Consider the following 72,089-nt stretch of genomic DNA (forward strand, 5'->3'; position numbering starts at 1 on the left):
AAAAGGTGATTGCATTTGCAATTAGGTTACTGGATCAGTTCAGTTGCTCAGTCATGTCCGACTCTTTGCAACCCCAGGGACTGCAGCACACCAGGCCTCCCTGTCCATCACCAACTCCTGGAGTTTTCTCAAACTCATGTCCATTGAGTTGGTGATGCCATCCAACCATCTTATCCTCTGTCATCCCCTTCATCTCCTGCCCTCAATCTTTCCCAGCATCAGGGTCTTTTCAAATGAGTCAGTTTTTCACATCAGGTGGCCAAAGTATTGCAGTTTCAGCTTCGACATCAGTCCTTCCAATGAATATTCAGGACTAATTTCCTTTAGGATGAACCGGTTGGATCACCTTGCAGTCCAAGGGACTCGCAAGGGTCTTCTCCAACACCACAGTTCAAAAGCATCAATTCTTTAGCACCCAGTTTTCTTTATAGTCCAACTCTCACATCCATACATGACCACTGGAAAAACCATAATTTTGACTAGATGGACCTTTGTTGGCAAAGTAATGTCTCTGCTTTTTAATATGCTGTCTAGGTTGGTCATAACTTTCCTTCCAAGGAGTAAGTGTCTTTTAATTTCATTGCTGCAGTCACCATCTGCAGTGATTTTGGAGCCCAAGAAAATAAAGTCTGTCACTGTTTCCAGTGTTTCCCCATTTATTTGACATGAAGTTACTGGATAGTCAATAATTAAACACAGTAGGAGAAGCGAAAAGTTGCTATTATTATAACATAAGAACTGACTGAATCTGCTTTTTCATTCCAAGGTGATAGTAAAATTCATATTTGGGAAAAGGTTCTATGTTTATAGGAAAGAAGGAAGAAAGAACCCTAGTGCCAAGGCAGGCAACCTAAGAAGAGAAGAAGACGACATCATATTTTCAGAAATGGCAGTTAAATTTTTGAGGCTGCAAGATCTTGTATTAAATTTAAGTTGAAGTCTACAACTGTCCATGGGATTTCCCAGTCAAGAATGCTGGAGTGGGTTGTCATTTCCTACTCCAAAGTGACATTTAAAAAGCAAAGTAACAGGGACCTCAACTCGGTGCTCTGTGATGACCTAGCGGGGTGGGATGGTGGTGGGGAGGGAGGGTCAATAGAGAGGGGATATATGTATACTTATAGCTGATTCACACTGTCGTACAGCAGAAACTAACACAACATTTCAAACAATTATCCTTCAATAAATAAAGAAACAAAAAGCAAATTACTTTGTGGGTCAATCAAGAGATTGAAACTCCCTGAAATTCACAGAAATGATAAGGATATTTTTATCCTGATATAAGAAGGAGTCTCAAGTCACCATACTTAGATATTAAAACGAAGGATGACCCATCAAAATCTAGAGAATCAGCTGACTCTTAGACAAAAATACTTTTGACAATTTGAGTTTTCACTTTTGTGATCAATACTGGCAACAGATGCCTGTTCTGGGCTTATTTGATGTCATTTGAGGGTTATTATGGAATTCCTCTCTACTTAAAATTATCTCCCTACACTTCCTGAATGCTATAAATCAGAGATTAATTTGTGGCTATCAACTATTCCCACATTGGTATAAAAATTAGTTCAAACAAGTTGCCTTTCCTGAGATTATCTGAGAATTTTGATGGGAGGAAAGAGAAGAAAGAAAAGAGAAGCTGGGGTTTCCCTGGTAGCTCAATGGTGAAGAATTCACCTTCCAAGCAGGAGACAAGGGTTTGGTCCCTGGTCTGGGAAGATCCCACATGCCTCGAGGTAACTGAGCCCATGCGCCATAATTACTGAGCCCACAAGCTCTAGAGCCCACTCTCTGCAACAAAGGCTGCCACCGCCATGAGAAGCCTGAACACCAACAACTCCACCTGCCACAACTAGAGAAAGCCCATGCAAAGCAATGAAGAAGATCCAGCACAGTCAACAATAAATGAATTTTTTTAATTTTTAAAAAAGGAAAGAGAAGCCAGGAGATGCAGACCCCACCCAAGGCAAAGAGAAGGTTTTGAGTCCACCCAGTGGCACTGGTACCATGGTACTGGAGGTGACAGGGAGAGTAAGAAAAGGCAAAACTGATCAAGTGACAAAGATCATTCCATTTATTTAGAATTTTTGCCTAGATTCAGATTTGTCTCAAACTATCTATTACCTGTCTTTAAAAAAAAAAAGAATTTTTGCCACTCTCTAGTTTTCCAAGGTCATCCTTAAATGTTTGTTTTAGCTGTCTGATCTCTTTTTCTGTCCTTCTCTAGATGTGGAAACAAGCAGGAAAATGGTTAAATTTAAGCCATAGGAAAAGAAAGTGATACTTTTAATGTGAGTCATCAGCTACTTGGCATTTTGATGCCTCAGTCTTAGAATCTGACCACATTTTTCCTGGAAGCTAGTTTCTGTTTAGTTCATAGACAATGCATCCATAGACTGTGAACTCTTTAATAATTACATTCAGAGGATGGGCTCTGAGACTCATCCAAGAAGGAGAGGGTCCACATTGTCTTCGGAGTTTAAATTCTCACCTCAGCTATTTATTTGCTCTGAATAAAGTCTGTAGGATTAGAAAGGAAACCACTCATTCTCTCCCAAAGAAGCTTTTTCTGCTACAGCGATATGTCTGAGCCCTTGTCTTGAATTTTAATGGTTATTAATCTCTCTATGATTGTCTGTGTTGGTCCCAATCCTCTCCATGGGGAAAAGAAAGTTAAAAAATGTTAAGCAGTGATAAAGCTACCACTAGAACAGGTGTGTGAGAGCAAATTATAACCCTTGGTCCAAATCTGCCCTCTTGCCTCTTTTTAGCAGGTTTTATTGGAACACAGATATGCTTGTCTGTTTACGTACTGATTGTGGCTGCTTCCACACTACAACGGCAGGACTGAGCAGTTATAACAGACATCATATGGCCTTTGAAAGCAAAAATAGTTACTCTCTAGCCCTTTATAGAAAAAAATTTGTTAACTCCTGACTGCAGCATTTCATCTTCCACCATTTCTTGTTGTTCAGTCACTAAGTCATGTTCAACTCTTTGTACCCCATGGATGCCAGGCTTCCCTGTCTTTCGCTATCTCCCAAAGTTTGCTAAAATTCATGTCCATTGAGTTCATGATGGCATCCAACCATCTCATCCTCTGCCGCCCCCTTCTCCTCCTGCCCTCCTCCTAGTGGAAGCGTAGATGCAATATAAATATTTGAAGACTCCTCGGAGTTGCCCAGACCATGGTCAAGTTGGTGATTCTCTTACTTCCTTTTGACCATTTCGAACAGAGGACAGGGCTTCCAGAAATCTACAGATCTTCAGTGGAGTAAGTTCCAAACATTACACAAGCTCTTCAAAGAGTTTCAACTATTCCTTAGCCAGCTTGAAGCAACACATTGTTATCACGAGGGAGAATTTTGACTCAGTGCAGCAGAGCAAAAGGTATTAGTCACATCCGCACCAGAGGTATTTATAACATCGCTACTGTTGTGGTTGTTCAGTCACTCAGTCGTGTCCAACTCTTTGCAACCCCATGGACTGCGGCACACCAGGCTTCCCTGTCCTTCACACCTCCTGTAATTTGCTCAAATTCATGACCATTGAGTCTGTGATATCATTCAACCATCTCATCCTCTGCTGCTCTCGTCTCCTTTTGCCTTCAATCCTTCCCAGCATCAAATTTCAAAACCCTTTAAATCACTTTAGTTTAGAGTGCATTTCAAATGCACTTTTGACTGAAGACCAACATTCAAAAAAATTTTTAAAAACACATAAATTAGAGAACAATTCCAACTCTTAACATCTCTAATTATACTTGGTGGTTTCAGACTTTCTCACTCATTGAACATCTTCCAGGAACAACTCCCTTGATGACCACAATGTGAAATCTTCCCACAAAGTAAAAAGAGTAATATTCTTAAAAATAACGTTCTTCTTTTATATAAAACATCAATATTGTGAGCTCTCTATTTTATAGAACAGATATAAGGCTAGAGTATGAGATAAATAAATTTTGGAAAATACTTTTACATTCCAACTGACAGAATTCTCTAAGGTTTTTAGTTCCATTCATCTAAAATTTTAATACCAAGACTTCACTCAAGATAGACACTGCTGTGTCTGACTTTTTCTTATGTTCTCATGTCTGGTTTTACTTATTTCTAAAGGCTATTTCAGACCAACATGAACGTGTGAGACAGCCCGTAGTTTGTCATTTCTGTACTCATTATACGTTGTATCAAACATATTGTCAGGCTTAAATATTCAGCGTGGCTTAAAAGTCTAGGAAACTTATTTTAAAATAATTTACAAACACTAGGTTTACAGAACCTTTAATTCCATGTGTCTTGCATATCTAAATTTAGCAAACAATAAAAGAGCAGTTCCCACTGGTTTCCAAAGATGATCCAGTGCAGAGTTGGCTATCTTTCCAAGGTGATATGCCAAATCCTAATATTTTCACTTCTTGCCTTAGGAGAGTTTGTTATTAGAGTTTGCAGAGGATTTTTTTGTTAAGAACTTCTTAAGACTGGTGCAAAGCACTAATTTTGGATGTGGCAGAAACGGTTTAGTGTTGATCTGTAAAGTCCTTCTACATATATTATCTCGTTCATTCTGGAGGAAAGAGTATTGTTATTACCCCTTTTCCACAGATGTGGGATGTGAGTTCCAAGAGTCTAAGTTACGGGTCATGCAGCTGGAAGGATATAGTTAGAGTTCAAACCTATGCCTTCAAGCTCCAAGATCAGATCTTGCAAACAGAAAGAAAATGGTGATTAGAATCTGGATAGATATCAGTAGCCAAAGCCAAATAGGCAAACTGTGCTCATCTAAACAAAATTTTGGCTGTAACTGCAGCAAAGGCGGGTTGCTATTGTTGTTGTTTACGTCGCTCAGTCATGTCTAACTCTTTTCGACCCCATGGACTTTAGCCCATCAAGTTCCTCTGTCCTGGAGTGGATTGCCATTGCCTTCTCCAGGGGATCTTCCCAACCCAAGGATCAAACCCGAGTCTCGTGCATTGACAAGCGGATTCTTTCCTACTGAGCCACCAGGGAAGCCCATAAAGGCAGGTTACACTGTAGATTTAAAGCTAGGGAAAAAAGACACACATCATAACAATATAAATATGGGAAATACAGTAAAACACAATACTCAATATACAGTTGGGAAATCCGGGAACCTTCAGAAGTTGAAAGGAAAAACAGAGTTGATGACCAAAGTCCTAGAAGACAGTCAGAAAGTTACAGTAATTGGGAGAGCAAAGGAAGGCAGCAGAAAATCTTAGATTCCTAAGCTTCCAGGGACTATTTTATTGCAAGAAAGTTGCTAGGTACTGAGCATACATTAACACAATAATATCTTAGCCCTTCACAATTTCATAATATTGTAGAAGAGAGAGAAATGTAGGCAAATAATTACTACAAAATGCTATAAATCATAAAGGAAAAGCCACATACAAAATTCTGTGAAAGCACTGGGAAGAAATTATATAATGACACAATGACAAGAAATAATAATCACCTCATACCAGAAGCTTTCATCTCATCCTGACCTGTGCAGAATGAGGAGGCAGTCGCTGGACTGAAGTGTGGGGAGCACAATGGTTGAGAACTCTCAGCTGGTGTGTGGATGAAGGAGGCCTACAGGAATCTAGTTGCACCAAGTTAATAACTAGCTGAGACAGAATAAGTCAGGGAAGCACAGAAGTTACAAGACCCAGGGGTCAGAAAATTATGTTCCCAGGAATATTCCTCCTGGAGATAGTCTGATAGATGATGCCAGAGAGGCCAAAGACAATCTCCTCCCACTTTACAATTTTGCTTCAGATCAATTCTGCTGTTAATGAACTGGGAGGACTATATAATATATTGACCAAGCCTAGAATGGAGAGTAAAACAAAGATCTACTGATAATTATCCACGAAAACGAATGGTCATCTTAGATCTGACTCTGCCTGTGGGAATGTGGCCAAGATATCTTTTTGAGCTTTCATTTAAGGGGGAGTGATAATATCCATCTTTTGAGTTGCAAGCTTTTGAAAGAAAAGAAGAAAGAAAGAAAGAAGTGAGGGAGGGAGGGGTAAAGGGAGGAAGAGTAAAAGGAAGGAAGGAAGCTATGTGAAATGCCAGGTTTATTGTGGGCAACCCAACAAATACTATTGATAAGTAACTAAAATAAGCTAGGATCTGTCCCACTTTTAACTTTGGTCTTACGTTAGTACACATTAACAGAAAGTAGAGATAAGAGTAATCATGACTTTTATTTATTGCTTTCTTCATATTTATTTATTTATTTGGCTGCATTGGGTCTTAGTTGTGGCATGAGGGATCTTTCACTGTGGCATGTGGACTCTTCTAGTTTTTGCCAAAGGGCTTATTTGCTCCACAGCAAGTGGGATCTTAGTTCCCCAGCCAGGGATGGAACCCACGCCCCCTGCTTTGCAAGGCAGATTCTTAACCACTGGGCCACCAGAGAAGTCCCTAATCATGACTTTCAGAAGCTTGGGGAAAGAGCTGAGGAAGATGCTGAGTTGAGTAGATATCAAGGAGACCATCCATCACACATTTCTGACTTCCGGGGCTGCTTAAACATACCCAGGTTTCTGCGGCAGCCGACACAACATTGTAGGGCTCTGTGTTAAAAACAAAAGTCATCCTAACGGTGTTATCTCAGACACAAAGCCAGACCAAACAGACATGTCACGAAACAGCCTTACGTTCAAGAGAAACACAGGCAATTTGTAAGTTCTCAGGTCAGAGCATCACGAGTGATCCCTGTTTCCATGTAATCTTCTCTGTTGTCCCTGCTTAGTATTTATAATGGCTGCCTGGACACAGGACAGCCCTGTTGCAAAGGAGCATGTCTAATGTTTGCTTATCTCTTGTTTTATCAGAGCTGCCAAGTAAAAGCTGCAAAATTACAGCAAGAAGCAGGCAGACAATTCAGCAAACAAGGGGAAGAATATTATCTTCACTATTGTGGGTGATGACAGGTACTTGGGAGGCATTCTGTGGACAAATGGAAAATGTGAACCCACCTCCTTTTCTGTTTGTAGGGTTTGCATAGTTCAGTTTACAGTAATGACTCTAGGGTTGAAGGCACACGTTGGGGAGAAGACAACAAACAGTGATTGTCTTCCGACCCCTGCAGCCCAAATTGACAATGGTTTGCATGCAGGCTTCTCTCATTGTATGTATATATTGTCATTCTGGCGGGCTACAGACCATGGGTCAGCAAAGAGTCAAACACAACTGAGAGATTAAGCACAACACAACACAGGTTCTGTTACTAGGCATTTCTTTGAACTTGACCTTGAATTTCTTGACCACAGTGTCTCTATTTGCTCCTGCCTGAGGCATGCAGTAGCCCACCAGGTCCCTCTGTCCATGGAATTTTCCAGGCAAGAATACTGGAGTGACTTGCCATTTCCTACTCCACGGGATCTTCTTGATCCAGGGATCAATCTCGCATCTGCCTAAGGGCAAAAGTATTTTTCCTACTGTCTAGAACCAGTGGTATTAAAGATTTAGAACATGCTTTTTAAAAAATTGTAATAGGGGACTTCGCTGATGATCCAGTGGTTAAAACTTCACTTTCCAATTCAGGGGGTGAGAGTTCAATCCCTGGTTGGGGATCTGGGATCACACACACCTCACAGCCAAAAAAAACAAACAAACAAACAAAAAAAAAAAAAACATAAAACAAGAGCAATATTGTCACAAATTCAATAAAGAATTTGAAAAAAAAATGGTTCACATCAAAAAATCTTTAAAAAATGGTAATAAAAGACATCAGAAACAGGTTTCAAGTAGTGTTTCTTCTATTAAATAGCTACATGACTTTGGACAAATCCCCTTGTATTTCTCATCTGTAAAATAAAGAGATTGGGCCAATGGGTCCTAAAAATGCCTTCTAGTTCTAATGTTCTAGGATCTCATCATTCTGAAGACAAGCCCCTCAGGCAATCGAGTGCGGGGTAGAGATATACATTGCTTGTACTCTGCAAAAATTTTTTTAAAGAATATAGCTCTTTAGTCCTACGATGACTAGAAAGCCTTTAGGAAGTCAGGACGGCAAAGATTTCCTCTTTTATGGAACAAAATTGTTTCCTTTTTTTTTTTTTTTTGAGGTTCAGAAAGATGTCATGTTTCTTTCTTGGGTGAGCACTTCATTTCCAGAATTAGAATTGATCTCAAGGAAATGAAACATTCATCACAAGTGACAAAACTCCAGTGTATTTGTCACAGCTTTAATAATATATGGCTACATTTAAAGAAGCTCTATTAACCTGGCAGTGACGTGGTGCCAGTCTGTATAACCACAGAAAGTTTCCAAAGCAGGAAGCAAACACTTCTGCTTTACACTCCAGAGGTAACTTTAATGCAAAAAAAAGCATAATAATAAAAAGGAGGGAAGCAAAGATAACTACACATCACTAGCTAAATTAAAAAATAAAAAAAAAACCTCAAAAGAAAGAAATATAAAAACTTGTAAGCCATACACATTTTGAAGAAATATGAAAATAATTTCCATTTTGATATAATGAATATTTTTTCAAGGTTTGTAAGTGTGTTCCTTTTTTGGCTTCAATTATCCAGAGTTGGAAGAAGACTCCAAAATCTTTAGCTTGACCTCTTACTTCTGAGAACCACCCCAGAGTCTGCTGAACAGAAAAAAAAAAACAAAACCTCAGTCCTGATGCTTAGAAATTGGGATTCTTGTCTAGGTACAAGCCAACTGACTTGAGGGAAAAATCAGACTTACTTTCTGATCGGTAAAATAATATGTTGCGTGCACGCATGTTAGGTCGCTTCAGTCATATCTGACTCTGTGCAACCCTATGGACTGTAGCCCACCAGGCTCCTCTGTCCATGGTGTTCTCCAGGCAAGAATACTAAACAACCCACTCTAGTATCTTCCCAGACCCAAGGATCGAACCACGTCTCTTACATCTGCATTGACAGGCAGGTTCTTTACCACTAGCGCCACCTGGGAAGCCCCAAAATAACATGTTTGAATGCCTCAAATCCTGTATTCTTGAAGTCATTCCAAAGAGGTGGACATCTTTTCTTTGCTGAGACAACTGTAGCCCCAACCATGCTGGGAAGCAGAACAAGAGGCATTTGCAGAAATGTGTTCTATAAAACCCAGCACCCAGAATGGACGGACTCAGAGACAAAGGACTTTCCTAAACCTGATTCTAATCCCTCCCTTTAGTTGAAGTCCATTTCTGTCCTCAAAGAAGACATAATTGCTATCCTTCCTTATCCTACACCAGGGTTTTCCATAAACACAAAGAGAGTCATTAGTTATATCTTAGCTTCTTTTCATCTGCTTCCACTAGAAAAATAGAAGAAAAAAGGCACACTTCCCTGCACTAGGGAGGAGGACAGGGGGATCACAGTTTCTAAAAATACCTTTTTTTTTTTTGCCACAGAGCATGGCTTGTGAAATCTTAGTTCCCCGACCAGGGATCGAACCTGGGCCCTCAACAGTGAAAGCGCTAAGACCTAACCACTGGACTGCCAGGGAATTCCCTAGAAACACTTTCTGTATTTCCAACAGAACAGTCTTAGAAATTCCAAACTGAGTCTAGATAAGAAAGCAAATGAATATCCTAATAAAACAGAAACATGTAACCAAACTGGTAAGATCATTTTAAGATGTAAAAATACGGTTTTGGTTTATCTGCTTCCCGGTTTTTCTGGACAGTTCATGCCGGATCCCACCCTGCAGTCTCTGTGACCATCTGTCTAAAGACCTTTCCTTTCCTACTATTGCTATTTGTTCGACAGTTGAAAGACAAGAAAGCACTTTTCCTCTGGAAAAAGTAAATGCAAATTTTTTAAAAGAAGACACTAATAGCTATCGTGATTCTGCTGTCTTATATCTAAACCTTCCACTGAGGCTCTGCCCTAAGACAGAGTAGATGACATTGGTTCCACAAAAGGAGGAGTGAATTGATGACATAACCAGGCAGGAAAGAGCTCCAACACTCCTGCCTCACCCAAAGCACACAAATCATTCTGATGCAGAGATAACATAGGACAAATATTTTTTAAAAAATTAAACAAATTGTCCCAAACCTTGCTGCCAAGAAGGGATCCATACCTTTTCATTAAAATCAAGTAAGCAAGGGACTTTGCTGGCCATCCAGTGGTTAATACTTTGCCTTCCAATGCAAGGGGGAACTTCTCAGGTGGCTCAGTGGTAAAGAATCCACCTGCCAATGCAGAAGACACAGGAGACTCTGGGTCTATCCCTGGATTGGGAAGATCCCCTGGAGGAGGAAATGGCAACTCACTCCAGTATTCTTGCCTGGAAAAATCCCATGGACGGAGGAGCCTGGAGGGCTACAGTCCATCAAGTCACAAAGAGTTGGACACGACTGAGCATGCAGACACACTTGCTTACAATGTGGCAGTGCAGAGGGGTACAGGTTCCATCCCTGCTGGGGGAGCAAAGACCCCACATGCCTCATGGCCAAAAAAAAGTCAGAACATAAATAACAGAAGCAATGCTGTTAACAAATTCAATAAAGATTATACATATATATGTATACATACATAATTATATAATGAAATAATTCCCTTTTTAAAAAATCAAGCAAACAAAACTTGTCCTTACAAAGCAGCAAAGTGAAGAATTCTAATGGTTCTATCAGCCAGGAAGCTGATATCTTCCTAAACGCAAAATTGTTGATATTCTTGGATGCTGAAAACATGTGATTACCTCGAAACATAAGAGTGCCTTATGTGGTCCTGGGATCACTGACGGAGAAGACTCCATAAAGTCTACAACTGTGAGACTTTAAGGTACTTTAGCAAAATCTACATAATTATGTCATCATAAGCCTGCATGAACACACATTACAGCCAACATCTTTACATCATGCACACATGGTTAATATCTCACTAATGCGTGTGAGCAGGAGAATAAAGCCTTTGTGTAACAACAAAAGGATCATACTGTTTCATTCATACAACACCCACCCTGGAGTCACCAGACCCTCCAACACCGAAGCTTTTAATAAGATACTTGCCCACAAATTAAAAGGGATTCTGCAATTCCATCACTAGACAAGAATGTGATTTCAGCATCACAAGAGTAAATAAAATAGTAATCCTACTGTTATAAATTATGCATCATTCATCTCAAAGGACAATAAATAAAGCATCTTTCATCTCTATGAATCCCAAAGCAGTTAACAATTTATAAACTAGCACATGGGAATCACTTGATTCATTCTGAAAGAGATCCTGCCCTGGGATGCTGTGGTATTTTTTAAATAGTACACACAGAACTATATTGAAAGGCAAGAAGCAAGGAAATACTATACCAGTGGCCTAGATTTGAGTTGAGGAGGTAGGAACCTGATTGAAATGCATTCAGAAGTTCTTTTCTCCCATTTACCTCAAGGAGATAGGACTTTTGACACTTCCCAGACATTAATTCTCCAAAGTTTTTTGCCAGTGTTCCCATTTCTTTTCAGCTGGGTTATTACAATAAGTTTTTCTGAAGCAAATATTTGGTGTATCATTCACTTATTGACAAACCTTGTTAATTTCCTTTGCCCAGCATGATGCCCAATCTTCTTAGAATAGCAGGAAGGATCCTCCAACATCTAGCTGTCCCACCACACTTGGAGAAAAACATCAAAATAATTTGAAGGACTTTCCTGGTGGTTCAGTGGTCTGCCTGCTATTGCAAGGGACGTGGGTTCGATCCCTGGTCCAGGAAGATCCCCCATGCCACAGGGCAGCTAAAGCAGTGTACCACAACCTCTGAGCCCATGCTCTACAACTAAAGGAAGCCACTGCAATGGGAAACACGCGCATTGCAGTGAAGAGCAGCCTCAGCTAAAGAAAGCCTGCACACAGCAATGAGGACCCAGGGCAGCCAAAATAATAATTTTTTGAAAGTGACTAACACTTGGTGTGTTAGTACAAGGGAAGGAGATAATATCTGTCCACGTGCTGCACTGGGCTTAGTTGCTTATTGTGTCCAACTCTGCAACCCCATGGACTGTATAGCACACGAGGTTCCTCTGTCCATGAGATTCCCCAGGCAAGGATACTGGAGTGGGTTGCCTTTACTTATCCAAGGGATCCTCCTGATCCAGGGATTGAACCCGCGTCTCCTGCATAGGCAGATGGATTCTTTACCACTGAGCCACTTGACATATTTAGAAAGAGAAACTCTTCTCCCAAGACCTCATCTTTGGTATTGCATGAACCTCTGGATGGCTGCCAAAGACTTTCCAAAGATTGTGTTTTCCTTATTTGCACATCTGAGATGTAACACCATGGGTGATGATTATAACCAAGGGCCATGTTTTTGTCTGCCAAATACAGCATCTCCTGAATCAACTAGGCATCTCTACCCTGCATTTTAGACCTTAAATTTCACCATGATCAAACAGAACAAATATCATCTACCCAGCTGTTAACATCACTATGCACATATTTACAGTTTTCTTAAAAAGATATCTTTTCAAATACATAAGGGATTCCCTGGTGGCTCAGAGGGTAAAGTATCTACCTGCAATGTGGGAGACCCGGGTTCAATCCCTGGGTCGGGAAGATCCCCTGGAGAAGAAAATGGCAACCCATTCCAGTACTCTTGCCTAGACAATTCCATGGATGGAGGAGCCTGGTGGGCTACAGTCCATGGGGTCACCAAGAGTTGGACACGACTGAGCAACTTCACTTCAAATAAATATTTGATGCTGAGATTCTATATAATATCAGAATCCACGGCAGAAGTCTGGATTGGCTTCTTAGAAGTGTTTTGTATCATTTTTTCCCCAGTCTTGAGTGCTGTCTATGTGCCAGTTTGTTTGTTTTGGCCTTTTTTTTTTTAAACATAAACTCAACTTGAGCTGCACTATAAGGTCCGTGAAAGTACACATTATAGAAAATAAGCTTCCTCCATGTTTCCAAGTCTTAGACTTTGCAAATATTGACAATGTCAGCCCTGTAAGAGTCTTTACACATGTAAGCATTCAATCAATACATGGATTGATACTTGGGATGTGATCTGGAGGCAGTTAAAAAGAGCAGTGCTTGAGAACAGTGAGGAGGAAAGATTTGTTTGCAGCCCAGATTTCTAAATACACTGCAGAGCTCGGAATAAGGTAGGTGTTCAATAAATATTTGTTGAGTAAGTGTTGAAAGAATGCCTATAAATCTTTCTCTTCTCGCAATGACTCAAACATACAAAGTAGAATGATAGCCCTTGGGCTAGGAAGGTTGGCCTTTGCCATCTCCCCATTTGCCTGCCTGATTCCAGGCGGTGGCAAAGCAGCTTGGATGCCTCTGTTTCAACCGCAAGCTCTCAGTTTTCCTATGTCTTATTAGATAACCTATCTTTTCTTCATCCTCAACAGACTCAGGCACAGATGGCTATCCCAAAGAGAAATACTCTATGCTTGGGAAAGACACAGCTATAAAGAGAAGCCCTGGATCAGGAGAAATTGGGTGATCCTCAATACTTACCCTTCTCTGAAACTAGCTAACCCAGGAATGCAGATTTTAAAGTAAAAGAGATTCTGCTCAGGATTTTTCTGGCGGTCCAGTGGTAGGGTATATACCTGCTAATGCAGGGGACACAGGTTAGATTTCTGATCTGGGAAGATTCCATAAGCTGAGGGGCAACTAAGCCCATGTGCCCCAACTGCTGAGCCTGCAATCTTGAGTCCGCAAGCCCCAACTACGGAAGCCCACACACCCTAGAGCCCAGGCTCTGAATCAAGAAGCCTGCCCATCACAACTAGAGAGGAGCCCGAGCTCCCTGCAACTACAGAAAGCCCATGCGCGGCAATGAAGACCCAGAGCAGCCAAAAAAAAAATTTTTTTTAAGAGATCCTCTGCTATTTTAAAAAATAATAAAAGAGATTCTGCCCTTAGACCTTGGGCCTTTCTCTGTAAATGCGTTACAGGCCAGGACCACTACCTATTCTGCAGTACAGTCATGCTGTCTCTGTCCACTTAAAGCTTTTCTTGTTCAAGGGGAATGAAATTCAGAAGAGCACATGAATGACCAGGAGCTACTATTACCCTCTAAAAGACAAAACAGCACTAGCTGAGGACAAAGCAGGTCCTTACACATCTGGCCTTATTTGGGGACAAGGAGTTCCACATTTGTGAATTTACCAGATAAATGGTTTAAGAAATGGCAGACTCTGTAAGCAGACCATATACAAGGGACCACATCATTCATGATCTGAATTAAATCCATGTAAGAAGAAAGTAGGAATTATAGAAGGTAAAGAAAATTAAGTCCTCAAGAATTCCTAAAGAGATGGTGGGGAATTCTGGGTTTCCTAAAACACACAGAGATTTGAGCAAATAGTGTGTGAATCTCAAATGAAGCTATGACTTCCAGATAAAACTGATCATGAAGGAAGTTGCAAAACTGGGACTAGAATCCAGGTATTTTCAATCAGTCAGTGGCTCTTTCCAAAAATCATTTTACTCTTCACCTGTATAAAAATGTGCTCCTTGAATTTGTCCAAGATTGAGGGGAATTTTAGAACTTAACTGTATAAAGGACAGGAGTTGCGCTTTAAATACATTTATATACAGGTGGTGTGTGGGTTTCCCAGGTGGCACTAGTAGAAAAGAACCTACCTGCCAGTACAAGAGTTGTAAGAGATGCGGGTTCAATCCCTGGGTTGGGAAGATCCCTGGAGAAGGAAATGACCATTCATTCCAGTATTCTTGCCTGGGAAATCCCACGGACAGAGGAACCCGGTGGGCTATATAGTCCATGGGGTCACTAAAGAGTTGGACACAACTTAGCAACTTAACAACAACAAGAATGCTTTATAATGCACAGCAGGGCTTTCCTTCCTTCTGCATGATCATGACTAATCAGGGCCCTTCCACAGCACAGGCAGCCAAGGAAGAAGAACCTTTCAGGGCCAAACCAGGCTTGTTCCCACTTGCCACATAGGTGAGGAGCAGTCCCACTGCCAGCTGCCCTGAGAGTGACTCCGTTTGCCTGCCCCCTATCACGGCCCCAGGCCATGCCCACACCTCTCCAAGCCCAACTGCAGGCCTTCTTAAAGGACCCCGAGGCCCCAGTGTTACCTGGCAACCGCGCACCTGCGAGTTAGGTCAGCCAGGCGTGCTAACCTGTGTGTTCGGGCTTGCTGGCTCTGGACGTATTCTTGTGCTCCCTTATTATAGCTCACTCCCCCAGCTCAGAGAGAAGAACAGAGCTGATTGTTTTCCTTCTCGGTTTCCTAGAGACAACAGATCTTCTGATTAGCTCTATGTTGAATGTGCAAAAAGGCTAAGGTATACACCACAGCGTTAACCTTGAAAACATAGCTTTCAAGCAAGTGTCCAGTTTTATTTTGGGAACTGTATCTCTGCTAGGAAAGCAGCTCCTTAACTTGGAAGATTTAAGAACTCTGAAAAGTAAATTTAAAAATTTTTAAAGGAAAAATTATTTAATAATTAGGCTTTTGGGTTTTTTTGCTTAACCTCCGTGTCTCTCCAGCCCCTTCCTACCAGAAGAGGTTCCTGGCATCAAAATTTCAAGGGAGATTTAACAAAAGGCTCTGGGACTAGCCTTCTGACCATTCCAATGAGCTGCATTGGTACATTGGGGTTTGACCAGCTGTACCCCTCCTATGTACCCAGAGTTCCTGTTCCTGGCATGGAACCCTGACATTGACCTCACGTCCTGTCTGCTGACCTTCCTCCTCTAGGACACCGTTTTCTGGAAGCAGATGAACATCTGTCAGGACAGAGAACCAGGCTGCTACAGGGCCTCCTTCCACTGCCCCAAAGGGAGTAAATCTGGGCAGGGCAGGACCTACCCAGATGTGGATGTCTGTGTGCTACTGAGGCAACCTCAGTAAATATTTTGTAAACGTTTCCTCAGTCCATCTTAGTGCCTTAAGAAAATGCACTGTTCCTTTTTTTTTTTTAGTACCGTATCCCTAGCCTTTTAGTTCTAGGCATGGATTAAGGTTTAGTAAAATCGGACTTCCCTTGCTATCTAGTTTTCTTTTCTTTTCTCTGACTGTTCCCCCTCACTGGTTTCTCTCCTGTCTCATTCTCCTCACATGTCACTTCTCATCTTATCCCATTTCTCTTTGCTCTGCTCGCTCCTCTGTCCTATTTATCCTTATCCCATTCTACAGCCATTGACTGCTTGGCCTGAAAATGGCCAAGATGTTCAAGATTCCATGAAAGGCGTTTTCTGAACCATCCTGTTTGATCAAAAAGCTGGAATGTAAGGATTTCCCTGGTGGTCCAGTGGCTAAGACTCTGTATTCCTAACACAGGGGGTCTGGGTTCGATCCCTGGTCGGGGAACTAGATCTCACATGCCGAAATTGAGAGTTAGCATGCTGCAATTAAATATCCCACGCACTGCAATGAAGACTTGGCACAGCCAAATAAATAAATAAATGTTCTTTCTTTTAAATTTAAAAAGCTGGAACATAAAGGAAGCCAAAATGTGAAATAAGCCAGGAATCCAGTGGCTTCCAAGACTTCTTTTTAGGATCAGGCAATCCTCATTGTGCAGATGCAAATACTGGTTGTTATTGCCCTAATAAATTTCATTTCTCCTATTTGGGGGGCCTTGCTGAATCACCCTAATCCCTTAAATCTTCTGTTGTTAAACTTTGCCCCTAAGAGTGTTTGTTTCCCAGCCACCTTGCAGACATTACCTCCAGGTTCAACCCTCAAAGGCTCTGAACTACTAGAACAGAAGGTGAGCTGTTAGCCCAGGCTCCTTTACAAAGCCTGAGCACAATGATGAAGAAGTCAAGGTCACTCTGAGTTTCCTTCCTTTTCTTCCCTTCCTGCCTTCTCACAAAGACTCAGACCTTTTCTTCTAGTCAAGAAAACTGTTACATTGTGATTGTTGATTTTCAAATGTGTTACTTTAAAAAAAAAATAAGTGTAGAAATAGAATACTAAACAAGCTGTTTTTTAAGAAAAGGAAATCTCTCCCTTTAGGGGTCTATTGTAATTTACTTTGTTTTCCAACACCAGTATTTTGCAAACCTGTTTCTCTCTTGCAATCTCATTTGGGAAGAAAAAAAAAAAATCTCCATTTCTTTTTTTTTCTCCTTGCTGATGGGGTTGATTATGCTTTGAGTTTTCTTGTTTGAATAAGAAACATTTACATGTTTTATGTGCTGTGTGTGTGTGTATATATATATATATATATATAAAAGAAATCATTAGCAGTGCCGAAAGTTAATAGCCTTAGAATGTATAGCATAATATACTGCGATGTCACTGATAGAGTGAAAAAGATTTAACATAGGACTCAAGGGGAGAAAGTATAAACAGTATGAAACTATTACTACTCCAACTAGTTCTGAAAGAGCTCAATGTGAAACCAAGCAGAAAATGATCATCCCACAACTATAAATATAAAGCACTAAAAAAGACAAAAGCTCTCCGGCATTGTGAAAAATCCATAAATAAAAAGCACCCCCAAAAGCATTTGCTGGCAAAAGTATTTAGTGTGGCAATAAAAAAAGAGTATTTGTTTTCTTTATATTAAGTGCATTTTTATGGAATCTGTACAATTAAACACTACATAAGAACATAAGAATTAGAGTTACGTTTGGCACCTAATTGAGAATAGGATCAGGAAGATGCAGAATTTGCAGAGGTTGTGTGCCTTTACTCAGTACAGTCAAGGTTACTTGTAATGACTTGTTAAATGAAAAATGCTCCATACTGAAAAAAAAAAATTCATTTTTTACATATACACATCAACACACAATATAAAACAGGGCTCTCTTTCATGGCTTTATATATTGCACACAAATGTTTCAGTACAAACAGAACAGCATCTTGAGGTAGGGCCCTATACTCCAAGAAATAATTCTACCAGGCCAATCTTCATATCAAATGTATTTAAGAAACATATTAGTATCTCATTTTATTTTGTTGCTATTCATTAGACTACACGAGAAAGAGTGACTTTAAAAACAAATTATTTACCTATTTGGCTGTGCTGGGTCTTTGCTGCTGCATGTGGGCCTTATCTGGACTCTGGAAGTGGGGGCTCCTCTCTAGTTGTGATGTGTGGGCTTCTCATTGAGGTGGCTTCTCTTATTGCAAGAGCATGGGCTCTAGGGTGGTCGAGGGCTCAGCAGTTGCGACTCTGGGGCTTAGATGCCCCTTGGCATGTGGGATCTTTCTAGATCAGGGATCGAATCCCTATCCCCTGCATTGGCAGGCAGATTCTTAACCACTGGACCATCATCAGGGAAGTCCCCAAACAGCGGCTTTTTTAAAGACAGAGTTACCTGTTCTCAGCTAAAAGAAGATCACAATAGAACCCAACACTACATATGAAGCACTTTAGGACCAAAAAGTAGAGAATTAAAGAATAAACTTAACAAATTACACATAATATCTTCTTGATTCATCAAGTCAAAGATTTCCAAGCCTTAGCCAGACATTAGGGATCATGGTGTTAATAATGAATCTAATAATGAAATAATAAAAAAAATAATTTTGCCTTATATATGTTTGTACTTCCATGAGTCCAAGTGACTAAAGTGTGTGGACCAGCTGCTTCAATCTGTGGTAGACAAAGGTAACTAGTAATCCTGATGGGCAAGATGCTGGTAATGAAGACACAGCAACTGATGTTGGCATAAGCTTTGCCCCCACCCCAGTATCTTTAGCAAAAGAGTTGTTAATGCAATGTCAGGTGGAATCAAGTGCCTTTCCAATGTCTAGACTGTAGCTCAGATGGTAAAGACTATGCCTGTAATGCAGGAGAGTCAGGTTTGTTCCCAGGCTTGGGAAGACCCCTGGAGAAGGAAATGGCAACCCACTCCAGTATTCTTGCCTGGGAAATCCCATGAACAGAGGAATCTGGTGCATCCCTGGGGTCGCAAAGAGTGGAACACGACTGAGAGACTTCCTCCCCTCCAATGTATGGACTGCCCCAGGGCACTTTGAAAGGGAAGTATTACCACTATTTACAGTGTAAACTGGACTATGTACAGTTTCCAATAATTGCCTGAAAAAAAAAATCCACTAAGAATAGCAATTTCAGATGGATTTAAACTAATAGTTAAAGACTTAGTACAGAACTTGATCCATTAAGGATAGTTTGCCTACTGCAAAAGAAAGGTTCTTAACTCACCCAAATCCACTTGTTTTTACAAGTCTCTTCTCTCTGAGAGTGAGAACTTTTGAGGGACTATATACTTGGTTATCTCAAAGATTAAATCAAAGGGTGTCACTATAGAATTTGTCAAGAACTTACATATTAAATTACACATATTATCCTCTGAAATGCCCACAACAACCTCTGACAAAGGTAGTGCTATCATCTCTTTATAGACCGGAAACTGAACAAAGAGACTTCAGCAACTTGCCAGAGGTCAGAAAGGCACTGCGTGGTAAAGCCAGGACCTAAGTTCAAGGCTTCTATTTCCAAAGCTAGTCTTTTTCGCTCTCTATGCCAGTGCCTGTCTCAGGAACTTGAAAATGCCCTTTACACAACAATGGTGTGGAAAGTCTTATGATCTATAATGATTCTCCAAGGAAGGAGGAAGATTAGGGCAGATTTAAAGTTGATTCCAGGTTTCAAAGCTACAGAGCTAGGAGGATTTCTCTTGTATTCACAAAAATAGAGACCTCCTAGAGAGAAGCCGGGTTTGGAGGGAAAGAGGATAGGTGTATTTTTAAACTCAGTGTTCAAACAATTTGTACGTTATGTGCATGGTTGGAGGTGGTCTACAGAGAGCTCAGAAAAGAGGGTGAGAATTAGGCTGAGGTCTCTCAGAAGCTGGATGAGATCCACCAAGGAAACAACTACAAATGGAGAAGGGCTGTGAGCAGAATCTCAGGGAAACATGGAGTTGGGTGGGGGACGAGCACATGTCTTCCAGAAAGATGGGAAAAGTAAAGTCTCATTTCAAAGAATGGATAAAATAGTGAACGATCACTCCTTCCTCAAAGATAACAGATTTTAGTAAAGGCATAAAGAAATGGTGACAGGCAAGGAAAAAGAGTCAAGAAAGTGCAGTCCCTGGCGGCACTAGTGGTAAAGAACTCATTTGCCAACACAGGAGACATAAGAGATCTGGGTTCCATCCCTGGGTCGGGAAGATCCCCTGCAGGAGGACATGGCAACCGTCTCCCGTATTCTTGCCTGGAGAATCCCATGGACAGAGGAGCCTGGTGGGCTACAGTTCATGGGGCTGCAAAGAGTTGGACAGGACTGAAGTGACTTAGCACCCGCACACACGCATGTCTGAATAATCCCAATGCCCTCATTAAAGATAAATGAAAGAGCTGGGTAATGTTCTCGAAAGTAAAATTTGGGGACAGTTACCATGGGCAAGTTAGAAGAGAGGACCTGGAGCTGAATAAAAGTGAAACTGGTCTGCAGGGAGGACCTAAGTGCTGTCAGATGAACCAAACATGTAGCGGGAAAATAATCATTGCAACCAGAATTTCTCTCGAGAGCAGAGAAATAGAGGAATTTAACCAGGTTCAGGAATTAACAAGAAACATATGCTGTAAGGTCAGAAGAAGGAGAGAGGTTTTAACATGCTGTGAGAACTTGGCTAAAATGGCCAAATGTAGAGTCTAAGGCTGTACGTATAATAGGGAATGGAATGAAAGCAGGAAAGACCACCATAAAGATGGACAGGAAGTTGGCTGAGTGTGAAGGTGGGGAAGGAGGCACAGAAATACAGCCCGTGCGCTGATTCAGGAGGCTGGACACAGCAGCTCAAATTCACCAGTTTTTAACACTTCCCTGTTCATTTTCAACCATTCACTTTACCTACCTGTCCCTCAAGAGCATTTGAGTTTGTAGTTATTTGTCAAATTTTTCTGTCTTCAGTAGCTTAGTGGTAAAGAGTCCACTTGCCATTGCAGGAGGTGTGGGGAGATGCAGGTTCCTGAGACGGGAAGACCCTGTGTTGGGAAGATCCACTGGAAGAGAGCATGGCAACCCACTCCAGTATTCTTACCTGGGAAATCCCATGGATAGAAGAGCCCGGCTGGCTACAGGAGGCCCACAGGTTCGCAAAGAGTTGGACACAATAAGCGACTTAGCATGCAAAGTGACATTTATAAGAAGTGGCTCCATGCCTCAGTCCCGCTGCCGACTCTTCCTGTTCTCTTCTCAGTCACCCATTGTCCTGGGCTGTTTTCTAGACTTCTCGTTCCAACACACTTTGCCTTTTGTCTGCCATCTTTCCCTTTAAAATATCAAACCAGAGTGATCTCATTCCTTTCCTAGACTTTGTACTATCAAGCGTTAGAATACTGTATCATCCTTTTATTATAAAAGAGTCCTTGTTTGTTTATCCAAGCCAGTAAGAACAGAGAGCCACAGATGAGGGTGCTTTAAACCTTGCTTTTGTGTAAGAATTTGTACTACCTCCATAGTTCCTTTTAGTTACATATCTGTTGGTTACACCATGTGCCACCTCTGTGCTATTGACAGAACAGTGAATAGGTATGGTCTACCTTCAAATAACTTTCAATCTATGGGGGAGAAATGAAATTAAATATATGCTATCTAAGCAGTGTCTTAGACAAAGTGTGTAAGGGAGGAGTTTTATCCAAGATTGATACAATACAGACATGACTGAAGAGACTTAGCACGCACTCACACAGCACCCCCCGCCCCCCCCCGACAGTTGCCACTGGCCAAATGTGGCCATCAAGTGCTTGAAATGTGGTTGGCTACTAAGGAACTGGATTTTAAATTAGTGTCCTTGTAATAAAATTTAAGTAGCCACATGTGATACTATTAATAACTCCCTCATTGAATGGTGCAAATCTGAAGTGCCCTCTCCCCTATGGGGCAATCCTAGTGAACTTCCTGTTCATTCACACTAGATGTCTTTCTCCTGGGTGACTGTCTTTCAGGACTCAGTCGTCACCTTCTCTGTGAAGTCTTCTTAATGACTCCAGGTTAAATTATTTGATTCCACTTTTGTCTTTCTGTAAGTCATTTTCCATTATATTGTTGTATATAATAATAATAATATATATATATATTACTCTTTGGAAGGAAAGTTATGAACAACCTAGATAGCATATTGAAAAGCAGAGACATTACTTTGCCAACAAAGATCCGTCTAGTCAAGGCTATGGTTTTTCCAGTGGTCATGTATGGATGTGAGAGTTGGACTGTGAAGAAGGCTGAGTGCTGAAGAATTGATGCTTTTGATCTGTGGTGTTGGAGAAGACTCTTGAGAGTCCCTTGGACTGCAAGGAGATCCAACCAGTCCATTCTGAAGGAGATCAGCCCTGGGATCTCTTTAGAAGGACTGATGCTAAAGCTGAAACTCCAGTACTGTGGCTACCTCATGTGAAGAGCTGACTCATTGGAAAATACTCTGATGCTGGGAGGGATTGGGGACAGGAGGAGAAGAGGACGAAAGAGGATGAGATGGCTGGATGGGATCACCAACTCAATGAATGTGAGCTTGAGTAAACTCCTGGAGTTGGTGATGGACAGGGAGGCCCGGCATGCCACAATTCATGGGGTTGCAAAGAGTCAGACATGACTGAGTGACTGAACTAAACTGAACTGATAATATTATAGTCATTTATTGTAATAAATATATAACATATGCTACATATTATATGGGGCTTTCCTGGTAGCTCACATGGTAAAGAATCTGCCTATAATGCAGGAGATCCAGGTTCAATCCCTGGGTCATGAAGATCCTCTGGAGAAGGGAATGGCTACCCATTCCAGTATTCCTGCCTGGAGAATTCCATGGACAGAGGAATCTGGTGGGCTACAGTCCATGGGGTCACAAAGAGTCGGACATGATTATATTTTACATAGATATGTAATTTTATAGCTTTATATGCTTGTGTCATGAACTCCTTGAAAAGAAAGACTATCTTTTAAGTCATTCTATAGTTTTATAAGCCAACACAGGACCTGGTACCTGCCTACTGAATCAATAAAGAAAAAAAAAATGAGTAACCTCATGCTGCTTGAACGTGACTTTGAATTATGAGAGATAAAACTTAATAAGGTGCAGGCCTCTTGAGAAATCTTTATATAGGTCAGGAAGCAACAGTTAGAACTGGACATGGAACAACAGACAGGTTCCATATAGGAAAAGGAGTTCGTCAAGACTGTATACTGTCACCCTGCCTATTTAACTTATATGCAGAGTACATCATGAGAAACGCTGGACTGGAAGAAACACAAACTGGAATCAAGACTTCCAGGAGAAATATCAATAACCTCAGATATGCAGATGACACCACCCTTATGGCAGAAAGTGAAGAGGAACTAAAAAGCCTCTTAATGAAAGTGAAAGTGGAGAGTGAAAAAGTTGGCTTAAAGCTCAACATTCAGAAAACTAAGATCATGGCATCCGGTCCCACCACTTCATGGGAAATAGATGGGGAAACAGTGGAAACAGTGTCAGACTTTATTTTTCTGGGCTCCAGAATCACTGCAGATGGTGACTGCAGCCATGAAATTAAAAGATGCTTACTCCTTGGAAGGAAAGTTATGACCAACCTAGATAGCATATTGAAAAGCAGAGACATTACTTTGCTAACAAAGGTCCATCTAGTCAAGGCTATGGTTTTTCCAGTGGTCATGTATGGATGTGAGAGTTGGACTGTGAAGAAGGCTGAGAGCCGAAGAATTGATGCTTTTGAACTGTGGTGTTGGAGAAGACTCTTGAGAGTCCCTTGGACTGCAAGGAGATCCAACCAGTCCATTCTGAAGGAGATCAGCCCTGGGTGTTCTTTGGAGGGAATGATGCTGAAGCTGAAACTCCAGTACTTTGGCCACCTCATGTGAAGAGTTGACTCATTGGAAAAAACTCTGATGCTGGGAGGGACTGGGGGCAAGAGGAGAAGGGGACGACAGAGGATGAGATGGCTGGATGGCATCACTGACTCGATGGACGTGAGTCTGAGTGAACTCCGGGAGTTGGTGATGGACAGGGAGGCCTGGCGTGCTGCGATTAATGGGGTCGCAAAGAGTCAGACACGACTGAGCGACTGAACTGAACTGAACTGAAGATGCAGGCTCTAAACACAAGCTTCTGTTTCCTTTCACAATCCCCTCATGAGAATGGCCAAGTCCAATAATTCAAGAAGGTTTTGCATCCATAAGTTGGATGATGGAAAAATCTTGTTTTTTGTTTGTCTGGTTTGGTTTTGGCTTTTAATGAGTTGCAGTTTCAGCCTTAAACACTGGGAGTTAATGTGATTAACTGGGTGCATGGGCCATTTGGCTGTCACCCTGCATGACTGAAGTACAAATCATTCTAAGAACCACTCTTCTCTGAAATCTGAAATATGGTGATTTGGAGAATTCCAAAAAGTGATGCATAATTTTTCAAAACCGTAGCTAAAAGGCGGGGGGGAGGGGGGGAAGAGTTGATACTTTGGCTAAAGGAGAGAAAAAGCAAAAAAGGTCTCTGATTTGGGCTATAGCATGTACACGGGTGCAGGCATCTGCTAATGGAGTAAACCAGGGGTGCCCAACCTCTAGGATCTAACACCTAATGATCTGAGGTTGGAGCTGGTATAATAATATTTATAAAAATAAAGTGCACAAGAAATGTAATGCACTTGAATCCTCCCCAAACCACCCCCCTCCCTGTCCACGGAAGAACTGTCTTCCACGAGACCAGTTTCTGGTGCCAAAAAGGTTGGGGCCTGCTGGAGTGGAGGACAGCATCGGTAAAGAGTTAGGCAGGCATACAGATTGCAGGAAAGGAGACTAACGGAGGCTTTTTCTGGTCCAGTGCGTTCAGCCCACCGTTCACCGCCTGTGGCTGCTCTTTTATGAGAACTGGCGCACGTTTAACTGCTATAGCTGTTGGCTTCTAGGCTTCCTTCTACCCACAGAGGAGGCATTCATTCACATTTCAGCTATCATTTCCATTAAACCATGAAAGTACTAATGGTACCTAATCTAACTGGATAAGGCACAACCAAATAAATACATCCCCTAAATACTCTAATTATAAAGTATCTAGAAACATAGTGGTGGTACTTATTGAAAATAAGTACATTCACTGGAAACTTAAAATTTTCCTTTCTAAGTGTATGGAAAAACCAAATAATCTTTGTGCAGAAAGCAGGGAGTAGCAATTCCATTAAGATATTTCATAGGGGAAAAAAAAAAAGCACTAGCCCCATTTTGTCTCTTTCAAGCTCCATTTTGCTCATATGGTAACTTAGAGAATCATTCAGAGAAACGGAGTGGGAGGAAGAAAGAGCTACATTTCCTTGGAAACTTAGATACATTTTTCTTTCCTGTTTTATCTGAGCACACAGGTGACATTTTCTTAATGAGGGTCTTCAAACGTCTCCGCCTTTCAGAAGTGTCTCTGGTGTGTCCCCGAACAACAGTCTCTGATTTTAGCTTTCAAATATGCTCAGGATATAGAGTAATTTTTTTCACTTAACACTATTCAATGTTTTACCTGTCTTAGTGGGAATTATGGATTTGATTAATGGGCTCAAAGATTTGGTCCTTTTTAGGTTCCTTATCTCCATTCCTTCCTGATGCATGATGTTTCCAACAGCCTCTGAATACTTGTGAATCATATCTGCAAGAGGACTTGAAAAGTAAAATAAAAGCAGGGTGGTTTATCCTGGCATGTATGGTGACCACTTACATTAAGTATATTCATACATATATGTATGTGTTTAGTCATATTTACTTCTTCATTCAGCAGACTATTCTGCGTTAGGCATTAAGCTTGGTACTTGGAAGAATCCGTAGTGATTTTAGGCTCTACTGAATTAAATGAGATAGTGGGACTTTCCTGGTGGTCCAGTGGCTAAGACTCCATGCTCCTAATGCAGGGAGACCAGGTTTGATCCCTGGTCAGGAAACTTGATCCCACGTGCTACAACTAAGGTCCTGTGAGCTGCAACTAAGATCCAGAGCAGCCAAAATAAATAAATATTAAAAAATAAGTGCAAAAGTTACAAAAAATAATGAGATGGTGGCCAACCACGGAGCTCCACTTTGAACAGTCTCCATGGTTATGGCAATGCAAATAGGTAGGCCAAGTGAAAGTAACTAGAGCAGGGCTTGTTTATTCTGTTTTAATTTTGGTCACCCTGTTAATCAAATAGATAATCAGGAAGCACCTGTGTTCAGTGAGTTACTAAAAATGCATGACACATGCATGATGAAGCAAACTACCAACACCGAAATCCACAGGTGCTACAAAAATAACCACAAATAACCAGGCAACTAATCCCTCATCACTGGGAGTGCAAGCTTTGAGTCAGATATGCATATTTATCACCCCAAGTGGCTCTTAAAGATGAACTAACATTTATAGGTTTATTCAAGGCCTTGCAGAAGAAGGATTATCTAAGAACACAAAGTATTTGGGTGTGGGGAATTAATATACATGATTTCGGTGACAGCTTCTCCCCAGTTTGTATTAACCAGTAGAAATGTGCTATTTTTGACACATGCACACCTTCATGGACAAGTAGAAATCCAGACAAGTGTTTAATCCGTGGGGTGATCAGATAAACAGTCTAGCACTAGGATGGCACTAACAGCCACTCCTTGGAAAAGAGTGTATTTTTTCTTCCATTTGGGCAGCATATGAGTAAGTTCACTAAAATAAGCTGGAAAATATTCCTGACTCGTTCAAATGCAATCTGTGAGCTCCAAAAATAAATAAAGATTGCTCCTAAGAAGTCTAGAACATGATACGATGCAAAGCAGTGGTAACAGATTAAGTGCTCTCATACTCGCAAACATCTGAACCAGCCTGTTCTGCCTGGTTAACAAGGAAATAAGATGTGCACAGAGATCTTAAATTATGACTTTTCTCACAGGTCCTCAGATCCGGAATTTTAAAAATGCATTTGTTGAAACGTAAGTAGTGGTGATAAATGTGTGTGTGTATTCACTCTGAAATGTGACATCAGTTCAGTCGCTCAGTCATGTCCAACTCTTTGCAACCTCATGGACTGCCATGAGCACACATTATTTCATACTTACTGATGGGCATAGGAAACACAGACCTGAAAAAGTGAAAGTGTTAGTCACTCAGTTGTGTCCAGCTCTTTGTGACTCCATGGACTGTAGCCCGCCAGGCTCCTCTGTCCATGGGATTCTGCAGCCAAGAATACTGGAGTGGATTGCCATTTCCTTCTCTAGGAGATCTTCCCCACCTAGGGAATGACCCTGGGTTTCCTGCATTGCAGGCCGATTCTTTACTGTCTGAGCTACCAGGGAAGCCCAGGAAGAACAGAATGGTGCTGCTACTACAGAAAAAGTTCCATATTCTGAGTAATTATAAAATAAGCACATTTTGCTTAATCATACACACACATTGGTATACACACACAAGCTCAAACTCTTTCTACCATCCCCCGCAACAGCACACATGATCCTTAATACAGAAGAATTCAAGCACAGATGATGGTGGGTATGAATTGACTATAAGTTGATGACAATCAAGAAATTTCCAGAGAAACTTTAGATGTGCATGCATGCTCACTTGTGTCCAACTCTTTGTGACCCCATGGATTGTAGCCCACCCAAGGTCCTCTGTCCATGGGATTTCCCAGGCAAGAATACTGGAGTGGGTTGCCATGTCCTCCTCCAGGGGATCTTCCCCACCCCGGAATCGAACCTGGGTCTCTTGCATTGCAGGCAGATTCCTTACCACTGAGCCAGCTGGGAAGCCCCAAACTTTAGATGACTTTGCTTATATATGCACCTATCGAGTACAGTTGTTAAGGTTCCTACTCTAGAGTCAGACAGATATAGTTACAGATTCCAGTTCTGATACTTAATAGCTATGTGACCTTTGATAGAATGTTTACCAGCCTGATAAGAAAATTGTGCACATAGCAAGTGTTTAATAAATACAGCCGCTGCCACCACCATCATCAAAACCATCATTATTATCAAAATCATCATCATCATCATTATCATAAAAAATTTGGGGGAAGAAGGAGTATGATCCAAGCTGTGCCTTTGGAGATGAATTTGGCAGGAATGCACAGAATGAGCTGGAGAGCTAAAGCAAACCAGAAATACTCATGGTTCTATTTAGAATATCTCTATCTTGTCCATCATCCTCTTTGCAACACCCCACACACCCACAAGAGTTGGAGTAGAAAACCTAATACTACCACACAAATGAGGCAAGGCTGGCATTTCGGCCTGAAGTGAGTAATAGCCAAGGATCCAGACAGAAGTCTTAATATTCCCTATCCCCGCTTTGCTCAGGAGCTCAGGACTAAAGAGCAGACAGACGTATCTCCGGGCTCACACCTAGAGATCTCGCCCTCAGCATTCACTTGCGATGCTCCTCCATGGTCTCTGCTGCCTGCACTGCTGGCCATCTGTTACAGTGGCATCGTGCCAGCTTACAGGATAGCTCGCCGGCTTCACAGAAGCCCCGGGGCCAAGAAATGGTTTCAACAGGAAGCCCTTATGCAACTCACAAGAGTGCCTGGAGAGAACTCCTGATTGCCTCTTCTTTTCCCCACACAGCAATGCTGATGGTGATTTCTGCTTCATGACATTTTATTTCACCTGTTGATTAAACTAGTAGGGTCTCCAATCTAAATCTTGAAATCTGGAGAGGAAAAACATGAACCATGTGTAGATACCTGTGGCTGCCAAACAGACAGGTGGTGTTATTGCCTGCTTCTTGGCAGGGCTAATGGGAAGCAGCAGGGTTTCCATCAATACTCTGCGAGTTTCTCCTCTAATTCCCCAGGATTCTCCCCTGCCATGAAACCCCCCCTTTTTCCCAGTCCTTATACTATCTGTGAGGTTTAGCAACGATGGCTTTGCTCAGCTCATCTTCCACCTGTGTCCACATTAATTTAAATACATACACATAAGTTGTTCTTGTAAGACACAAAGAAAGATATTTAAATACATCTGGTGTTTTGAACTAATGAATATGTGTGACCGTAATATGTTTTATCATTACATTAAAGAATATATATCCTTTGGGGCTGAGAGAACCAGAAGAATAAATGTCAATTTTAAGTAAATAAAATAAAAATCTTCAACTTAATGATCAAGAGCATTTTCAGTTTATATTCCATTAGGTATTAGCATTTTTTAAAAAAGAGAGAATGCATTCAAAACAAAACACGTTAGTCCTAATAGTAGGTATTTGCACCTGGTAGACAGAAAGTGCAGTGGTAAGAGTTTAATGCCACCTGATAGGGCTCCCCAGGTGGCATAGTGGTAAAGAACCCGTCTGTCAAGGCAGGAGATACAGGAGATGCAAATTTGATTCCTGATCAGGAAGAAGGAGAAGGAAATGGCAACCCACTCCAGTATTCTTGCTTGGAAAATTCCATGGACAGAATAGCCCGGCGGGCTATAGTCCATGTCGGACAGAGTCGAAAAGAGTCGGACACGACTGAGAAACTGAACACACGCATGATGATGAAAAGAATGTTGATTTTCCAGGCTTGATTTTCACTGGTTCATTCATTCAACAGCTGTGCATCAGGTATTGGGTTTAAGGTTAATATGCAGATAGCAAGTCAGCCAGAATACCTCTGTTCAAGAATTTTACCATCTAGTGTCATATGTGTGTGTGTATATGTGACCAAACACAAAACAAAACAGAAATCCAGTGATGGGGACACACGCAGCTATTATGAAAGGACTTACTCCAGCCTGGAGAGAAAAGAAAACTTCCTGGAAAAGCCCAAAAGCAGGTTTCATTAAAAGTTTGAATTCACAAAGCATAAGAACTATACATCACTTGTCCTTATCTAACTGGCTGGATGATTCTACACATATATTCATTATTCAAATTTTGCAAAAATTTCTGAGATAGATTAAAAAGAACCTATGAAATGGGACTAATTATTCTTCTCTGTCACCACTGGGAGAATATAAAAATCCAGAGATAAAGAAAGAAGATGGCATTGTATAAATGCAAGTTATTATCATTTATCTCCAGGAGTCTTTTGCATCTACCAAAGGATCAAACAAACAAAGAAAAATAAGAAAAAACTACAAGAGACATAATGAGTAGTCTTTGCTCATTCATTTCAGAGATGAAGTTTTCTAGATGATCATGGAATCTTAGCACCAGCAAAGGCTCTGTGAGGGTCCGTCTGTCCACCTCTCTGGCTCCTGAAGACAAGAGGAGTCCCAAGTGGTGAGCAACTTCCCATTCCTTCCAGCACTACTAAGACTTTCTTCCTTTCTGAAAGCATTCTCCTCATTAAGAGCCCTCCTTGTTTATATTACGGGTGGGATACAAGATACGGGAAAAGCTGCAAATGCTGACAATTGCACTGAATCCTCAAGAAACAAGCAAACAAAAAAGACTAAATATCCAATTCTTCAATATAGATCATTACCATGGATACGCTTTCTTCTATATAACTCAGGTTGCTTCCTGACACTCAGTTGAGAGTCAAAGAAGGAGCTGTTTTGAAAATGTGCCTAGTCCCGGTCTAAGCAAAAGCAACTCGAAAGTTTAGAGTGAGTGATGGAAAAGAAATGGACAAGAAAAGGGCAGAACCTGAATTTCAGTCCCAGCCTAAACCCTGCTTCACTCTGAGACTATCCACCAGGAATTCAATAGGATCTTCATTTCTTCATCTAGTACATACATCAATTTCCAGAGTCCCCTCCAGCTCGCAGCCAATCAAAATCTCGAACCAAGAGGCTCTGTCTGCATAAGCTCCATCCGTAGCACTAATGGTCTCCACAGTACCGTGGAGATTTATAAATGTACATGAGAAGCCCATAACAAATTATAAACTTCTATGGGTCAAATGCCAGCTTTGTAGTTTCCATTGTTTATAACTTTTTATGTAACTCCTCATAGATAAAGAATCTTATTTAAACATGCTTTAAAAAAAAAAAAGAGGTAGAATGATTAACTTTCCTAATAGTTCGTGTGTTTGCCTCTTTCTATTGCTGCTGCTGCTAAGTTGCTTCAGTCGTGTCTGACTCTGTGTGACCCCATAGACGGCAGCCCACGAGGCTCCCCCATCCCTGGGATTCTCCAGGCAAGAACACTGGAGTGGGTTGCCATTTCCTTCTCCAATGCATGAAAGTGAACAGTGAAAGTGAAGTCGCTCAGCCGTGTCCAACTCCCAGCGACCCCATGGACTGCAGCCCACCAGGCTCCTCCGCCCATGGGATTCTCCAGGCAGGAATACTGGAGTGGGGTGCCATTGCCTTCTCCAGCCTCTTTCTGTTACTGCCTAGTATTTATTTGTACTGATACTTCAGAGGCAAAATAATGAAACATGACTTTTTCTTTTTCTTAGAGTGTTCAAGAAGAGTTAAATTCTTGGATTCCATTTGATTCAACATGATAGGATTAGCTATTTCCCAGAAGGTGGGAGGGCAGTGAAGGAGGTGATATTTCAACATCTAAATATTTGAAATGAAAACCTTGTGTATATATTCACATATAGGCATGCAGCATCCCCAAGCATGTACATATATTCTCCCTTGATGTACGATCTCAGTAAAATATCAGAGAGAAAAAAATGTCAGACATACATAGCATAGCAATCAAGGGCTAATGAAGATCCAGGTATTAAATCAATTAAGAAGTATCAAAAGCTACCTAATCATCAAGGAACAAAATTGGCACCACAATATGTAGTGAGTATGGGAAAGCCTAATTTACTAAACATACCCTGCAGTCACATAATTGCATGTAATTTTACCAGCATAATTAACTAATTTAATTACCACTTCTCAAGTGCATCAATTATTGACATTACAGAGTTTTCAGACAGCAGAATTACTGTGTGGTACATCCAGAGAATGCAAAATGCTTTGTACGCTGATTTTCCCAGTCACAGTCAACTACAGAAGAAGAACATGGAGTTGCAGGGAGAAAATTCCTGTGGGGGAAGCCTCTGTTGGGCAGGTTGAAAGAGGGAGCACCCCCAAATGTGTCTGATGTGAGACGGAGAAGAGGAGGAAGCCCCAAGACTATGCTCCTCAAGGCATTCTTTGCCAGGGTGCAGACAAAATGTGCAGAATCCAGGTGGGGAAAGACATAGAAAGCTCTAATTTTTTGGAAAAAATGATGCAACAGCAATTCAAAATGTGCCAAAGAAGAATACTGCCAAGAAGGAAAGGAAATAAAAGAGACAGAAGTTGAGCATTTCATTGAAGAATCAAAGCCAGCCTTGGAGAAAAAGGTTTTTCATATATATAGAGAGAGAGGTTGGTAGATAGATAGATAGATTTAATAATATTGATATAAATATTACACATATATATTTAGTAACAGTGATTATACCAAAGCTTGCCTTTGAGAGTATCTAATACATATATATATATTAGATATATATGGCTTTGATTCTTCAATGAAATGCTCAACTTCTGTCTTTTTATTTCCTTTCCTTCTTGGCAGTACTCTTCTTTGGCACATTTTGAATTGCTGTTGCATCATTTTTTCCAAAAAATTAGACCATATTAAACCATATATATATATATGGTTTCCCAAGTGGCTCAGTGGTAAAAGAATCCGCCTGCCCACGTAGGAGATGCAAGAGAGGTGAGTTTGATCCCTGGATTGGGAAGATCCCCTGGAGGAAGAAATGGCAACCCACTCGAGTATTCTTGTCTGAAAAATCCCACAGACAGAGGAGCCTGGTGGGCTAAAGTCCATGGGGCTGCAAAGAGTCAGATATGCCCGAGCAAATAAACACACAACAGAGGATAATATTTATTACATTTCTATGATATCCCAGGACATCTGGGAAGTCCCCTACATCTGCTGTCTCATTTCTCCCAATGGTCCTATAAGACAGATATTAGAGATAACATATATAAATATATATACGTTATCCTACTTGTCAAGTCAGAAAGATGTTGTATTTCACTCTCAGATGGGTCATAGATTCACAGCTGTTTTTAAAAAAAAAATAGGCATCATCATTTAAGCCTGTTCTCATGTCATGAACTTTGTGAACAGAGATTGCTGGAACTGCAGGAGCTCTGTTGGATTTTGTGTTTCTTGTCGCGTCGCCCTCTTGCAGTTGACCTCTGCATAGCTGCTTCATCCTAAACGGAGATGTGAAACAGGGTTCACATTAGCAGGCTATTTTAATGAGGCCATTTAGTTGGCGGAAGGGATGTGAGACTAGCACATCTCCCTTACCTTTCAAATCCTTGGATATCCATAATACGGTGCCTTTGGGTTTAAACTGGGATTTTTAAGTCCTTTATTGGCTATGGGAATAAGAAAGGAAGTCTTTATTACTCCTATCTTTAGGAGTTGATTTTTTGCCTTCCTTGTAAGTGACTTAGTCAAGCGATTTGAAAATTAACTCAAAGGAAAGGAAAACATGTTTCTACTCATGTGGTTGAAAATGAGATCGCAGTCTAAAGATGTGAGCCTTCTACTGGGGAAAACCTTTCAGAGCCTGGGAATAACTGGTTGCAAATTTATTGGGCATGGTTTTACAAAGAGTCAATATCTGAGAATCATGTTTATTTACTTTATGTAATAAACTTTTTGGAACTGAGAGCTGGAGACTTAGAACTATTACCTCATCCTTGGTGCGCATCTCTAAGCAGGGCAAAGTTGTCGTGAGCATGAAGTTTCCTTCGGAGCTTTCACTGGCCCTAATACATAGTGTCTTTCAGAGAAGGCAATGGCACCCCACTCCAATACTCTTGCCTGGAAAATCCCATGGATGGAGGAGCCTGGTAGGCTGCAGTCCATGGGGTCACGAAGAGTCAGACACGACTGAGCAACTTCACTTTCACTTTTCACTTTCATGCATTGGAGAAGGAAATGGCAACCCACTCCAGTGTTCTTGCCTGGAGAATCCCAGGGACGAGGGAGCCTGGTGGGCTGCCATCTATGGGGTTGCACAGAGTCGGGCACAACTGAAGCGACTTAGCAGCAGCAGCAGTACATAGTGTCTTTAATAACAGGCGATGCTTTTTCCTACTCCTACCACCTATCAAAGCCCCAGAGCTTCTCTTTATCTTCTTCTACCCTCTATCTTGGGGCTTCCCTGGTGGCTCAGACAGTAAAGCGTCTGCTGGCAATGCGGGAGACCCAGGTTCGATCCCTGGGTTGGGAAGATCCCCTGGAGAAGGAAATGGCAACCCACTCCAGTACTCTTGCCTGGAAAATTCCATGGACTGAGGAGCCTGGTAGGCTACAGTCCGTGGGGTCGCAAAGAGTCGGACACGACTGAGCGACTTCACTTCACTTTCACCCTCTATTTTAAAGCGGCTTAAATTTAAGTCAATGTGTTACCTCTAATATATTGTATTATCTCTAACAGGAGTATTGAATGTAAGCTTTCTCTATGATTTTCTGTGCAAAGTTTTAGATCTTTTCAAACAATTACAACTTTGTAATATGATTTCTAATGTTAATAATCAGTGAGAAATGATGTTGACAGCTTGGGAGGTGAGTGGGTAGAGGGTCTGCCCTGTGCTCCTGAAGCTAAATCAGATTAGTAGCACTTCTTCCACAAAAGGCCGTTTCCATTATTGAGACACATTCTTGTGATTTAAGCCCACTGAATTTTTCAGTCCTAATCCAGTTCTCTCTGAAATGTATTCATATAACCCACAGAACAGTTAATAAAATATGCCCTGCATGAGAAAAGCCTTTCAGGAATGCCTGTTATGAGAAGTTTATTAATTTAAGTCTAAGCTTCTGTCTAGAGGAAGTCCTTATTAATGAGGTTTTAAAATTAACCTCTGTCCTTGGGGACCTGGTAGGCCAGTGACTAAGACTCCCTGCTCACAATGCAGGGATCCTGGGTTCGATTCCTGGTCAGGAAACTAGCTACCACATGCTGCAATATTCCAGGGGCTTCCCTGGTGGTGCAGTAGTAAAGAATCTGCCTGCCAATGCAGGAGACATGTTCAATCCCTGGTCGGGATGATCCCCTGGAGGAGGAAATGGCAACCTCCTCCAGTATTCTTGCCTGGAAAATTCCATGGATAGAGGAGCCCGGTGAGCTACAGTCCATGGGATCACAGAGTTGGATATGACTGAACAGCTAAGCACGTGCATGCTGCAACTAAGATCTGGCACAGCCAATTAATTAACCACCATTCTCAATACATGCAAACTAATTTACTCTTCAGCTCCTGTCATCGTTATATTGTCCCTTTGGTAATGTGGATCCATGGGAGCAATGTTTCAGGAAGACCAGTTAAAAAGGAAGAGGTCACTGGAGTTAGCTGGTACTAAAATAATTTAGTTGGACCAAAAACACCCCTTACCATCATCATCAAGAAGAAGGTATAGAAACAAAGCCCATATGGAAAGATGTAAGAGTTCCTGTAGAGAGAGCAAATATGTGTAAGGCATATTCCTTCCAATGGCACTCATGATCTGGAGGCATTTGGAGCTGTGCATAAATAAGAATAACACAAGAATAAATCAATGCACTAGAACTGTTCAGAAGGAGAAAACTGTTAAGAATGGTGTTCAGGGAATTCTTTGTGGAAGATGTAAAATTTTAAAGAAATCTCAAAGGACAGGATTTCACAGAGACTTAAGAGTGTAGAACAAGCTTAAGAAATAGCATGATCAAAAGCATAGAGGTGGGAAGTTTGTCAGGAGACAGGTGGTATCCACATGGCCAGAAGCAGGTACAAAATCATGAAGGCAGTGGGGAGGGGAAAGAATATATGAGTGAGGTCCCTAAGCTGTAGTTCCAGGCTTACTACTAAGTAGTCACAAAATCCAGAAAAGCTCCTTCACTTTTCCAGTTGTCAAATGAGCAGGTTTAGTTGAACCATCTCTGTGCTCCTTCCCAAGACTACACAAATCTTACGCACTGAAACTGAAGTTCACCATATTTATAGGCTAATGCGTGCTAAGTCGCTTCAGTTGTGTCTGACTCTTTGTGACCCCATGGACCGCCAGTCTCCTCTGTCCATGGAGTTCTCCAGGCAAGAATACTGGAGTGGGTTGCTATGCCCTCCTCCATGGTATCTTCCAGACCCAGGGATCGAACCCCCGTCTCTCATGTCTCCTGAATTGGGAGGCAGGTTCTTTACCACTGGGGCCACCTGGGAAGCCCCTTACAGGCTAATAAATATTGCTTATTTTTCATCTTTGACACACCTTCCTGTTCTTCTCCATAGCCACTACAATTTCTCATTGTACTATCTTTCCCGTGTTGAATCCATTCCTGTTATAGCAATCACACTTGTAATACCACTGTCATTCACATATTTGAGGTGGAATTATAGCACTCCCTACAGAGGAGCTCCAAAGAGCAGTCAGCTGAGTCAAGGATGCCTGCAGATTGTTTGGGCCATTCAGGTCCTGTCTTTTCTGCCAATGGTTTTCAAGCAAGTGATCTGCCTACCTGCTCTCCCTATCCTCAAAATCATAGTTTCACTCCTTATACTTAGAACTGACTTCTGTCACCACTCAATTTAATGTAGCACAGGGAGCTCCGCTTGGTACCCCGTGGTGACCTAGATGGATGGGATGGGGGAACGATGGGAAGGGGGAGGTCAAAGATGGAGGGGATTTGGGGACTTCCCTGGTGGTTAAGTGACTAAGACTTCGTATTCCCAATGCAGTGGGCCCAGGTTCAATCCCTGGTCAGGGAACTAGATCCCCCATAGGCTGCAACTAAAGATTGAAGATCCTGTGTGCCACAGCTAAGACCCAGAGGAGCCAAATAAATAAATATTTTTAAAAGGAGGGAAGGGGTATATGTATACATATAACTGATTCACTTCCATGTACATACAGCAGAAACTAACATAATATTGTAAAGCAACTATACCCTAATAAAAAATTTTTAGAAGATCATTGGCTACCTTCTCTATGAATTCTCTGCAGCACTGTTGATGTATGATGACAGAAAGTGACATTCATGGCTAGGAGTCAGAATACACCCATGTTGGTCAGAACAGAGTAAGAACGATGAATTCCCAGAATTTATGAATATTACTGATCAACTCAACACCCTCCAGGACTGCAGAGAGATTTTTCTTTTTCTGATGACACCAAATATCAGAAAAGACACCAAATATGTGGTGTCTTTACAAACACCCATCAGTTATCTGATCCTCAGACACCAACTGGGTGTCTAACAATTCAATTTGATTTTGGTACTAAATACCCAGAGTTACAATCAGACCCTAAAGTTTAAGGGTTCAGTTCTACAAGACTGCTCTCATTTCAGACACCAGCAGCAATGGGGTACCCGGACTGCTCACACTTCTTCCTGACTCCTTACAAATTCAGTGTTTCCAACCACCTCCCACTCAGGTTTGGTAATTCACTTGAACAACTTACAAAATTCAAGAAAGTGCTTTATTTACTACTACTAGTTTATTAGGGCTTCCCTGGTGGCTCAGCAATAAAGAATTCACCTGCAATGAAGGAGACGCGTGTTTGATTCCTGGGCAGGAAGATCCCCTGGAGGAGGAAATGGCTACCTTGCTTGGGAGATCCCATGGACAGAGGCACCTGGCAGACTACAGTCTATAGGGTCACAAAGAGTTGGATACAACTGAAGCGACTGAACACTCAGGCATGCACTGGTTTATTATAAAGGATGCAACTCAGGAACACGCAAAAGCAGAGATTCACCTGGCAATGTACGGTTGGCAGGGGGCTGGTGGGGGGGATTGTCTGTGCGGGGCTTTCACAGCTTCTGCAGACGCTCCATGCTCCCACCACTCCGATGTGTTCACCAGCCCAGAAGCCCTGCAAATTCTGTTGTTTAGAAGTTTTCATGGAGCTTTCATTATGTAGGCATGATTGATTAAATCATTGGCCTTTGGTGACTGAATTCAATCTTCAACCCTCTCTCCTCCCAGAGATGGGAGCCAGGAGAGAGCACTGAAATATCCAAACTTCCAATCTTATCTTGGTTTTGGTGACCGGTCCCCATGCAGAAGCTAGGAGTCCCCACCAGGAGTCATCTCATTAGCATGAAAAAAGCCACTGTTATCACTCAGATTTGCCAGGTTTTAGGAGCTCTGTGCCAGGAACCAGGACAAAGGTCAAATATTTATTTTTTATCATACCACAACTACCTTATTGAATATCATTAGGGTATGTCATGATTCTACCCCCTGGCTCTTAAATAAGCACTTCTTTCCTTTGGTCCAGGGAGAAAACCCAGGATGACTTGGGAGAAACATTTCTTATGGCCATCTCTCTGTCCAGAACTGTATTCATTAGCTACTCGAAGCGTGCAGAGACATAAGAAGGCTAATGTTGGCAGACCTGAATTATTGAGGATCAATCAGAAAGAGGATAATTATTCATCATGAATCCACAGTTGTTTGGACAACGCTCAGTCCTCAGCCCTCTGCTCATTTCACTCTCCTCAGTTCCTTCAGATATCATCTCACGGCAAGTTTCCACTGTGGAAATGGTGATCTACAGGAACACTCTCAAGTCCACCCCTCCAACCCTCTCCCTTGAACCCAGACCTTCAACATCAACTGAAAACTGTGTGCTGTATATGTTAGTCACTCATTCTTTGTCTGACTTTTTGGGACCCCATGAACTGTAGCCCACCAGGCTCCTTTGTCCATGGAATTCTCCAGGTAAGAATACTAGAGTGGGTTGTCATTTCCTCCTCCAGGGGATCTTCCTGACCCAGGGTTCGAACCGGGGTCTCCTGCATTGCATGTGGATTCTTTACCATCTGAGCCACCAGGGAAGCCCAACTGTGTGTTACCTACTGACTATTACAATATCATTTCCTTCTCAACACCCCAAAAGTAGGCCTATCATCTCTCCCTGAAATAAAATTCCTCCCAACTGCTTCTACTTCTTTGTTTGTGGTTAGGACAACATGCACTGTCAAACTCTCAGTTCAAAATTTGAACACAAGCTTTAACCTTTCCTTGATTCCAAATCTCATATCCAAGCAGTTATCACTCGTCAACTATTTCTCAATATGCATTCCTACAGAAAAAGACAAATACTACATATCTCTCTTACATGGGGACTCTAAAAACCAAAACAAACCAACTAGCTCATAAATACAAAGAACAGATTGGTGATTTCCAGAGGTGGAAGTTAAGGGAGGTGATGGGGAAAGATGTTCAAAAAGTACAAAATTCCAAGCTATAAAATAAATAAGTCATGGGAATGTAATCTCTATCATAACAACTGCAGTTAATACTATAATGCATATTTGAAAGCAACTAACAGAGTAGATCTTATAAGTTCTCATCACAAGAAAAAACAATGTGTAACTATGTACGGTGATGGATATTAACTAGACTTACTGTGGTGATCATTTTGTGATATAGACAGATATCAAATCATTAGGTTTTACATTTGAAACTTATATAATGTTACATCACTTACACTCCAAGTTAAAAATAAATAAAACTGAAAGGCAAGGAACTTTGCTGGTGGTACAGTGGCTAAGAATGTGCTCCCAATGCAGCAAGTCCAGGTTCAATCCCTAGTCAAGGAACTAGAACACGCATGACACAGTTATGATCGTGCAAATGCTGCAGCTAAGACCCAGTGCAGCCAGATGACAATAATAAATAAATAAAAATAAATATTTAAAAACTGAAAGGCAAGAAAACAAAAAACCAAGATGTGCATATCATAATGAATATACTAATAAATTAGAATCACTTTCTTAATAAACAGAATTATAGTACATAAAAAAAACCCCACCATCCTTATATTTGCTCCTCTATTCCCATTTCTGTGGCAACCTCTAGCCATGAAGGTCAGCTGTACTCAATGCTGGAATACACGGAGCTCTCACCTTGTGATGGGATCATGGCTGATCTGTTGGCAACAATTTCTCCATCTTCGGCTAACTGTACCTACCACCCCAGGATTAATTGCATTACTACAGTGTTCTCTTTACTAAGATGTCTCCCTTCAAAATGTAATAGGGCCCATTTCCAAATTTCTTAACCTTTCCTTTAAGAGTTTGCCTAATCTTACCCTCAATGAATTTTTTAGACACTTTTTTCTACTTCTCTTATGGATGAAACCTTCACTCCAATTAGACTGCTCTCCTCCCATATCCTTGAAACCAGAAGACCAGATTTCAAGTCCAGTTTCAGCCACCTTACTGCTGTGAGACTTTGAAAATTCACTTCCCTCTTTGTAGTTATGTTCATCAAAAACTGGAGGTAATAAATACCATCATCTTAAGGTTGGATTGATCATATAATTAAATATCAAATATCTACAAGAAGAGTTCCATAAACCCATCTATATTATTCAAATTAAATGATTTATTAGTTATTATTGAATCGGGAAATGAACTGTGCTCCACTCATTGTTTTACATCTAGCATTTGGTGTAGTACCTAATGCATAGGCCCTCAATAAATATAAGCTAGGTAGAATGGATACATGAGTAATATTATAATTGCCTTTGCTATATCCTGAGACTCATGAAGAACCTTTTCTAACACCACACTTCCTCAGAATCTTAGGTACTTATGGTCTGTAAAACATTAGCTATACTCTTATATGAGTTATGAGTTTCTCCCAGGCCCTGGTGGCTCAGATGGTAAAGAATCCGTCTGCAATGCAGGAGACCTGGGTTGGGAATATACCCAGGAGAAGGGAATGGCAACCCATTCCAGTATCCTTGCCTGGAGAATTCCATGGACAGAGGAGCCTGATGGGCTACTGCCGAGGTCCAGCCCTGGCTGATCCAGGGAGTTCGAAGCAGGGACGGCGTCGGCGAGGATCAGGATACAATAGCTTCAATTAGATATTAATTAGAGATGTTAAGAATAATAGAATGAGGATAGCTCAGTAGGAAAATTCAGTGGAGAAAAGAGGCTGAGTAGCTTGGTTTACGCGGGAAACCAATAAAACTTCAAGACAAGAAGCTTGCACCACTTATGTAGGCCGCAGGCGTCCTTCCGTTCTCCCGAAGGAGAGGAGACACTGAAGCCTCCCCGGTCGGATCTTAGAAGCCCAAGCATAATTAGTAAGCATGGCGGGCTCCGCGCTCCAGATGGAGACTCAGCCAGAGTTTGAGAGAGAGAGCGACATGGGGAGACCAGTATTTCAAGAAACTGATCCCCATTCTTTATTTTCCAGGGTCTACTTTTATACACTGAGATGTTATGCAAAAGTCACGCAGGGTCAGCAGTCCTGACTTTTATCAAAGTCAGGTGCTTCATACAAATGTATACAGAGGTCTTAGGGGTGTTACATCATCTTCTGGCCAGGGGGCCTGCTGACAATTTATGACCCTCTCCTTGTGACAGCGGTCAGTCAACCATGACACTTATTTCTCCAGGGGTGATAATTCTTAAAAAAGACTCCACCTTCTGAAGGTACCAGATAAAGTTACATTCCTATAGGGTGAGGGTGTAGTGGGTTTTAATTAAGGAAAGAATTTACTTAGCCTAAGGTCTAATGTGATTAATATCAAAGGTTAATACTTATTTCTTCTATATATTCATTAATGTGTGTAAGGGCAGGGGATGTGGAGACTTAGCAACAAACATTGGCTCAACAAATGAAAAACCCTTCACCAATACAATTTCTAATCAGCCCACTATACTTATACTAATGGTTTTCTAACTTTTCTAAGGAACCTGTTTTTAGAAGGTTTAAAGCATCTCGTGCCTCTCATGGTTGGGAGGCTGTGAGCAATCACATGTGGCCAGACAAGCCTGTCAGGCAGGCTAGAGAACCTTCAGAGGAGTTTGTAGGTTAAAACACTCTTGTCACGTCCAGGAGTTTTTATTAACTGGAGCTCTAAGTTAACTCTTTTTCTGAAAGAGGTGGTGGGGGACAGCCCCCCATAAAGTCAGAGGTGTAGGTGAGAGCACAAAGTAATAAAGTAGGCAGGCTCTGATTATGGGGGTAGATGCTCGAGGATTTCCAGGGGGACTCCTGAGGCTCGATCCCACCTTTGTGTATGTCGAGCCTCCTTCCTCATGACCTTTGCCACGGGTGGAGTGCCTCCCGCTGGCTCCCCGCAGGCTACAGTCCATGGGGTTGCAAGGAGTCAAATACGACTAAGCAACTAACACTACATGGGCTTGCTTTGTCTTCCCAGCCAGAGCAGAGCTGAAGTGAGGGTGAGGATGTCGTTGTGTCTCTTTGTATTCCTGCAGAGTGCCTATCATCTTAACAATAACTTTGAATCTCTTAGCAATACACAAACATTTCCATTTTCCCTAATTCAGCTCAATTCAGTTCAGTTCAATCACTCAGTCATGTCCGACTACTTGCGACCCCATGAATCACAGTACGCCAGGCTTCCCTGTCCATCACCTACTCAAGGAGTTTACTCAAACTCGTGTCCATCGAGTCGGTGATGCCATCCAGCCATCTCATCCTCTGTCGTCCCCTTCTCCTCCTGCCCCCAATCCCTCCCAGCATCAGAGTCTTTTCCAATGAGTCAGCTCTTCACATGTGGTGGCCAAAGTACTGGAGTTTCAGCTTTAGCATCATTCCTTCCAAAGAACACCCAGGACTAATCTCTTTTAGAATGCAATTCTTTAAATTATCATGGAGGAGTGTGTGTGTGTGTGTGTGTGTGTGTGTGGTTGTATGTACCAGATCTAACTATGCTGGAAAGCACAAGTCACTTTTGAATTAATTGGACTCTGAAATCAAACATCTCACCCTTATTAGCAAGTATTTCCAGATGCAGTGACTTTCTCTGCTACTAATTTGAGGGAAATACCTTACACTAACAAACCTTCATTTTCCCCATCAAAATGATGTCTAGGATGCCATCCTTGGACAAATATGCTCCTCATTAGAATTTTCTACTTGATATGTTTCCTTTATTTTTATTCCTAAACATCTGAAATATTTAGTTGTACAGAAACATGAGCCCCTCTTATGTATGGATCACAGATTTATTTATTTTCTTTGTTAGTTTAAAACTAAAACCATTTGGAAGGGATTAAGTGATAGAACATCCAAATAGCTGTTCTTAGGAGTTTTAGGGTAATGAGAAGAAGAAAAAACCTCTCTGGGCTTAGAGAGTAAGGTTAATAAAAATCAATCTCCCATCTCAAATTTGAAAATTTCATCCATACAACTGACTTCTTCACTTTAGCTTTTTACCATCACGATGACAGATCCTGCAGCAGAATCAGAACAATTTACAACATCTTGTGTCACTGTCACTGCTTTTCATTTTGTTGGGGTTGAGACTGGGAGAAGCCTGAGAGTTAATTTTAATAAGACTAATCAGCCCATCTTGACAATAGAGGGGAAGGAACAGGGACAGGTAGATGACTGTGTGTTTTGACATCCGGCCATTAACATGCAAATCATATGCAAAATCATATGCTAACAAGTTTGAGCCTTTGTTTGTGGTTGGACACTTTTATTCCCTCAAATGGACAACAGCCCGGATGAAGGCCTGACTCAATTCTATACAGGAAGGCACTTAGCAAGGCACTTGATATGCACAAGAAAAATATAAAATGCTCTTGGAACACTTGTTTTGATCTCTTTGGAAGAGTGGGATCCCTTTAAATTTGACTAGACTGCCTGCTCATGGGAAGGAAGCGCCAAAGCATGGCAGGGAACAGAAGCCCATGTAATGCCCATGCTCACTGCACACAGTAAATAACAGTAGTGAGAACACAGGGCAACCAATGCAGACAGTGTCCTTCATATCACCCAGAGGCCACTGTGGAGCTCCCTGGGACAAGCAGCATTAATTATAGACTAATGATCCCATTTGCATGCACATTTTTAAAAAACAGTAGCGAACATAGCCCTAATAATTGAGGATGAGTGAGATGAGGCTGCATTAAAATGCTCTATTGAGCCTCTTATCTCCTTTTTTAAAAAGACCTCTATCACCTTGGTGCTCATCAGTACACATTAACATTGGGTAGCCATGCAACATGGAACGTCATGCTGGTTCTCTGCAGATCCAGTCACTTCATCAACCCGTTTTTCAAGTGTTTCCTCTCTCTATAACCTCTTCTGATCATCAGCTCAAGATTTTGGTGAGCGATACCAATAAAGCATAATAACTTTAAAAAAAATTTTTTTTAATGTGGACCATTTTTAAAGTCTTCATTGAATTTGCTACAACATTGTTTCTGTTTTATGTTTAAGTTTTCTGGCCATGAGGCATGTGTGATCTTAGCTCCCCAACCAAGGATTGAACCCAAACCCTCTGTATTGGAAGGCTAAATCCTAACCACTGGACCCCAGGGAAGTCCCCAAATATAATAACTTTTGAGATAAGTGAGAAGACAAAAATATAAGAAATTTTGACATAAGTGGAAAGACTTACATAAATAATAAACCAAGCATCATTTTGTATGTATATCAGGAATATGTTTGGGAACAATCAAGTATCAGTTTGTGTAATCCAGGCAATTATCAAATTGGAGGACAAGAAGGGGAAAAATCAGTTCAAGAAAGTGGCTCAAAGCCATGGAGAGTCTTAGTATTTTTAAGGGCTCAAGAATAAACTTCATGGCCTCAGGGAAGCGCATCAGCCAAATCAGGAGCTGAGGTTTTGCAGTTTACGAGGGCCAGGGAACCCTGAACTGAACTTGGTTTCCATAGGATTTCTCTGTCTACTGTTGAAAGAAATGATGGTCAGCCAGGAGGCCTTTGATGCGGAGCTCTTTGTTTTTTGAATCAAGAAGAGTCAGGCAGATGGACAGCTTGACATCTGTTTAAAAGTTTCTCACTTTCATGGGACTTCCTTGGTGGTCCAGTGATTAAGAATCCACCTTGCAATGAAGAGGACATTGAGTCGGGAAGGTCTCCTGGAGAAGGAAATGGTAATCCACGCCAATACTCTTGCTGGGAAATCCCATGGACAGAGGAGCCCGGCAGGCTGCAGTTCATGGGGGCTGCAAAGAGTTGGATGCGACTGAGTGACTGAGCATGCAGGCACGGGGAACTAGGATTCCACACACCGCAGAGCAACTAACCCTACGTGCATCAGCTACAGCAAACTACTGAGCCCTGTGCCCCAACGATGACCCAATGCAGCCATAAATAAATACATAAAATGTTTTTTTAAAACATTTTAAAATATTTTTTTAAACATTTTAAAATAATTTTTAAAGTTTTTCCTTTTTGGAAATTTATTTTATAAGACATGTTATATGGACTCTTTTTATTTCGTTTGACTCATGCTCATATGTTCTACAGAGCATCTTTGAAACGAAAGTGCTGATTCTAAGCCCATTTGGGCAGCATCTCCCACTCTGACTCTACTTCCCACAATCCTTTTATAATACCATTTTTTAAAAAATGTTTCTCTCATGAAATAAAATTAAACTTCATTTAGGAAAAGAAAACTTCACACCCCTGATTCTCCTATCAAATATCAATATTTTAAAGTCCTCCCAATATTAAAAAAAACTGGAGACTGAATGACTGCAGCTTAAATATTTACAACCTCCAATTTCAATAAGGTATCTTAATAAAAGTTACAGCATCAGGAATGAAGCTCTGTGAGGTCCTGGAGTTTTTATAGGAGGTGTTAAGCTGATGTTTCAGGATCACTTGGCTGGTCCATGATGTGGTTTAAAGGGGTCTCGGGAAATCAAAATAAAAGTCCCTTATAAATAAGGTATAAGAAAGTATGTTAATGGAATATTTACAACTGAAAAAAGCCATCACAATCATCTACTTACTCTATGTCCTTATTTTGAAGATGAAAATGCTGGGATCTAGAAATTATTACTTTGCCAAGAATTACAAAGCATATTAGTGACAGACCAAGAATTAGAATAGAGGTCATGTGACATGCATTCCAGAGTCTGGGGTTGTTTCTCTTCCCTCATGTGAGACAGGTTATAATAAATGTTTTCACAGGACACTGGAGTTGGGAAAGGCTGTGTTCAGTGTTTCACAGCATATGATGTGGGCAGTTCTTACAAAGTCTGCTGGGGATGTTCCTCTGCCTGTGTGAAATAGGCATTAGGACCTCATACAGGAGGTACATTGGAGCTTATTATTATTAATTATATGAATGATAACATTTTACATTGCCGGAGGTTTATGCCTTTATCAAACTACTTCCATGAGCTTCATTCATTTACTCTATTTCATAAGCAGTGTGCACTTTGCTAAGCCTACATTATTTTATTTAATTTTCATACCAAGCCCATAACTCAGGTGTAATTAGTCCATTTTACAGACAAGAAATGGGCCAACAGGGATACATAACCTGCCCCAGGTTACTCTTACTGGCCAACAATAGAACCAGGTATCAAACCTAAGCTCTCTGACTCCAAAGCCCACGTCCTCAACCCTATTACTAGGTAACTTCCGCAAAGACATGCACATGCGTCCACCTAGCTTGGTTCATCTAATCATCACAAGGGCTTCCCTGGTGGCTCAGTGATAAAGAATCCTCCTGCCAATGAAGGAGATGCAGGTTCCATCCCTGGGTTGGCAAGATCCCCTGGAGGAGGAAATGGCTATCCACTTCAGTATTCTTGCCTGGGAAATCCCATGGACAGAGGAGCCTGGTAGGCTACAGTCCATGGGGTCTCAAAAGAGTTCGACACAACTTAGCAACTAAACAACAACAACAAATCATCACAAAAGTACCAGAAGATCTAGGCTATGTAACCATATTATAGATCATTTATTCATTCAACCAATACGTATGAGAGCCTACTGTTGCCTAGCAATCTTCTACTCAAGGAGGTACAAGGATGAATAAGATACAAAAGATTTCTGTACCCTCATGGAGATTACTTTCTAGAACAGAAAACAGGCTATAAACAAGCAAGGGTATGAATATATAACACAATTTCAGGTAAATGCCAAGAAAAAGCTAAACAGAAGAAGGGGACAGAACAGCACTGAGAGAAGAGAGGGGCATATTTTAAATATGGAGGTCAGGGAAGGCCATTCTCAGTCGGTGATACCAAAGAAGAAAACTTTATCCTGAGAAGGAGTGAATTATATAAAAATCTTATGAAAGGAATCTTTAGAAGACAATGGTGAAACCCAGTCACAGAAATATAAAGTCACCTAGTCTCAGGTCATACAGCTAAGCGTCAAGTCCAAGGCTCCCACTAAAAAGTCTCATCTTTTTACTGTAACACAGATGAGGTTCTCAGCTCAACCTTAAAGCAACCAGTCATAACAAGTCCATTTCCTCTCATTCTATACAACTGCATTTAAAAATTTTTTCATACAGAGACAAATAAAGGGAATATATGTTTTCCTTTTTGTCAGCTTTTGCCATCCCATGGACTGTACTGGCCAGGCTTCTCTGTCTATGGGATTCTCCAGGCAAGAATACCGGAGTGGGTTGCCATTTCCTTCTCCACGGGAAGATCCTGACCCAGGGATTGAACCCAGGTCTCCTGCATTGACAGGAGGATTCTTTACCACTGAGCCACGTCTCCTGCATTTTTGCTGGCTAGTTAACCAGAACTTGCTAAGAAACCTCCTGTGGGACAATTCTCCAAAGATTTCAGATGTAAGAATTCACTATTTTTATTCTGAACAGAGCAGGAAAAAGATTCTTCTCATATTGGACATGCCTTCTTTTTTAAATTTTAAAAACATATTTTATTTAAATCAATAACTCAAAATATCGAAAATATTATTTCAACATGCAACCAACAAGAATCTTAATACACTATTTTACATTTTCTTCTTTGTATTTCAGTTCAGTTCACTTCAGTCACCCAGCTGTGTCCGACTCTTTGCAACATGCAACCAACAAGAATCTTAATACACTATTTTACATTTTCTTCTTTGTATTTCAGTTCAGTTCACTTCAGTCACTCAGTTGTGTCCGACTCTTTGCAACCCCATGAACCGCAGCACGCCAGGCCTCCCCTTCCATCACGAATTCCCAGAGTCCACCCAAACCCATGTCCATTGAGTCGATGATGCCATCCAACCACTTAGCCTCTGTCATTCCCTTATCCTCCTGCCCTCAATCTTTCCCACAATCAGGGTCTTTTCAAATGAATCAGTTCTTTTGCATCAGGTGGCCAAAGTACAGGAGTTTCAGCTTCAACATCAGTCCTTCCAATGAACACCCAGGACTGATCTCCTTTAGGATGGACTGGTTGGATCTCCTTGCAGTCCAAGGGACTCTCAAGAGTCTTCTCCAACACCACAGTTCAAAAGCATCAATTCTTCAATGTTCAGCTTTCTTTATAGTCCAACTCTCACATCCATACATGACCACTGGAAAAACCATAGCCTTGACTAGATGGACCTTTGTTGGCAAAGTAATGTCTCTGTTTTTTAATATGCTGTCTAGGTTGGTCATAACTTTCCTTCCAAGGAGTAAGCGTCTTTTAATTTCATGGCTGCAATCACCATCTGCAGTGATTTTGGAGCCCCAAAAAATAAAGTCTGACACTGTTTCTACTGTTTCTCCATCTATTTGCCATGAAGTGATGGGACCGGATACCATGATCTTAGTTTTCTGAATGTTGAGCTTTAAGCCAGCTTTTTCACTCTCCTCTTTCACTTTCATCAAGAGGCTCTTTAGTTCTTCTTCATTTTCTGCCATAAGGGTGGTGTGATCTGCATATCTGAGGATTGATATTTTTCCCAGCAATCCTGATTCCAGCTTGTGCTTCCTCCAGCCCAGCGTTTCTCATGATGTACACTGCATATAAGTTAAATAAGCAGGATGACAATATACAGCCTAGACGTACTCCTTTTCCTATTTGGAACCAATCTGTTGTTCTATGTCCAGTTCTAATTGTTGATTCCTGACCTGCATACAGGCTTCTCAAGAGGCAGGTCAGGTGGTCTGGTATTCCTGTCTCTTTCAGAATTTCCCACAGTTTATTGTGATCCACACAGTCAAAGGTTTTGGCATAGTCAATAAAGCAGAAATAGATGTTTTTCTGGAACTCTCTGCTTTTTCTATGATCCAGCGGATGTTGGCAATTTGATCTCTGGTTCCTCTGCCTTTTCTAAAACCAGCTTGAACATCAGGAAGTTCATGGTTCACGTATTGCTGAAGCCTGGCTTGGAGAATTTTGAGCATTACTTTACTAGCATGTGAGATGAGTGCAATTGTGCGGTAGTTTGAGCCTTCTTTGGCATTGCCTTTCTTTGGGATTGGAATGAAAACTGACCTTTTCCAGTCCCGTGGCCACTGCTGAGTTTTCCAAATTTGCTGGCATATTGAGTGCGGCACTTTAATAGCATCATCTTTCAGGATTTGAAATAGCTCAACTGGAATTCCATCACCTCCACTAGCTTTGTTGGTAGTGATGCTTTCTAAGGCCCACTTGACTTCACATTCCAGGATGTCTGGCTCTAGGTTAGTGAGAGTAATCACACCATCGTAATTATCTGGGTCGTGAAGATCTTTTTTGTACAGTTCTTCTGTGTATTCTTGCTACCTTTTCCTAATATCTTCTGCTTCTGTTAGGTCCATACCATTTCTGTCTTTTTTTGAGCCCATCTTTGCATGAAATGTTCCCTTGGTATCTCTAATTTTTTTGAAGAGATCTCTAGTCTTTCCCATTCTATTGTTTTCCTCTATTTCTTTGCATTGATCGCTGAGGAAGGCTTTCTTATCTCTCCTTGCTATTCTTTGGAACTCTGCATTCAAATGGGTGTATCTTTCCTTTTCTTCTTTGCTTTTCGCTTTCCTTCTTTTCACGGCTATTTGTCAAGCCTCCTCAGACAGCCATTTCGCTTTTTTCTTTTTCTTGGGGATGGTCTTGATTCCTGTCTCCTGTACCATGTCACAAACCTCTGTCCATAGTTCATCAGGCACTTTATCAGATCTAGTCCCTTAAATTTATTTCTCACTTCCACTGTATAGTCTAACTCTTCCAAATAAAGTGTGTATTTCACACTAACAGCACATCTCAATTCAAACAAGCCATATGTGACTAGCCTTCTTGAAAACTATTTCTTCCTACTATTCTGCTTATGAGTGTTTTTTATGATATACATGAGTGTATATTGTATTTGTTTTTGAAACTGAAGTATCTTGCTCCATTCAAGCCAAAATTGGAAGAAAATTCAATCTGAGGCATTTTATGGGGACCTGCCCTCACTTTCCTGAGATTATCTGAGTACTCTGGGCTGAGGCAGTCTGAGAACTGTGGACAGGGGGAGCTGTGACTCCCCACAAGTTGCTCATTGCCCACAATTACTTGGCACACCAAGAGATGGCTCTTCCAGCAGGGTCCATACTTTCCAAGCTAAAGTCAGAGCCAGGATCTTCACTGCCACTCTCAAAGCCATGTGTTTGGTAATCTGACTTCAGGTGTCCCCAGGGCCTCTCCTCAGAGGTTCTGCCACTTATTGGGGCATTCCTAGGGCATGGGTACCAGTTGCCAAGCGCTTTCATCTCTCTGGGACAATCCAGCAAAATACACTTGTGACGGACTCTGAATGCCAAGGCAGTCTCTTCCCTCCACCACTCCTTCTCACACCCTAAAACTCCCTGGAGAATTTATTAAAACACAGATTGCAGGCCTCTACCACAGAGATTCTTCTTCAGTCAACCTGAGGTGGGGCTAGAGAATGTACAATTCTTTTTTTTTTTATTATTTCTTTACCTAGCTGTACCTAGTCTTAACTGCAGCATGCAGAACCTTTAGTGTCAACATGCGGGATCTAGTTCCCCGAGCAGGGATTGAACATGAGCCCCTCATTGGGAGTGCAGAGTCTTAGCCACTGGCCCGCCAGGAAGTTCCAGAAAACGTACGTTTCTTTTTTTCACATATTTATTTCTTCCACTGTGCCGAGTCTTAATTGTAGCACACAGGACCTTTAGTTCTACCGTGTGAACTCTTGGCTGTGGCAAGCAGTATCTAGTTCCCTAGATACTGCTGACCAGGGATGGAACCCGGGCCCCCTACCCCGAGAGCACCGAGTCTTAGCCACTGGACCACCAGGGAAGTCCCCCGAGACTGTACACTTCTAACAAGCTCCTGGGTGATGCCGCTGGTCCCTGGACCCACTCTTGCAGTACCACTGCTTATGTTACTTTTGCTTAAAGGGGAGAAAAACTTACCTTCTCCTTCTTTTTGTGGAAGACTGCAGGTCTGCAAAAAGGACAGGACCCCAATTAACTTTTCAATAACTCACACTGTTACACTAGTGAAAACAGAAGAGGGAGAAATAACAAAGGAAATTTTATTTCCTGCAGCACAGGTGTGGAATGCGTCTCTGAAGGGGGCCTCCTCTGCTGGCGGACCTCCTAACCACTGTTGCCACCCCACACCAGATCTTGGCTTATAAACCCACTCTCAGGTAGAACAGCTGCAAAAGGAATAGTTGGGAAACTTTTTACAGGCAAGTCTAGGCATTTCCTTTTCAGCCCCAATTAACTAGCCAGAACGAGAATGCTCAGCCGCCCTGGCCCACAATACGGTCCACACAAATACTCATTGTGCGGCAAAGAGTGTCTCTTATAGCATCAAGAATTTCATATGGAGTGTGTGTCGGGAAATGAGGGAAAGAAAAAAAGCACATATATGTATAACACATTTCAAAAACCAAGAGCTATTTCTCTTGCCCTCATGCATTTTTCACACTTTTTATTTCCTACATAACACTATAATCCTGTATATATTTGCCCTCTGCTTTCCACTACAATACCCTGATAAGTCTATATTCTTTTTTTTTCTTCTTGGTTTTCTGCCAGCTTTTGGCAAAGAAGTAACCTGGACTCTTAGGTAAAAACACATTTATCTCTAATACTTCTTTTCATAATCTGCACCTTCACCAAACCTCATTTCAAAACCAAGTCCATGGATTCTGCAAAAAATACCGAAGAAGCACATTGTAGTGCAAGGAATCAATGGACTTGGGCAGAGACCACATTACATTACTTGGCAAAGCTTGTTTCCTCCCACACCCCGTACCCACGCTTTCATAAAAAAGCTAGGCAAACCAGAAACAAGAGTGTGTTCTGGAGGTTACTTAAAGGAAGCAACTTATAAATCAGCTCAGTCCCAGGTAGCTGTTTTCTCTAATGTGAAATAATCTTGAGATGCTCTGGGGAGACAGCTCTGCACTTAGAAGCTGTGTAAACAAACAACCCAGAAAATGTTACCATGACACCCAGGCTAGGTAGATACCCAAGTATTGAAGGGATGCCTTGAAATTACCATAGCACCTTGAAAGGGGTAAAGAAGATGTAGAAATATCCAGCAACAATAGCACTATTCACTTAGAGTGACCCTAGGTTACTATGACGGTGTGATCTGCAATTCAGTCTCATTGAGGACACACGTGGAAAGAGAAAGAAGTGCTTGCTTTATCCTATCCTGAGGCTACACTCAGTTTAGATATGTGCATGCTAAGTCACTTCAGTTGGGTCCAGGTCTGACTCTTTCCAACCCCATGGACTGTAGGCCACCAGGCTCCTCGGTCCATGGGATTCTCCAGGCAAGAATATTGGAGTGGGTTGCCATGACCTCCTCTAGGGGATTTTCCTGACCCAGGGATCAAACCCGCATCTCTTGTGTCTCCTGTATTGGCAGATGGGTTCTTTACCACTGGTGCCACCTGGGAAGACTCAGTTTAGATATCCTGGCTGGCAAATTCTGCACTTTCCCTTTGTTGGCAACCTCTATTATAAGAAGGTATCTGGCCGGTTAGCTCAGTTGGTTAGAGCGTGGTGCTAATAATGCCAAGGTCGCAGGTTCAATCCCTGTACGGGTCAGATTTTGTGGTGACTACCGTTTGGCCACTCCCTAGTGGCTCAGATGGTAAAGCATCTGCCTACAATGCGGGAGACCCGGGTTCAATCCCTAGATCAGGAAGATCTCCTGGAGAAGGAAATGGCAACCCACTCCAGTATTCTTGCCTGGAAAATCCCATGGATGGGATCTCTGGTAGGCTACAGTCTGTGGGGTCACAAAGAGTTGGACACAACTGAGTGACTTCACTTCACTTCATTTCATTGTAAGAACACCAGGTATCACAATGCATCATTCATTCATCCATTCTTTGACCTTTCTCTCCCCTTTTGTCACAGTTAACAGGAAAACTTTAGATGGGTCAAGTAACTCAGTTTTGCTCAACAACCTGGATGAGACAGAGTCGTTATCTATTTAAGAGAAAACAATATTTTTCAATATTTATGGTCAATAAAATAACCTCCACAAATGTGAAACCAAACATGGAAAAATATAGCTTTAAAAAAGGAGCAAGTAGAATCATTTCCCCTGGCATATCAGTGTAATTTTTTCTCTCCCAATGACAATCAAGACTACAAATCCTCTCTATATGTGAGAAAATGGAGCTGGGGAGTCGAGTCACCGACTTGCTAATTAATACTTGAACCAAGAATGCTCTGCTAGAGATATCAGAAATCAAGTTCCCCGCAGGACTGGCGCCTTGTTTTTAACCCAAGGCAATGATGCCTCGGCATACAGCTCTGAAGGTTTCATTACTGTCTGCTGCATCTTCATTCTCCTCTGGAACGTCTCCAATTTCCCCAGAAACACAGGTGGTCTTTTGAATAAACAGAGCTAACATATTGAGCTCCATAAGCTCTATGATGATATGCATTTCTCTCGTTCACAGCTGTTGCTTGCACAGTTGGAATACTGTGCAACTATGAGGTGGCTACTTAGTGAACTGGAGGTTGCTATTCAGAGGATAAATTCATAGAAAGGCATCTTCAGGTAAAGAAGGAACAGAAAATAACAAGTGGGGCCCCACAGGGATCTGTACCTTTTTCATTATCTATGTGAAGGAAATGAAAACACGTGTTGAGGGATTCATTGAAGAATTTGATGGCATTCATCCTACTTCAGAAGCATCCCATGCTGAGCAGATTTCATTCTATCATGAAATAATTGGTACAGAGGGCCCTGAATAGGCATGCCCTATACTTCTGGCATTTAATAAAAGTCAAATGGTAGCTGTAATGAAATTATTTTTACCACTTATCACTCATCGAAGACTAAAGGTGTTTGAGGAATTCATGGGCTAACGTTGATAAAACATGCATTTCACAATGACACCAGTGCCAGCATTCAAGGGTTTAAATAACACAAACAGAGTCACACACCCAAGCAAGGACAATGGTGTTCGTACTGCAAAGTTGTGACACCTCGCTTCGGGCAGAGCAATCTTGAAATGTTCTCAGCTGTAATTTCTCTCCAAATGTAAAATCAACCATGAAGACTTCCAATAGCTTTACTTACTGAAGGGCACCTTATTATTTACAACTCAAGGAAATGCTTTAGCAAATGAGACAATGTTACTTTATGCCAAAATGGGAGGAGATTTCTAATGACAAAACAAAACCAAAAACAACAACAAAAACCAACTATTGATAACACAGAGGTAAACTTTTCATCAAGGGTTCTAAAATGACAAATGAAATCTAAACTGGACTTTTTATTTAAGAGGGTTGCTATGTTGCTAAGTCGCTTCAGTCGTGTCCGACTCTGTGCGACCCCAGAGATGGCAGCCCACCAGGCTCCCCTGTCCCTGGGATTCTCCAGGCAAGAACACTGGAGTGGGTTGCCATTTCCTTCTCCAATGCATGAAAGTGAAAAGTGAAAGGGAAGTCGTTCCATCGTGTCTAACTCTTCGTGACCCCATGGACTGCAGCCCACCAGGCTCCTCCATCCATGGGATTTTCCAGGCAAGAGTACTAGAGTGGGGTGCCATCGCCTTCTTCAATTAAAGAGGGTGGTAAACATAGAATAAAATCTTCTTTTTCATAAGACTCATAAAAATGATGGAAAAGAGCTAAAGAAAAATGATTAGACACATATTTATGCTTGGAAATGAAAGAGTATCTCCATAGATTAGAAAGATATCTCAAAACAGGAAACAAATAGAGAGCTACAGTGGTTTAAAAAAAAAAAGATCAATGCTTTCAAAAGACTATACTGCTATAAATGAAAACATCTGCATATATATGTATATATGTGTACGTTTCTGTGAGTGTACATTTGCAAGAGAGATTTTATCAAATATGCCATCTAGTTGTTTGCAATCAAAGGGTCATTGATCATCTGAACTTAAGTTCTCAAGATTTGGGTTAATGCTCCTACTGGATGGTCTTGTAAGGAGGTCATATAGAATCCATGATGGGCAAAGAAGTCATTCTTAGAAAATGAAAACACAGCAACAAGAGACCAAGCATCTGGAAATCTAACATGTGAAGGAGGGAAAACAGGATGTGCTTATGGAAGAGTTTAAACATGAAAGAATGGAAATAAATGGGAAAACTTGAAGATGTTTTTTAATACATATATTTAGCACCCAGGAAGACAGAAATACTTATTTGTTTTTTAAAGAATATGAAAAATATGCTATTGACTAATGGTGACTGCAGCCATGAAATTAAAAGATGTTTACTCCTGGGAAGGAAAGTTATGACCAACCTAGATAGCATATTCAAAAGCAGAGACATTACTTTGCCAACAAAGGTCCATCTAGTCAAGGCTATGGTTTTTCCAGTGGTCATGTATGGATGTGAGAGTTGGACTGTGAAGAAGGCTGAGCACTGAAGAATTGATGCTTTTGAACTGTGGTGTTGGAGAAGACTCTTGAGAGTCCCTTGGACTGCAAGGAGATCCAACCAGTCCATTCTGAAGGAGATCAGCCCTGGGATTTCTTTGGAAGGAATGATGCTAAAGCTGAAACTCCAGTACTTTGGCCACCTCATGCGAAGAGTTGACTCATTGGAAAAGACTCTGATGCTGGGAGGGATTGGGGGCAGGAGGAGAAGGGGACGACAGAGGATGAGATGGCTGGATGGCATCACCGACTCAATGGACATGAGTCTGAGTGAACTCTGGGAGTTGATGATGGACAGGGAGGTCTGGTGTGCTGCGATTCAAGGGGTTGTGAAGAGTCGGACACGACTGAGTGACTGAACGGAACTGAACTGAATGCCTGAAACGTATGAAGCACACTATGATGTTAGCCATTATTTTCTTCACTATAACTGGTTTCATGAAGGCAGAAATTTTTTTTATTTATCACTATATTCTCCAGCACCTAGTCTTATATATATATATGTCTTATATATATAGCAAAAACTGAACAATTAATTTTTAGGTAAAAATAAATTAGATAATTGCATATGTGAAACAAGAACTAAACAAGAGTAGTGGTTATGAAACAAGAACAGGTTCTTACTTAGAAACACTAATTAGGTATCTTGGATGTGAGAGAAATAATGATTGAAATAAAAAATAGAACCTTCACAATCAGTGTATCACAAATGGTCATTGCTCTAGGGAGATTCACCTCACAATAACAAGAGCCTAGAAAAAACATACACTTGGAGGTATCATTGGTTTCATGCAAGGTAGGAGCATTTTCCAAGAGAGCCTGCTGAGAAATAAATGTGAGTGTAGCTTGGCATACAGGGGCTGGGGTTTCTGAGGCACACATCTAAGGAGTCATTAGGAACTTAGGAGTATTAGGAGCAAATTAGGAACACGTAGGAATTTAGGCCAGGATAGCCAGAAGCTGAGGCCACAGAGCTGAAGAAATGTGCTAGAGAAGAAGGGACATTGTTTCAGCGAACCAGAGAGAAAATAATACGATGGAATCCTGAGGTAACGTAAGTCTAAGAAAAGTCAATCAGAGATAACATGTCCTAAAGTCCTCACCTTATTTAAGATGTAGATGAAAGTGTTGTTTAGCTTTTGATTTTATTATGCTTAACATGCCTGGAAAGTGCTAACCAATAAGAGAGATTAAAGGTACGATGTATAATTTTGAATGAGAGAAAAAAAAATGAGAATAAAAAAAGATCAAATATATTCAATACAAAAATGGTAAGAGAAGGACTTTGCTGGTGGTCCAGTGGTTAAGATTGCATGCTCTCAATGAGGGCATGGAATTCTATCCATGGGGCCTGGGTTCAGTCCCTGGCTAGGGAACTAGATCCCACATGGTGCAGCTAAAAGAGCTCACATGCCACAACTAAGACCTCAAGCAGCCAGATAAATAAATATTAAATATATATATGTATGGTAAGAAGAAAGAGAAATGGGACAAGAAGAAATTAATAGAAAAAGTTCATAAGAACAACAGTCAAGATAACCAAATGGACTAAACTTAAAGGTTCAAGGAAAAAAGAGTCACATTGGATTTAATAAGTATGTGAGTCCTAAAGGACTCAGCCCAATTAAGATCAAGTGATCAGTTCACAAGGGCTTCCCAGGCGATGCAATTAAAGAATCCACCTGCCGAGCAGGAGATGCAGGTTTGATCCTAGGTCTGGAAGATCCCCTAGAGAAGGAAATGACAACCCACTCCAGTATTCTTGTGTGGAAAATCCCATGGACAGAAGAGCCTGGTGGGCTACAGGCCATGGGGGTCACAAAAGAGTTGGACACGACTTGGCAACTAAACAACAACAATCAACTCACAGACAATATTACCCACATCACTGCTGTTAGCATCAGCAAACAAAAACAAGAAATAACAGATTTAGACTCATAAAAACTGCAGATGTTTAACTCAGTGGAGATATTTCACAGCTTCATGAAATGATTTAACAAGTAAAATATTTGAAAATATTTGATATAAAGTTGAGTATTCAGCAAGAAATTATTGGCAATAGAAAAAATGCTAGAAAAAAGTCTCCTAGAAATTAAAAAATATATTTGTTGCAATAAAAAATTCTGTGGATGACTTAAACATCAGTTTTACGCAATAAGGAGAGAACTGGTTAACTGAGAGATATATCCAAAAATTTTGTCTGGAATATAACAAAAAGGGAATAAGGAGAAGAGAAAATACAAAAAAAGAATTTAAAAGACTTTGGAACATAAAATTATAAGCCCCGCATAGACAGCATAAAAGGACTTTTTCTTGGCCACCACTCTGGTCCTGTAAGATCTTAGTTCCCTAACCAGGGATCATCCTTCACCCCCTGAATTAGAAGCTTAGAGTCTTACTGCTCTAAGGGACCTCCAGGGAAATCCCCAGGCAGCACGACAGGAATGGAGGAAAGGCAATATTTTATCTCTCAGAAAAGATTAAAAAACAGATCCATAGACCTAGTAAGGACAACTTGTCCCAAACAAGATATATCAAAAGAAATTCCCTAAGGCATATCTTAATAAAACTAGAAGACTTGGGGATAAAGAAAATATCCTGAACACCCAGAGAGAAAAGACAAGGTCATACTTTGTTTAGGATAAAGATTAAGTTTTTTTGTGTGTTCAACATGCATGATAAAATTTCAGTGGTAATCAAAAAGAGATTAAAAGTAGAGTGTATACATTTGAAGAAGAGAAAAAATGGAGCCTGAAAAAGTGACCAAATATATTAAATTAAAAAATGGTAAGATAAAAGAAAAATGATACAAGTAGAAAGTAATTGAAAAAGTCCAAATATTTTAAGAATCAGCATAACCAAATGGGGAGCTTCCCTGGTGGCTCAGTGGTAATTATTATGTATGTGTGCTCAGTCGCGTCAACTGTTTGTGATCCCATGGACTGTCGCCCGCCAGGCTTCTCTGTCCATGGGATTTCCCAGGCAAGAATACTGGAATGGGTTGCCCTTTCCTCCTCCAGGGGGTCTTCCAAACCAGAGATGGAACCCATGCCTGCTGCATTGTAGGTAGATGCTTTACTGGTGCCTGCTAATGCAGGAGATGCAAGTTCGATCCCTGGTCCAGGAAGATCCCACATGCCCACGTGTGTCAGGGTAACTAAGCTCACAGGCCACAACTATCGAGCCTGTGCTCGAGAGCCTGGGAAACACAACTAGAGTCCACATGCCACTCCTACTGACACCCGCTGTGCCCGTGAGCCTGTGCTTCACAACAAGCTCAGCTGGTAAGGAATCCGCCTGTGATGCAGGAGACCTGGGTTCGATTCCTGGGTCCGGAAGAAAATCTGCTGGAGAAGGGATAGGCTACCCACTCCTGTATTCTTGGGCTTCCCTTGTGGCTCAGCTGGTAAAGAAACATCCTGCAATGTGGAAGACCTGGGTTTGATCCCTGGGTTGGGAAGATCCCCTGGAGAAGGGAAAGGCTACCCACTCCAGTATTCTGGCCTGGAGAATTCCATGGACTGGATAGTCCATGGGGTTGCAAAGAGTCGGACACGACGGAGTGACTTTCACTCTCACAACAAGACCAGCCACCTCAGACAGAAGCCCGTGGCCACAAATGGAGAGTAGCCTCCACTCTCCGCAACTAGAGAAAAGCTCGGGCAGCACAGCCAGAAATAAATAAAAGTCTAAAAAGAAAACGAATAGCTGAATGGGCTATATTCATAGTTTTGTTTTGTTTGGGCCGCAGCACTCGGCATGTGGAATCTTTGTTCCCTGACCAGGGATCTAACCTGAGCCCCTTGCAGTGGAAGCAGGGAGTCTTACCCACTGGATTGTCAGGGAATTCCCCAGAATATTTTTTTAAAAAATCAGTCATATGGGATTTAACAAATATCAGTTTTTCCATAGCTAAAGACAATCAGTCTCCCAGAATTTCCCCCCAAAATATAATAAAACAACTACATAACTAGGAAAACTTGACACAAAACTGTGCCCTAGCTATTAACATTTATATCAGTCTGCTAAGGTTCCTATAAGAAAATACCTCTGACTGGATGGTTTACACAACAGAAATTATTTCTCAAAATTGTACAGGCTGGATGTCCCAGAATGTCTGGAGGGTGGGAGTGGAGGTGCATTTTTGGGTGGGAGCTCTCTTCCTGGTTTGCAGACAACAGCTTGTCTTTGCATATCCTTTTCTCTGAGCCCACAAGGAGAGAGAACAAGCACTCGAGTCTATTGTTCTAAGGATACTAATCCCATTGCTTCAGGGGCCCACCAGGGGCTTGCCTGGTGGCTCAGACGGCAAAGCGTCTGCCTGCAATACGGGAGACCCAGGTTCTATTCCTGGGTCGGGAAGATCCCCTGGAGAAGGAAATGGCAATCCACTCCAGCACACTTGCCTGGAAAATCCCATGGATGGAGGAGCCTGGTGGGCTGCAGTCCATGGGTTCACAAAGAGTCGGATACCAGGGTCTCCTGCATTGCAGTCAGACACGACTGAGTGATTTCACTTTCACTTCATCCTTCCCAACTTCAAATACAGCCACCCTGTACTTTGTCAGCAAAGGACCATCTAATTAAAGCTATGGTTTTTCCAGTGGTCATGTATGGATGTGAAAGTTGGACTATTGTGAAAGTTGGACTATGAAGGAAGCTGAGTGCCGAAGAATTGATGCTTTTGAACTGTGGTGTTGGAGAAGACTCCTGAGAGTCCCTTGGACTGCAAGGAGATCCAACCAGTCCATTCTGAAGGAAATCAGTCCTGAATATTCATTGGAAGGACTGATGCTGAAGCTGAAACTCCAATACTTTGGCCACCTGATTGGACGAGTTAACTCATTGGAAAAAACTCTGATGCTGGGAGGGATTGGGGGCAGGAGGAGAAGGGGACGACAGAGGATGAGATGGCTGGATGGCATCACCGACTCGATGGACATGAGTTTGAGTGAACTCCGGGAGATGGTGATGGACAGGGAGGCCTGGTGTGCTGCAGTCCATGAGGTCGTAGAGTTAGACACGACTGAGCGACTGAACTGAACTGAACTGAACTGAGGATTCACTGCAGTAAAAATATCACGCCCACCCCAAGGCTCTATGAGTTAGCTCCATCCCCTGGCAAGGGGCAATGTCATCTGAGCCCTTGAAAATGAAGAAGCCCCTGATTTGCAACAGAGGAGAAGCTGACCCTGCTTCCTGGGTGTGTGTTGATAGTGTCCATTCTGTTGAACTCTGAATCGCCTCTGGGGTCATTCTTCCTGTTTCTTAAAAGATGACACATGTTTGCAGGAGGACAGCTTTATTGTCTTCTCATATAAAACCTAAGAAGTCTGATGTACACGTGTGCATGCTCAGTGGCTAAGTTGGGTCTGACTTGTTGCAACCCCATGAACCCACCAGGTTCCTTTATCCATGGAATTTTCTAGGCAGGAATACTGGATTCCGTTCAAATTCCATTTGAATGCAGAGTTCCAAAAATAGCAAGAAGAGATAAGAAAGCCTTCCTCAGCAATCAATGCAAAGAAATAGAGGAAAAACAATAGAATGGGAAGAACTAGAGATCTCTTCAAGAAAATTAGAGATACCAAGGGAACATTTCATGCAAAGATGGGCTCAATAAAGGACAGAAATGGTTTGGACATAACAGAAGCAGAATATATTAAGAAGAGGTGGCAAAAATACACAGAAGAACTATACAAAAAGATCTTCATGACTCAGATAACCATGACAGTGTGATCACTCACCTAGAGCCAGACATCCTGGAATGTGAAGTCAACCGGGTCTTAGGAAGCATCACTATGAACAAAGCTAGTGGAGATGATGAGATTCCAGCTGAGCTATTTCAAATCCTAAAAGATGATGCTGTGAAAGTGCTGCACTCAACATGCCAGCAAATTTGGAAAACTCAGCAGTGGCCACAGGACTGGAAAAGGTCAGTTTTCATTCTAACCCCAAAGAAAGGCAATGCCAAAGAATGTTCAAACTACCACACAATTGCACTCATCTCATACACCAATTAAGTAATGCTCAAAATTCTCCAATCCAGGCTTCAACAGTCCGTGAACCATGAACTTCCAGATGCTCAAGCTGGATTTAGAAAAGGCAGAGAAACCAGAGATCAAATTGCCAACATACACTGGATCATGGAAAAAGCAAGAGAGTTCCAGAAAAACATCTATTTCTGCTTTATTGACTATGCCAAAGCCTTTGACTGTGTGGATCACAACAAACTCTGGAAAACGCTTAAAGAGATGAGAATACCAGACCACCTGACCTGCCTTCTGAGAAATCTGTATGCAGGTCAAGAAGCAACAGTTAGAACTGGACATAAACAACAGACTGATTCCAAATAGGGAAAGAAGTACATCAAGGCTGTATATTGTCACCCTGCTTATTTAACATATGCAGAGTACATCATGCAAAATGCCGGGCTGGATGAAGCACAAGCTAGAATCAAGATTGCTGGGAGAAATATCAATAACCTCAGATATGCAGATGACACCACCTTATGGCAGAAAATGATGAAGAACTATAGAGCCTCTTGATGAAAGTGAAAGAGGAGAGTGAAAAAGGTGGCTTAAAACTCAATATTCAGAAAATGAAGACCATGGCATCTGGTCCCATCACTTCATGGCAAATAGATGGGGAATCAGTGGAAACAGTGAGAGACTGTAATTTGGGGGGCTCCAAAATCACTGCAGATGGTGACTGCAGCCATGAAATTAAAAGACCTTTGCTCCTTGGAAGAAAAGTTATGACCAACCTAAACAGCATATTAAAAAGCAGAGATATTACTTTGCCAACAAAGGTCCATCTAGTCAAAGCTATTTTTTCAGTAGTCATGTATGGATATGAAAGTTGGACTATTAAGAAAGCTGAAAAAAAAAAAAGCAAGCTGAGTGCCGAAGAGTTAATGCTTTTGAACTGTGGTGTTGGAGAAGACTCCTGAGAGTCCCTTGGACTGCAAAGAGATCCAACCAGTCCATCCTAAAGGAAATCAGTCCTGAATATTTATTGGAAGGACTGATGCTGAAGCTGAAATCCCTGTACTTTGGCCACATGATGTGAAAAACTGACTCATTGGAAAAGACTCTGATGCTGGGAAAGACTGAAGGCAGGAGGAGAAGGGGACAACAGAGGATGAGATGGTTGGATGGCATCATTTGAGCAAGCTCTGGGAGTTGGTGATGGACAGGGAGGCCTGGCGTGCTGCAGTCCATGGGATCTCAGAGAGTTGGACATGACTGAGCGACTGAACTGAACTGAACTGCCATTTCTTCCTCCAGGGGGTCTTCTTGACGCAGGGATGTCTCTTGTGTCTCCTGCACTGGCAAGCAGATTATTTACCGCTGAGCCACCTGGGAAGCCCCAAGAAGTCTGACAGCTCTCTTTTATATTATGTCCTATTTTTCCTGTCTCTTTTAGAAAAAAGTTTGCAGTGTTTCTGCTGATACAATCTCATCTCTATTCCTGGCTTCTTTGGAGATGGCTGATTAAATTCATGATTCACACCAGTCCTAATTCCCTTATCAAATGATGGTTTAGCCACACCCTTAGCTGTCTCATGAGAACAAACTTTCTTGTATTTTGTAATACAGATAAGCTAGAGCTTTCCATTTCTTCAAGTTCTGGTTCCTTTTTGCTTATCAGTTCCTTTAATTTCCCACACTTCTCTCACCTTTTACTATAAGCATTCAGGAGGATCCAGTCCCCACTGTCAACAATTTGCTTTGCTGTTGTTCAGTTGCTAGTCGTGTCTGACTCTTTGTGACCCCATGGACTGCAGCATGCCAGGCTTCCCTGTCCATCACCAACTCCCAAAGCTTACTCAAACTCATGTCCATCGAGTCGGTGATGCCATCCAACCATCTCATCCTCTGTCGTCCCCTTCTCCTCCTGCCCTCAATCTTTCCCAGCATCAGAGTCTTTTCCAATGAGTCGGTTCTTCACATCAAGTGGCCAAAGTATTGGACTTTCAGCTTCAGCATTAATTCTTCCAGTGAATATTCAGGACTGATTTCCTTTAGGATGGACTGAATGACTACAGATTTGCCCCCGAAATAATTATTTTTTTTTAATTTTTTATGGCTTCCCTGAGTCTTCCCTGCTGTGCACAAGGGCTTTCTCTAGTTGGGGGGGGTGGGGTGGGTGGAGGAGTTGGGGGGGACCACTCTCTAGTTGCAGTGTGTGGGCTTCTCGTTGTGGTGGTTTCACTCACTGCAGATCATGAGTTCTAGGCACGCAGGCTTCAGTGGTTGCAGCACAGGGGCACAGCTGTGGGGCCCTGGCTTAGTTGCCACGAGGCATGTGGAATCTTCCTGGACCAGGGATTGAACTTGTGTCCCCTGCATTGGCAGGCGGATTCTCAACCACTGGACTCAACCACAAGGAAGACTGTGTCCGTGATTTTGTATTTGAACTGACCACACACCTGTGTTGGGATTTTTGTCCCATTGTGAATCTGTACCCTAAATTACATCATCACCTCTACACAATACTGAAATCACCCTCATTATCTGGGACACCTTTGCCAGGCAGTAAAATCAATTTAAAATACTGAGGCTGTGAGCCATCTGTCATTAGAAATGCCCAATTATATTATGCAACTTTCTGGAAAATTTCCATGGTGTAATATCTCCCTAACCCACCTCAACAAACTCATTTTTTAAAAAGCACATATTTCACCATTTGACATTGCATATTGGTTTGTATCTGATACCAGGTGGACAATTTGGCAGGTAAAGGGACTTCCTAAGAAAGTCAAGCTATTCACCTATAATCAACATGAATTATTTGTCTTATAACTTTTTTGAAAGACATATGTTATCATAGATTTCTGTCATCACACTGTCTTGGTGACATCACATGCAAACCATCTAGGAATAATTTTTAACTGGATGCCTAATGTCTGGGATTTTAGATCAAGCTATAAGGATGTTAAAAATAAACAAGTTCCTGATGTTTCTTCTTAAAGAATGCCAAGAAGCAGTTTGTCGCTCAATAATCAAGAACAGGAGTCAGTCATTCTGAACTGACTTGCAAGCCTTGACACTCTCAGTCAATAGGGAGCTGAAGGTTTATGAGACTAGCCAGCACCTACTCTGAGAACTTTTTATAATCCCTTTGCTGTTAAACAGGAAACTGAATTCCTGCCTTGGTACTGGAGGGTTCCAAGACTGTCCAGGACACAAGATGTGCAGTCTAAGACTCATGCTAACCATTTTTTAATTGACCTCTCTCAAGAAAACTAACTGCAGAGCCATTCTTCTTGATGTACAGTACTATATTTCAATTTCATCATCTGGCATTAAGTTTTTTTCAGCAACACGTGTTGTACACTAAGAACCCAGGGACTGTCCTGGTGATCCAGTGACTAAGACTCCCCGCTCCCAACGCAGGGGGTCCATTTTCAATCCCTGGTTGGGGAACAAGATCCCACATGCCGCAGCTAAGAGGTCACATACTGCAATGAAGACTGGAGATTCCAAGGATTCCGCATGCGGCAGCTATGTCCTGGCCCAGCCAAATAAATACATCTTTAAAAAAAATAAAATAAAATAAAAACTAAGAAACCAATGTGAAGGCAATACATAGACTGAGTTCATTTTAAGTTAAAATGTAGAATCACTTGGGATATTTCTATTCACAAGCTCTGCACAGAGAAACGCCATAACAAAACAAGATTAACTGGTTACAACTTGGTGTTACTTTTGAAGAAAGGATTGTATACATGTGAAACAAATACTGCTGGTCAAAGTTTCTGCTTTTATTTATTGAATTCCTGCAGAGAGGTGATTAGCCAAGGGCAATCTTGCAGCAAGTAAATGATAAGTTGTTAAATAACTCTTCTTTCTTTTCCTGTTCAGCACTGCTCATTAGCAGATTTGGATGCATACCTCCTGTGAGTGATAGAACCTGATAAACTTTATTCATTCTCAAAAAAAAAAAAAAAAAATGAATGCTTACCGCATACCAGGTGATGTAAGAATAAAGCAACAGAAGAGAGTTTCTGTTTATAAATAGTAGGATCTCACAGCTCATCGAATCTGTGCATACTTTTATAATGAAAAGAATGTTTACAGAAAAAGCCTGTCTCTGTTTTTTTTAATGAGTTCCCATAAATAACTTCTTAGGGACCAGGCCACATTTTTATATTTCATAATTTTAAAAACATACATCATCCATTTCTACACAATTCCAAAGCATGCAACAATTTCAAGTTTTATAATTATTTTTATAGCATCCATTTAAAACAGGCTTATCACAGAGACGCTAACATGCATTTTAATCAGAATGCTCTCAATCATTCTATAGAATAGATACAGTCCATGAAAGTATTCTACAGAATTTCCCTGTTCAATTCTGTAGCCACTAGAGATACATGACTATTTAAATTTAAATTCTTTTTTAAATTGAAGTATAATCAATTTATAATGTCTCAGATGTACAGCAAAGTGATTCAGTTATGTATCTATCCAACTATTCTTTTTTAAGATTCTTTACCATTATAAGTTATTATGGGCTTCCCAGGAGGTGCAGTGCTAAAGAATCCACCTGCCGATGCAGGAGACACAAGAGATGCAGGTTCAGTCTCTGGGTTGGGAAGATCCCCTGGAGTAGGAAATGGCAACCCACTCCAATATTCTTGTCTGGAGAATCCCCACGGACAGAGGAGCCTGGTAGGCGACAGGCCATGGAGTCACAAAGAGTCAGACACTTCTGAGCGACTCAGCGTACACACCACAGGTTATTATAAGATATTGAATATTATTTCCCTGTGCTACACAGTAGGTCCTTACTGTTTACTTTATATACAGTGTGTATCAGCTAATCCCAAGTTCCTAACTTATCCTCCACCTTTCCACTTTGGTAACCTCAAGTTTGTTCTCTATGCCTGTAAGTCTATTTCAGTTTTGCAGATAAGTTCATTTGTGTCATATTTTAGATTCTACATAGAAGTGATATCACATGGCATTGATCTTTCTCTTTCTGACTTACTTCACTTAGTATGATAATCTCTAGCTCCATCTGCAAAAACTCAGCTCCTCAGTTATACAAGCCGTAGTGCTCAAGAGACATGGTGGCTGGTGGCTACCATATTGAGCATCAGAGAATGTGCTTTTCATCACAGAGAGTTCTGTTGGCCCACACATAGTTGTCACTATAATCATCTTTACCCACAAAGGATGATACCATCTTGACTCAATGTCTTAGCCTTTTGCACAATTGTAGACTATAAAGGATATCTGAGAACATATATGAAAGTGAAAAGTGAAAGTGAAGTCGTGTCCAACTCTTTGTGACCCCATGGACTGTAGCCCACCAGGCTTCTCAGTCCATGGGATTTTCCAAGCAAGAGTACTGGAGTGGGTTGCCATTTCCTTCTCCAAAGGATCTTCCTGACCCAGGGATTGAACCTGGGTCTCCCACATTGTAGACAGACGCTTTACTGTCTGAGCCACCAGGGAAGTCTATCAATACATTATTACCTGAAGGAACTAATGCTAAGAAAGTTTAGGTAATGGGAAGATAACTCAAGGTCTTTCTCTACATTCTGAAGTCCATCATGCACTGAAATCTTTAGTTTTCCAGTGCCTGAAAGGACGATGGTGATTGATTGAAATCTAGGACTCAGGTGATTAGATTTTATCTACTGTGACAGTGCTGATTGAATTGTAATAGTTGCTTGACTCAGGCCCGTGAACTCATAGAGAAAAAGTGGTCTGATATATTAATGATGACTTGTAGGCTGAGAGCTGATTTCGTGCACGCCAGGCATTTTCTGTTACTAAAAGTATTAGCTAGCAACTAATAACAGAGAAGGAATGGCAGCCCACTCCAGTCCTCTTGCCTGGCAAATCCCATGGACAGAGAAGCCTGGTGGGCTGCAGTCCATGGGGTCGCTAAGAGTCGGACATGATTGAGCAACTTCACTTTCACTTTTCACTTTCATGCATTGGAGAAGGAAATGGCAACCCACTCCAGTGTTCTTGTCTGGAGAATCCCAGGGACGGGGGAGCCTGGTGGGCTGCCGTCTATGGGGTCACACAGAGTCAGACACAACTGAAGCAACTTAGCAGCAGCAGCAACTAATAAGCACACACATAGTTGTAAGGCACACAGGCAGAAGTAAAACAAGTTTTAAAAAATATTTATTTATGTATGTACCTGGCTATACCAGATCTTAATTGAAGCATGTGAGATCTAGTTCCCTGACCACGAATCGAATGTGGTCCCCTGTATTGGGAGCACAGAGTCTTAGACACTGGACCAATAGGGAAGTCCCTGTAAAACAATTTAGAACAGTCCATGGAATTCTCTAGGTCAGAATTCTGGAGTGAGTAGCCTTTCCCTTCTCCAGGGGACCTTCCCAACTCAAGGATCAAACCCAGGTCTCCTTCATTGCAGGTGGATTCTTAACCAACTGAGCCACAAGGGAAGCCCAAGAATACTGGAGTGGGTAACCTATCCCTTCTCCAGGGGATCTTCCTGACCCAGGAATCGAACCGGGGTCCCCTGCATTGCAGGTGGATTCTTTACCAACTGCCTATCAGGGAAGCCAAATGAGAAGCAAGCAACAGTATTATTTCACATCTCTATGACTACCTGAAAAATCATCCTTCAGTTTGGGCTCTGCCACTTTAGCAGGATATAGATAGAACTCTGCTGACAAATGAAAGAAATTTAAATTACGTTCTCCTTTCCCCAAGTTCTAGTCTATCCTCTCTACACCTTTTATAAGAGATATGAGTCCTAACTGGACTAAGAAAAACCTCTTTGGAATGAGTCTAAGAAAGAAACTATAAAATAACCTTTCAAGAGAATCTTTTATGGAGAAAATAAAATGTCACCTCACTTGCTGTGGCTTAAAAATATGTTTTCCCGAAAATCAGAAGACACATGGAAAGACTTCTTCAAGCCACATGCATCTGTAGTCTCTAGAGAGATTTAAGACATATATTTTCTCATTCTTAGGATCTTGTCTGACCATTGCATAAATTCCTAGTGCACTCTGCCCCTAGAAAAATAATGTATTATTTTGCTCGCAGGAAATTCAGTTGGAGATCTGCCCTGCCTCCAATTTCTATTTGGAAGGTTGAGTTTTATAAAGCAGATTTCTAAGCTTATCCATCTAAATCTCCTCGTTGAACACACTGGTACGGCCACTGTGAAGTTACACAAGGGTTGAGTCCATTGTGAGAGTTGTCTGGGAGCCTTGTTTCCACTTTGCTTTTCTTAGAATTTTGCCATACTCCCATGGGAAGAAAATAAATGTAAATCTAATTCTTCCTCTTTGTAAACAATGCTCATAGAATATGCTGGTTAAAGCAGAAGTCCTTTTCAATGAATTGTGAATTTTTCAATAATCTGTGTAAAGTTTCTCCTTCCTTCTTTTCACCTCTACCCCAGGATAACTACAAGTATGTAGTATGAAAATGGAACTTTTAAAAAAATCTATTATTCTTATTTTATTTATCTTTATTTCCTGGCCATGCTGCGCGGCATATGGGATCTCGGTTCCCTGACTAGGGACTGAACCTGTGCCCCCTGCATTGGAAGAACAGTCTTAACCACTGGACCAGGGAAATGCTGGAACCTGTCTTTAAAGCATAAATTTTGAAAATGAAATTCTTCAAAAGACTGTACGTGTTGGATAATTTACTTTCTTTGTTAGGATCAGAAGGACCACATTTACAAAGCAGAAAGACTAAGAATTTAAATGAAAAAAAAAAAAACACATCTATAAGGGAAAGGATTCAATTTGGTTCTTCTTGAAATGTTACATTACTAAGAATTTTTTGTTGTTGTTCTAATTTGTGTTTGGTGTCACAATTCAGATTGGCATCACCCTGGGAATCTCATTTCAATTAATTTCTTAAGAAACTTCACCTGTTTAATGGCCAGAAAACCTTTGATAACTTAAGTCGGAGTATCAGGTATTACTCCACGGCACTACGGCTCTTGGACAAGGGGTTTCCCTGTAGACTTTAAATACACGCAGTAGTTAGGGAACCAGTGCAAGAACGACACGGGCCTTCCACCAGCCAAATGTTCCAGCGTGCACGAAATGAATCTCTGATGGTGAAAGGTGTACTTTTAAAAATTCACAATATAAAAAAGAAGTAGAAGAAAACATAAACCTGTTTTTATAATCTTGGAGAAGAAAAATAACAAAAATATCCACCAAAGGGCAGTGGTTAGATAAAAGCTGTGTATCTCTTCTATTCATTCTATGTGGCTTCTAAAAAGAATGGTCGACGTCTTTTTTTTTTTTAATTGGCAAAAGATTTGCAGTCTCTTCGGTAAAGAAGGTAAATAACTTGCAGATATGCACATGGAAAGATGCTTGACATCATACATTGACTACAATAACAAGTATAATATGGTCCCATATGGAAACATATAGGTGAGACATATGTGAGTTTACATTGAAACTGTAGAATTCCTACATGAAGAATATTTTTAACAACATGACATATGAATGTCCTAATTACTAAGCCTTTAGTCTAAGCATTCTAGAAGGAAATGTGACTAAGTTATGTAACATAGGTAGACCTTTTTGAGAAAAAAAGGAGAATGGGATGGCAGTTCTTCTTTTAGTCATATATTTATCAAATTTGAGAATAGTCAGACAACAATTTAATTTCCTTCTATCTTGTTTACATATGTGATAACATTTTGAATGTTATAAACTGTGGTATATTAAAATTATTTTTATTAAGGATGCTAGGAATACTCAACATTATAATTAGTACACAAAACCTTTTTCAAAATAAAAATCTGACTGCTGGTGGAGCTATTTCAGCGTTCTAAGGTTGATGTCTTCTTAAGGAATTTTTAATTAAACCTTTTTTTTAAACTCTTATTTCTTTATTTTATTTTCTTGGCTGTACCACATGGCATGTGGCATCTTAGTTCCCAACTAGGGATTGAGCCTGTGCCCCTCGCATTGGAAGCTCAGGGTCTTAATCACCAAGAAAGCCCCTAATTAAACCTTTATTATGTTTTTCCAAATAAAAGTGGAGGTAGCTCTCAAAAACTGGTTTCATCTTAAGCATTTTTTTAATTAAATTTTTGTTATCTACTTATGGGATTCTTTATATAGCATTATATAAAGTGAAACTCGCTCAGTTCTGTCCGACTCTTTGCGACCCCATGAACTATACAGTCCATGGAATTCTCCATATACAGCATTATATAAACACGCTGTCAAACTGGCGGTGGTGGCGTAGTCACTAAGTCCTGTCCGACTCTTACAACCCCATGGACTGTAGCCCACCAGGTTCCTCTGTCCGTGGGATTTCCCAGGCAAGAATACTAGAGTAGGTTGCCATTTCCTTCTCCAGGGGATCTTCCTGACTCAGGGATGGAATCCCAGTTTCCTGCATCTCCTACACTGCAGGTGGATTCTTTACCCCTGAGCCATCGGGGAAGCCCTAATGCCATACTACCAAGGGACAAAAGGTAGGATAATAAGTGATTCCTAGTCTACACTACTCCAAAGGTCTTTTTTTGCTGGGCAGACTACAGGGCTAACCCTTCCCTGTATCTCTGCCCCTTCCCATTCTGTTCCTATTGCTGTGTCCTCAGAAATGGGAGTCAAGCCACCTGAGAGGAGAGGGAGGTGAATGGCATAGAAATGAATGTCTTACTGAAGAAAGCCTTTTGGAGATGAGATAAGCCTCTTGACCAATGCATCTTTGTAGATTTCTTTTAACTTCATAAAATAGAAAAATTCACAACCTTTCTTTTCCTGTAGTTTTTGTTTTGAATTTGAGACAAAAAATATCAGGGGATTACTAGACTTTTCATGGAGTCATTTTATCTGTAAAATGTGAAAGTTAAACTTGATCACTTTTTTAAAAGATATATATTTATTTTTTATTTATTTTGTTGTATCAGGGGGCACACAGGATGGTCAATCTTCTTCTTCAAAGTATGCTAGATCTTTAGTTGGGGCATTTGAACTCTGAGTTGCGGTATGCAAACTTTTAACTGTGGCATGTGGGATCTACGAACTAGGGCCCCATGCCCTGGGAATGTGGAGTCTTAGCCGCTGGACAACCAGGGAAGTCCCTAAACTTGATCATCTTTGAGATCCAGCTCTGAAACGTGTGAGGTCTTGATGCTTCAAGAAATAGGTAGAACATTTGTCTACTCATATGTGTCTGCTTTCTTCTATATGAAGGATGTATATAATTCTAAGCATTTTAACTTCTCCCATTTTCCTAAGAGAATTAAATAAGCTCCTAACACAGGAGAAGATATAGAAGATTATTTAGCAGATTCCTAAGGCTTTACGAGCCCCTAATAAGATAACGAATTAAACAAAATAATAGTAAGTGAAGTGAAAGTCATTCAGTCGTGTCTGACTCTTTACGACCCCATACAGTCCACGGAATTCTGCAGGCCAGAATACTGGAGTGAGTAGCCTTTCCTTCCTCCAGGGGATTTTCCCAACCCAGGAATTGAACCCAGGTTTCCCTCATTGCAGGTGAATTCTTTACCAGCTGAGCCACAAGGGAAGCAAAAAAATAATAGTAAAGGCATGATAAATAAGTCAGTGTTTGTTTGTGAATTGGTGAAACACAACAACCTAAGATTTATTGTTTGCAAAAAACCAAGATAGGCCCTCCTCCCACACTTCCTTCTATAAATAGAAAGGTATAAATGCATAAATATAGTCATATCTCAAATAGTTACATTGCAAAAAAGATGGGAAATGAACCAAACCCTCAAGGGTAGCTATTTCTG

General features: G+C 41.3%; 1 long non-coding RNA gene and 1 other non-coding gene across 3 annotated transcripts; one reads left to right on the forward strand and one right to left on the reverse strand.

The window, feature by feature from the left end:
* Window positions 1-8,294: 8,294 nt before the first annotated feature.
* LOC129647430 (uncharacterized) lies at window positions 8,295-28,503 on the reverse strand. Of its 2 annotated transcripts, none has more exons than XR_008712333.1 (3): window positions 28,230-28,503; window positions 20,938-21,168; window positions 8,295-8,614 (listed from the first exon to the last, which is right to left on the reverse strand). It is a non-coding gene; the product is annotated as an uncharacterized LOC129647430 (long non-coding RNA). The 2 variants fall into 2 exon arrangements; XR_008712332.1 differs by lacking the exons at window positions 20,938-21,168; window positions 28,230-28,503 and adding exons at window positions 11,990-12,091; window positions 15,060-15,194.
* Window positions 28,504-52,435: 23,932 nt separating this feature from the next.
* TRNAI-AAU (transfer RNA isoleucine (anticodon AAU)) lies at window positions 52,436-52,509 on the forward strand. The gene has a single exon. It is a non-coding gene; the product is annotated as a tRNA-Ile (tRNA).
* The last annotated feature ends 19,580 nt before the right edge of the window (window positions 52,510-72,089 follow it).

This window comes from Bubalus kerabau, chromosome 3 (assembly GCF_029407905.1).
Source record: "Bubalus kerabau isolate K-KA32 ecotype Philippines breed swamp buffalo chromosome 3, PCC_UOA_SB_1v2, whole genome shotgun sequence".
In the NCBI taxonomy this organism is placed as follows: Eukaryota; Metazoa; Chordata; class Mammalia; order Artiodactyla; family Bovidae; genus Bubalus; species Bubalus kerabau.